The 60,948-nt window shown below is 42.4% G+C and overlaps 3 protein-coding genes across 5 annotated transcripts in view; 1 reads left to right on the top strand and 2 right to left on the bottom strand.

Moving 5' to 3' along the window:
* Positions 1-537: 537 nt before the first annotated feature.
* LOC134540825 (ganglioside GM2 activator-like) lies at positions 538-20,266 on the top strand. Of its 2 annotated transcripts, none has more exons than XM_063383790.1 (7): positions 538-788; positions 6,089-6,142; positions 11,898-11,951; positions 12,150-12,188; positions 13,562-13,723; positions 14,927-15,097; positions 17,090-20,266. In XM_063383790.1, exons 1-7 carry the CDS (start codon positions 723-725, stop codon positions 17,237-17,239), a joined length of 696 nt encoding a protein of 231 aa, XP_063239860.1. In that variant the 5' UTR covers positions 538-722; the 3' UTR covers positions 17,240-20,266. The 2 variants fall into 2 exon arrangements, with proteins under 2 accessions (XP_063239860.1, XP_063239861.1); XM_063383791.1 differs by having other exon boundaries at positions 669-788; positions 13,565-13,723.
* A 517-nt stretch (positions 20,267-20,783) lies between these two features.
* On the bottom strand, positions 20,784-32,070 carry LOC134540824 (enkurin). 2 transcript variants are annotated; one of them, XM_063383787.1, is made up of 5 exons: positions 31,795-32,070; positions 28,669-28,835; positions 25,241-25,458; positions 23,322-23,534; positions 20,784-21,636 (listed from the first exon to the last, which is right to left on the bottom strand). In XM_063383787.1, the coding sequence occupies exons 1-5, from the start codon at positions 31,875-31,877 to the stop codon at positions 21,454-21,456; spliced, it is 864 nt and encodes a 287-aa protein (XP_063239857.1). In that variant the 5' UTR covers positions 31,878-32,070; the 3' UTR covers positions 20,784-21,453. The 2 variants fall into 2 exon arrangements, with proteins under 2 accessions (XP_063239857.1, XP_063239858.1); XM_063383788.1 differs by having other exon boundaries at positions 23,322-23,462.
* An 8,836-nt stretch (positions 32,071-40,906) lies between these two features.
* LOC134540621 (gastric triacylglycerol lipase-like) overlaps positions 40,907-60,948 on the bottom strand; it is a 54,086-nt gene continuing 34,044 nt past the window's right edge. Inside the window, exons 3-8 of the mRNA XM_063383462.1 lie at positions 56,839-56,953; positions 51,994-52,240; positions 51,239-51,397; positions 48,800-48,884; positions 44,265-44,401; positions 40,907-41,630 (exon numbers count right to left, since the gene is read on the bottom strand). Of these exons, the coding sequence (XP_063239532.1) occupies positions 41,475-41,630; positions 44,265-44,401; positions 48,800-48,884; positions 51,239-51,397; positions 51,994-52,240; positions 56,839-56,953 (899 nt within the window). The 3' untranslated portion in view covers positions 40,907-41,474. The remainder of the gene's footprint in view (positions 41,631-44,264; positions 44,402-48,799; positions 48,885-51,238; positions 51,398-51,993; positions 52,241-56,838; positions 56,954-60,948) is intronic.

Raw genomic sequence — 60,948 nt, 5'->3', positions numbered from 1 at the left:
AAAAAACTAAATTTCAGAGGAGGATGGATTTTTGAAAAGAAGTGGTGTTATAGAGAACGTTTCATTTAACAGCGATTTCTTTACATAAATCACCCCCCCCCCCTTTCCCCAACCACTCCTCGACCAATAACCATAATAAAAGTATCCATCGAAACATTACTAAAGATGTGTGAAAGAATTGTTTAAGAAAAATTAAATTATTAGCTTCGTATGCACGTGGGATAATATGAGGTATTTCTGAACGAAAGTTTGCTTTATTTTATTTTAATACTTCTTTGCGGTGATCCATCTCCACCCCTCATCCACCTGCATTTATTTGCAAACGCTCGTACTACGTCTGCAAGCCGGTAGACACACTACCAAAGCAATCCAAGACCTGGGCAGTTACCGACACGAGGTCAAACTAGAATAAAAAATGCAAAAGTTGCGTTCGAGCCGGACTTGCGAGCATGCTACGTCTTTGAAGTTATCAGCACATTCACAACGGCACAATCGGACACAGGCCGGCCGCGGAACGCTATCGCGCCCGGTAACAATACCCCGACAGCGGTCTAGTGTTTCAGCCGGGTTCTTTCTTTACTCCACAATCTCGGCGTGGTTTTTTTTATGGTCGGTTTAGCGGCGCTCGCGTTACGTAGTGGGAGGGGGAACAATGTCGCGGGAAGGGCTTAAATGCGCGGGCTTTGCGCGAGTCGCTCCGAGGACGTCCCTGCAGCGCCGCGATGCTTCGTGCGGCCCGCCTGGTGCTCCTGCTGTGCGCCCTGGGCGCCTGCCTGGGCGCCGACACGGTGAGTGGCCGCGCCGAGCTTCGGGCGCGACGGGAGCACACTTTCAAGGCCACATTTTAATGCTGAATATTGTATTTTTGAAGTTATACTTCTAATGCGACTTCCAACAAGGTTGCGTTAAACTTTTAACGCTACCATGGAGAATTATTTGCATGCAATTAAAAACTATTTTTTAACGATGCCAAAGAAGTATAAATTCTCACGCGCGTACCTAAGTACACGCACACATTTTTTAATTTTTTTTTTATTTTTCTTTCCTAACCTAACTAAAACTAAGTGTATTTGGATGGGTCTGGGCTAGGGGAAGGACCTAAGTTGTTTTTCCTAACCTAACCAGTGGCGTAGCCAGGATTTGTGTATGGGGGGTGTTAATAAGCATGACCCCCCCCCTCCTCCTGTATTAAAGCGGGGGATCCGGGGGTCCTCCCCCGGGAAAATTTGGATTTTAAGGTGTAAAATAGTGCTATTTTAGCAGTTTTCGGTAATTAAATTTAAATATTGTAATGGTAAAAATTTTATTAATTTTAATATGAAATTTGTTTGAGTGAAGAAAAAAAAATTAATAAAAGATTTGGTGCTAAGGGGGGGGGGGTTTGAACCCCTTAAAACCCCCCCCCCCCTGGCTACGCCACTGAACCTAACTAATTACTAAGTGTGTTTGGGAGGGGTATGGGTAGGGAAGACTCTAAGTGCGTCTCAGGCCGAAGCCTATACGCTCTAGGCATGCAGGTTATGAACCATGCAGGAGAGGAAGCATGCATCATGTGCTAGGAGGGGATTGGCTAGCCATGGCAAAGATTTAGCCATGACTAACTCCCCTCACTGACTATTCTAGACTATAACTAGATAAGTTGGGCCCAGGTAAAACCTGCACAGACACAGGGAAAACCCTGGGCACTGATTTTTTTTTTCCTAACCTAACTAAAACTAAGTGTATTTTGTTTGGGAGGGTCTGGGTTAGGGAAGACTCTAGGTGCGTCCCAGGCCGAAGCCTTTACGCCTATTCATGCTGGGTTCAAGCCATGCAGACAAGGGAGCATGCATCGTGTGCTTGTTCGGGGATTGGCCAGCCATGGCTGCGATTGGCGCCATGACTAACTCCCCTTCTTAATACTAGACTATAACTAGATAAGTTGGGCCCAGGTAAAACCTCCATAGGCAGAGGGAAAACCCTGGGCACTTTCATGCGGGATGCAAAATTTCATGCATTAATTACGAGCAGGTTGGTTACAGGAACAGAAGGATGGTTCAGGAAGAAGAGTTGGTCAGAGTAGAAAGAGTCTACCATGCGAGGGTTGGGCGCTTGGACGGATGTGTCCGCTTGTGGTGTTTAGGGGCACTGGTTTTTTGGGGGCGACTTAGTCGTTTCCCCCCAGCTGCCAGCCAGCTGCTGGGCACTGACATTGTTGCGAAACGTTTCTTTTGAATGAAAATTTGCCAATTTAGTCCTCAAAAATAACGACTTGAAAAACCCCAAAGACGCTTAAATTCCCTGGTGACATCCGCCCTATGCCTCCGAGGTCATGACCTTGACCATTAGGATATCATGGCCGCCATTGTGAATTATGACATAACTGTTGCAATTATCGTTATGGCTGCCATCCTGAAAACCTGTATTTTTATGCCAGAAAATCGGGAAAAATTTTAAAATTTATAACAAATTAATTAATAAAAATTTAAATAAAAAACATTCCTCCATTCTGGATTATAACATCACGGCCGCCATATTGAAAATCCGTAATTATTCTCATATTTAAATGGGAAAAGATATGTTATAAAAATTAATTAATCAAAATTTTAAATAATTATTAGTTAAAAACACACATCATAAAGTCCTCGAACCCAGTGAGGGCAAAAATAAAAATGGCGACAGATCCTTCTTCCACGGAAGCCACTGGCAGACTGACCTCCCACCACTAATGTCAAGGTGTGTGTACAGGGGCGCAACAACAGGGGGGTGGGGCAAGGGTATTTTGCCCCCCCCCCCTCTGAAACCTTGAAGTGGGGGCAAACAGGGGCAAAGAAAGTGCTGTCTAATCAATTTTTAGGTAATAAAACTGCTTAAATAGCACCATTTTCCACCTTGAAATACAAATTTTCCCGGGGGGTCCAATAGGGGGGATCGATGACTCTTTATAAAAAGGTATATTTCCCCCCCCCCCCCTTGGAAATTTAGTTGTTGCGCCCCTGTGTGTGTGTGTGTGTGTGTGTGTGTATATATATATATCGCCAGCTAGTATGACTTCATGTCCGCCATCATGTTTTCGTCTTCTGGAGGCCGCCATTTTGTTTTAGTCTGCTGGAGGACACCATGTTGTTTTCGTCTGTTAAAGGGCACTGTCGCCATGTTAGTTTAATTTTTACTTTTTAGAGTGCAGTAATCATTTATTATTACTGTGGCACCCGCCATCTTGAAATTTAGCCACAATCTTGGAAATTCGTAATTATCTAGCCATAAATTCTGGAAAAAATCCTAAATTCATGACAATATCTGCAATTAATATACTAATGTTCTTGGTTCGATACTTAAGTTATGCAAACAGGTAATTTTAGGTTAAAAACTCTCTTATTTAATAAAATATGGTGGAAATCCCAAAATCAGCTTAGATTCTTGGTCAACCAGCCTCTAGTAATTCTATGAGGACTGACGCCGCCGTCGGTGCTCCCTCTGAGAGCACAGGCCGTTATGTGTCCTCAACACCTGAGCTAGTGACAGTGCCAGTGCTACGAACATGCCCGCGCGTGTGTCTTAGTGCAGTGCCTCGAACGGCGTGACGTCAGTCACGGCTGGCTAGGTGCACAAACTGCCCGGCCGGGTGCGGCAATGCGCATCAGGTATCTATTCATTTAACAAACAGAAACTAAAACTTTTAATAAGCATAAAAATTGTCTTTAATTAATTAATGGTTGTGTCAAATATTTCCGCTCACAAAACTGGCCGGCATCGCCTTCCCGCGCTCCGTCATTTTCCCGCGGGTTTTCCTCCCCTCCCTGGCCCGGTTCTCAGGGAGAGTTGTCAGTAGCCATCCAGCACTCACCAGGGCCGGCAGCCCCGCGCACGGGGAGCATCCAGTTTTCACGCCAGTTTCCACGCTTAGCATCAATAGGTAATTATCTCCGAATCTTCTTTCAACAGCTCCCCGGTCGGCCCTAACCGGCCGTACGTCATGACGTGCGGTCCTTAGATAAAGTGTGCAACCCGACCACGGGTCTTTCAACGTAATACGTAATCCTGTGTTTTAAGGCGGCCCGCCGAGGCGCCTGCACCTCACGCTAAAAAACCTTCCCACGGAGAATTAGAACTTTGCCCACGCAGGGCGGCATTGCGCCAAATGCGTAATTGAACTTACGAACGCTTCATCCCCTGGGACGTTCAAAGGACATGAACGAGAGACCACGTTGGGTCTTGTCACGCCTATTCCCAGTTTAAACGTGGCTCATGCCACTGTGAGAACCAGTCTCGCACCACGTGAACATTAGAAGTCTGGGTACCGAACTCACCGCGAGTCCGGGACGTACTCATAATTATTTAGTGTTACTTGCCGTGCTAGGATTAGTGTGAGTCGTCATCATCACGTCCATGTATAAGTCAGTGTTAATTGTAAACCCGCACAGACAGTAGCCGATTCACGTAGTCAGTGTACCACGAACGATCACGTGCTATGCACCAGACTTGCCGCGCCACGCGCCGCCATCGCCGGAGCTCAGGTTAGCCTGCACCCCTCGTTGGAGTAGTCCTCGGAACACCGTGAGACGCCATTCGAGGGCCGTGTAGGCGGAGTGAAGGTTGACGACGATACGGCCAGTCACGTGCCAGTGCCTTGTGTGACGTTCTGTAACGTGTGCTACCGGAATAAAACAATCAAAGTTACGTGTGTATTTCACTAATACGGCGTCCTGGGAGGCCTTAACAGCCCGGGAGGTCCTTTGTCGACGCGTCCCTGCCTGCAGCCACGAGGCCAGGAACCCCGCCCTTGAGACCGAATTTCCTTTATATCATTTTAATTAACGTAACTTCAGGACAGGCAGCGGGGACGGGGTCAGGACATATTGGCCACCATCTAGAAAATCCATAATATTTGACCTAGAAATTCGGAAAACACTCAATGTACTAATTTATTCGATCGATATTTCTCCTCGGTTCAATCCTTGATCAATGCAAATAAAATAAATTGAATTAAATATCACATTAATTTAACATAATAGTGTCAAGTTTGAAAAAAAAACTTTTTATAGAAATTAAATATATTAAATAGGTACTTTTTACTCTACTACAGGAACACTTGCCCAAGTTAGCAATCTAATAAACATTTAGTTCTGCATCGGGTCAATTTGACTAATTCTTAGCTCCAATCAGTTTACAGGAGACAGAGACCAGCCAGATCCTTTTCCTACATAGTTTTTTTTTTTTTTTTTTGCCAGCAGAGTTTCTTGATACTGTGTTTAACAGACTGCTTCACATCGTCCGAATTGTAAATGGGAGTATTCATTGTCTTGTATGCACACTTCTTCACTTTGTCCTCGAACGGATATGGTTTACCATACACACATTCCAGCCACAAGTTATATTTTTTAAGGTCCGTATGTAGCTACTTCATCAGTAAGCTGATTGATAATGTTCTGCCTGATATCGTCAAGAAAAGTACAAATTTCTTTCTACTCACTAAATGTATTTAGATAATAGTAGTTTTTCAACGTTCCACAAAATGCAGATTTCGCCATTGCATTGTAGATGCTTTCTTCATCCCTGACAATCATGGGCGTCGCAACCGAGGGACGGGGGGGGGGACGGGGGGGGATACGTCCCCCCCAATAATAAAAGTCTTCAATTTCGTCCCCTCCAATAACATATTTAGTTTCGTAGTTATATTAAAAATATGATTTCTGTGATATAACCCATATGTTGCGCAAAGTGCATTTAGTACAATCGTGGTAATGTGAGCACTGTGTTTTTACAAATTTGTTCTCTGAAAATATTTTTTATAACAAATAAATTATATATTGCAACCAACTATAATTAGAATATTTAAGAAAGAAAAATGCCTAAAAACCACCTTTTTGCACTTTCAAACCCCAAATTTTCCTGGGGGAGGACCCCTCCACCCACCGCTTTTTTCCCAGGGGATGGATATTCCTCAACACTAAATCAATTGCAGTCCCCCCCAAAAAATATATCCTTGCGACGCCCATGCTGACAATGACCATTGCATTGTTGATGCTTTCTTCGGCTCCTAACTGCCGTTGTATTGTTGATGCTTTCTAAGTGTAATCCGTTATCATGCTTCTTTGGTCTGTTTCAGACGGAGTCGGCAATCACTGAAAGTTCTGCTTATGCAAATGACACCATCAACGAGGTGAGAATACATTTATCTGTAGACTATACCAGCTGTGAATAACGATTTGACGTATGATAACAGCTATTAGGTTACGAGGGGGGGGAGGGGGGGTCGATCGGTCGGCTTTACGGTGGATTGTTAGTGGGCGCCACCACGTGGTGCGGCACGTGGACCCGGTGAGACGCCTAACTCAGGGCGTGACGTCGCCCATGTGAGATATTCCCCCTTGAAAACATCTAGCACTAATTCCTGCCCGCTCTCAGCATCGGGCACGCTTTTCCCTACGCAGTGGGCTCTCAGGCGTCCCACACGCCGTCACACCCCACGTGGTCACACAGATTGAAAATAAAAAATAATACGTTAAATTTGCACACCTGATTTATTCCGCTAATTCAGCTCACACACGTACACGGTTGAAACTGTATAATACGCCCGCGGCACGAATCGGTTTAGGGGTAATGAGCCACCACGTGGTCACATATTAAATTAAGTAATACGAGGAAAAAGACCGAGACTGGCCGTAAAATAATTAATGAAGCAGTCCCCCGACCGAGAATAGCTCCGAGGACTAAAAGAAAGAGATTGAGACGAAATTAAAGTTAACAGAATTACTTGGCAGAGAATACAAGCGGTGAGGTCCCCGGAGTGCTGATGAGTCTGCTCTCGGTCGTTGATGGCCGCCGATCCATCATATTGCCATCCGGGGCAGTTAGTGTGTGCGAGACCAGAAACCGAAGTTTCTATAACTCGCCTAGTGCATTGTAAATCAGGTGCACCCCACACTTTAGTAAAATCACCTGGATCAACGGGCGGGGCGCGTGTCTTGTGGGATAAGTTTGGCACACGGGCCTGTGTGTGCGCTGGTGGGTTGTGTAATGCTATATAAATTACGTGTACCTAATTCGGCGGGGGAGAGAAGCTCCCCACCAGCTAGATCGGCTAGCTGGCGTGATGTAGTGTCATGTTGGTGTGCATTAGAGGCTTGATAGTGTGCTGTATTTGCAAGTGAACTAATTAAACTCGGGTGTGGCGTGTACTGTAAAACTGTGCGAGCTACTCCTACGAACCCCTGGGAACACAGAAACATGCTAGGGTAGTTAGCCCATATGTGCATGTAATAGGTAGTCCTGGCCGACACTCGCACAGGCATATCATCGTGTGGTCGTGTTGGTGAACGAAAAAAGAAAATACAAAGTTTAGTACTCTACTGGCCGCCTTAGGGACCGAACTATTGCGTTCCAATATAGTTCGGTCAAAGTTAGGCTGAGCCAGTATTGCTGTAGCTAGCCCCCAGGCTGTTGTCTTCTACACCTGAAAAATAGAGAGTGAAATTAATAAAAGAAGGTCGTCCTATTCTATTATTGTTCGAGCAGAGAGATGCCCTCGTCCAGGTTTTTTTTATTTTTTTATTCTTTATTTTTTTATTTCTTTTATTATTATTTTTTTTTGTTATTATTTTATTTCTTTTTGTAATTAAATCTAGACTTAAAGCTACTGTACAAGCCCCCAGAGCCCTGCCCTGACAGGCATGCATGCCTCTCGGCCCGGATCCCCAGCGAGGGCTGGGGCAGCTTCCCTCTGCCAGTTCGCCTGCATGATTCTGCCTTGACAAGGTGCTACGACGTGTGTGTGGATTGTCGCGCGTGTTGTAGTGGTGCGACTGTAAAATTTTACGTACCCCGGGGAAGGGAAAAAAAATTTATTAGGTGATGATAAGTTTACGGAACTAGCTTTGTTAATTCAAAATCCCATGCCTTCCGAAACGCGGCCGGTACTGGAGGTGAAGCCTGCCAGGCGGGTCTTGCCCTTCAGACATAGGGAGTCAGCCCTAACACAACAGGCAGTGAACTCCCGGGAGCCGATACTGCACCTGCGTGCTTCGGACCATTTTGAATTGTATAGGCAGTGTAAACTTTAAACTTTAAATTGTAGGCTTCGCGCGGTGTGAACACGCCCGGAGCTGGAGTGAGACTGCCCTGGGATTTTTTTTTCCTAACCTAACTAAAACTAAGTGTATTTGGGAGGGGTCCGGGTAAGGGAGGGACCTAAGTGCGTCTCAGGCCGAAGCCTATACGCCTAGTCATGCTGGGATTAGCCATGCAGGGAGAGGGTCGCATGCATCGTGTGCTAGGAGGGGATTGGCCAGCCATGGCAGCGATTGACGCCATGACTAACTCCCCTCACTCTTAACTCTAAACTACTAGATAAGTTGGGCCCAGGTAAAACCTGCATAGACACAGGGAAAACCCTGGGCACTTTCATGCGGGATGCCAAATTTCATGCATTAATTTCAGGCAGGTTCAATACGGGAGAAAGAAGGATGGTTCAGGAAGAAGAGTTGGTCAGAGCAGAAAGAGTACACCATGCGGGTTTTGGGCGCTTGGACTTAAATGTCCGCATTGTTTGTTGTTCTGCAGTTCTGGGACAGACGGAAAAGTAGTTTTGTTTGGCGACCCTCGGCGGCCCGGCCAATCAGCGCGCTCTCTGGCCCGTGATTGGTCGGTCCCCCGCAGGCCGCCGCACGAGGTGTTCGGACTATTATTTTACGTGAAATAAAAGCTATTGAAGACTCTTTAATAACTAAATCAATGTCGCTTTCGTTTTGCGATAATTATTGTTTTAGTTTAATCGAGGTTTTTTATGTTTTCGTTGCTCGGACGGGTCGTAAATCGCTATTGAATTTATCAGTGCGTTTTCGTGTTGTGGTAAATCTAGGTATATTTTATTATTATTCTTTGATATTATTTCGCGGATGTACGGAATTTTAAGTGCGTTGTGAATAGTTTCGTTACTCGTAAATCTATTGCAATCTAATATGGCCCTTAGGAAATGATTCTGTTTAACTTGTAGCCGATTTATATGGTGCTTTGCAGCATAGCCCCAGACCTCGCATCCATATAGCAACTGCGGGCGTACAATTTGAGTGTAAAGTTGGAGTTTTTTCCTGCGTGGTAAATTAGGCGCTTTTAACATTGGGTACAGGCTTCTTAAGGATCCTGTAGCAATGTTTGTTGCTCGAGCGATGTGTTTTCCCCATAGTAGTGTTCTGTCTAGCGTGAGTCCTAGATATTTTGCCTGTGTAACATTAGGAATGGGTTGATGAAAAATTTCGAGTTCCCTGTCTGGCCTGCCTCTACGTTTTGAAATTACAAGCGTGGTTGATTTTGCTGCATTTATTTTTATTCGCCACCGAGTGTAAAATTGCTCAAGTGCTGTCAGCTGTCGTTGGATGCATACCATGGCATATTTTAAGTTTCCAGATTGTTTAATTATGGCTGTATCGTCCGCATACATCTGTACGTAGGCATTTGCGTGCGGTATATCGGCTGTGTAAAAGGCTTATGGGTCGCCTGTTTTCTGGAATGGCTGGGTTTTTCCCTGGTTTAGGTATGGTAATTATTTTTGCTAGTTTCCAGGAGTCAGGATATGTTTTATGTGTTAGTATAGCGTTGAATATTGCCAGTAAATATTCAAGTGCCTCTAGAGGAAGTTTTTTAAGTGTTTCGTAGTTTATTGCGTCCGAGCCGCCTGCTTTATTGTTCGGACTGGCTTTTATTAGCTTTAATAATTCTCTTAAGGTTATAAGTGCAGGGACAGTTTGCGTGCCTGTTTGTAGAAAGTTATTTACCGCCTGTGTTGTTGTTAGGGTGAAATTTCTGTCATTTACGTCGGTGTTCGGGGAGAATTGTTTCTCCAGTAGGTCTGCTACTGCGTTTGCCTTGTCTTCTGCGGTGTATTTAGCCCCGGTGGCTGTTAAAATAGTGGGAGTTGAAATGAATTTTTTGTTACCGCGAAGCATGCGAGATAATTTCCACATTTCCTGCGGTTTGGTGGCTACTTCATTTATTAAATTTCCGAATTGATTTATTTTTTCCTGTTTTAGTTTGCGCTGAACGAGATTGTTTAGTCTGTTGTATTCGTTTTTTGCTTCTGGTGTGCGAAGTCTTTGCGCCCTGTTCTGGCTTGTCGCCTCAGAGATATGTGATAATCCAGATCGGGGTAGTGTGTTCTAGTGAACTGCCTTTTTGTTTCAAAGCGGGAGTGTTTTTTAACGGCAACGAAGCCCTTCTCCGTCAGTTCCGCGGCGATGTCGGCCTCGACGACCTCCGGGTACAATCCCTTAATTACAACTTTTGTGTTGCGCTCTTCGGAATGCGCAAACGTGTGATGGTGTATTCCGTTTGATTTCAGGTATGAGAGGGCTTGAGAGTAGCCCTCTCTGTTCTCGAATGTCAGTCGCAGCTCTCTCCTGCGTGTTATTGTGTTTTTGAATGTGATGCGGTGCGAGTTCAGGAAAGTTGCGATCTCCTTGAGCTTCGCAACTTCCCTGACCATGATCGGTACTCCCCTGTACCGATTGCCGGCCGCAGTTGTGGTCAGTGGTTGTGTCCTTGACTGTGGTTGCGTGTCGGCAGGCAGATTTGCCAGCACGCCGAAACTGTTCTGCAGCGGGATTTTAGATGTCCCTGCTGTTTGTGTTTGTTCTGCGTCGTGCCTAGCTGTACGCGCATCCTCATTGTTCCCTAGCACCGTCTCCCGTCGCCTGCCAAGTGAGTGGCTTCGGTAACGTGGTTGCTTGTTCCGCAGGGCCTTTTTCCCCCCAACCTGCTGGAACTCGGTGTCGTCGTCAGATCGCTCGCGTTTGGCGTTTGTGTGTTGTGTCTCCATCATGTCGGGTGTTGTGCTCATGCTCGCTATCCTGTCCCTGTCGCGGTTCGCGGGCTATCCGACCCGCCGGTCGCCTAAAACCTAAAAGCAGTGGTGGCTGTCAAACACTGATCTGAACAGTGAAGCTATGCCTTAGAGAGGCTGTCCTCTCTGCACCACTGCCTGGTGCGAAGATCTTGATGGCGGAAGACTGGGGTAAGATCATGTCTCGGCTCGACTAACATGGCGTCCTCCCGCCGAAACAATTGCCGTTAAAGATATTTGCGAATTCGTGCCATGGGAAACTAAATTAACATGACAAGAATGAATTAAAAATTATGTGACAATTTTTGAATAAAGAGAAAAGATTGTACAACTTATTACTATTAAGATTTTAATTTAATTATTGTCTGGCTTCGGGTTTCCTCGGGATTGTTCGGAAATGTTATGATATTTTTAATACATTATTTTAAATAAAAGTACATAAAACCCTCCCGGCCGATCTGCCGTCACGTTGCACTTAAGGAATATAAAAACAAATAACACAATTATATTTACTTATGTTTTGGGGTTGCGGCGCACTGACTCGACAGCGCCCTCTTGCCGTGCGAACACACACGCACGCACACGTACGCACGGGTAGGCGGGTGGTTTTAATGGAGGGTGGGTGGTGTTTGGGCGGTGGCATATCGGACTTAAGAGGGGCCGTAGGCCCGAACGATGTCAGTGAGCACTGTGTTTTTACAAATTTGTACTCTGAAAATATTTTTTATAACAAATAAATTATAGATTGCAACCAACTATAATTAGAATATTTAAGAAAGAAAAATGCCTAAAAATCACTTTTTTGCACCTTCAAACCCCAAATTTTCCCGGGGGAGGACCCCCCGACCCACCGCTTTTTTCCCAGGGGATGGATATTCCTCAACACTAAATCAATTGCAGTCCCCCCCAAAAAATATATCCTTGCGACGCCCATGCTGACAATGACCATTGCATTGTTGATGCTTTCTTCGGCTCCTAACTGCTGTTGTATTGTTGATGCTTTCTTCGGCTCCTAACTGCCGTTGTATTGTTGATGCTTTCTAAGTGTAATCCGTTATCATGCTTCTTTGGTCTGTTTCAGACGGAGTCGGCAATCACTGAAAGTTCTGCTCATGCAAATGACACCATCAACGAGGTGAGAATACATTTATCTGTAGACTATACCAGCTGTGAATAACGATTTGACGTATGATAACAGCTATTAGGTATGTTGGTCTGAAGCCTGCGGGGGAAGGTAGAGCGTGTCTTCTTAGTTTTCAGTGTACATTTTAATGGAAATTTAAGCTTTCTTTCTGATGCACAATTTTTGCCATGATATCGGTCTTTGTTCCAGGACATCTCAGCCCGGAGCTTTCACTCGGGGTCTGGCAAGGTGAGTGAACAGACACGATGTTCTCCCAGTCAGCAAACTGCCGGCCTGCTCGACAGGCGAGTTGAAAATTGACGTCTGGCATTTAGGTACTCATTCGGAACCTACTGCTTGCTTCAAACTGTTATCGCGAGACGAATTATTTTTTATTATTTCTATGCGTTTGTTAAAAGTTTTTTAGTAAATTTTTATTTAGTGTTACAAAATACCATTGAAAATAATCTAGACCACCCTCAATTTTATTAACAGACAAATGAATTTATTAATCTGGTTTTCGTAGTTGTTCTATGTTACAAGAAACAGTGTTCACAAATACGTTGCTTTGACGCAAGTAATTTCCTATATTTATTTTAAAAAGGAGCTCTCAATTTAATTCTTAAGTAGATACACATTTCTTCCTCGGTAATCACTTCGCAGAAAATGTCAACATGATTTCGCCTTATTGTCTTGTAAGAAACCACCTGCCGAGCGTTTACGGTGGTGTTCAGTAACCATGTGCTGTGCATATCGTGAGCTTATATAGTATAGTTATAAAAAGTCAAGTGGTCACTTCTCCGTAGCTTTATAAAGACGATTATAAATTATTTTCCAATTTTTAGCACTATTTGTCATTGGAAATATAATATAACTTTTCTAGCTTTTACTGTTTGATCGGAATATGCTGTATTGTAGGGTGCTGAGGTGCTCTAGAGCACATGCGTCTCTGGCACAAAAAGTCGGGGGGGGGGGGGGGGAAATGAAATAAATTTATTTATTTAAATGCTAGTACCTCTGTCGAGTTAAGTATAAAATGTCTGTTTATTTTCAAACTATGATATGGATGTAATTCTTACACGACACCTGATCTACTACTATATGTCATCACGCCCCCGTCCCGCCAAAGACGCCCGTGCTCTAGAGTCTAGACTCCCCCACTTGTGTAATACGCCAGTGTTTCATCCTCGTCTCGCCAGCCGCTACGTCGCAGCTGCTTCCGACTTGGCGAGATTGCACAATGGCAAAATGTTTGACTATGAGACGAGAGGACCCTGTCACCCACCATATTTCTGTTTTCCTTGTTTCACTGGAGTCCCTCCACGTGAATGCTGGGCGGTATGCTCTCAGCTGGTCCTCTTGCACGACTCCTCTTGCAGGAATCCTTTTGCAGGACTCCTGTTGAAGGACTCCTCTTGCACGACTCCTGTTGGACTCCTCTTGCAGGACTCCTTTTGAACAACTCCTGTTGAAGGACTCGTGTTGAAGGACTCCTCTTGCACGACTTCTGTTGAAGGACACCTGTTATGGACTACTCTTGCAGGACTGATCTTGCACTACTCTTGCAGGATTGATCTTGCATGACTCCTCTTGCAGTGCTCGTGTCGTGTGTGTGTGTGTAGCAGGCGCGCAAGCCCCAGTTAAAGTCGTTCACGTTCGAGAACTGCGGCGCTGCCTCGGACCCGGGCAAGCTGCTCGACGTGAAGCTCAGGCACATCCCCGACGGAGACATAGTCGTCTCCGTGGCCGCCTCCACCGACGTCGTCATCAAGGCCCCGCTCAAGGTCAGCTCGCCACGCACGCCCTTCTCTTCGGCTGCAGCCTCGCAGGGCGCTACGCTCTCTATGTTCCCCGTGTTCGCTGCATCCAGCTGCATCTCGGGTGTCACTGGTCACACCCCGCTGTGTTCGCTGTGTTGGCGACATCGCCAGGTGTTTGGTTCTGGGCAGGGGCGCAACAACTAAATTTCCAAAGGGGGGGCAATATACCTTTTTATAAAGAATTTTCGATCCCACTATTGAAGCGGGGGTCCGGGTGTCCTCCCCCGGGAATATTTGTATTTCAAGGTGGAAAATTGTGCTATTTAAACAGTTTTATTATCTAAAAATTGATTACACAGCACTTTCTTTGCCCCCACTTCAAGGTTTCAGAGGGGGGGGGGGGAATTACCCTTGCACCCCCCCCCCCCCCCCAGTTGTTGCGCCCCTGGTTCTGGGCTATTTTCCTAAAACGTCGCTGACTTGGCGCATGCGCAGGTAAACAAAAACAACCTGTTTTGGCGCGGAATTGTGCTGTACTTCCGTGATTGCTTTGAATTAGTATCATTTAGATGGAAAAATTTGTATTGAAGTAGCACGGAATAAATTTATGGAAAAAATGATGGAAGAAAATTTAATATTTATAAAGGAGTAAAATAAATAAACAACACGACGCTGGATGAAGCCGAACTTTTAAGCTCGGAATCCCTTACCATGTTTAATCCTTAAATTGTGGTTAATATACGATACCTATAAAGATATTTTTCAAAAATTAGCCTGTATAATTTATATTGCATGTCTTGGCCACATATAGTGTAAAGCTTTAATGCGAATTCTCAGGCAAAAAATAAAACTATTATAAATAGAGTTCTGAAGTTGTATAGATAGCGGATAACCATAGACCTGCTAAATTTGCATGATTGTTCATAATGCATTCCATTATGCACTATAACTGCGATCTCATTGGAAAATAGATAGTTGCCCAAATTGAAACACAGTCATATCAAAAATTAAAATATTCACATGATCAAATGACACTCAGTCTAGCGGAAGGGTAAAATGCGACAGCAGGCAGTGGACGAATATACATCTACGTATCTGTACATCAAAGCTCCAGAACATCATGCGAAATTTTCAGGTTCTCTACAGATATAATATTTGTTGAAAAAACGACATGGAATGCCTATTCAGTGGAGGCACTGATACAGGGAGACTGGGTCTGCTGTGCAGGTGGACATCAAGGCACACAAGAAGATACTCGGCGTGTGGGTGGCCATACCGTGCTTCAAGGGCCTGCTGGGCTCGTGCACAATCACCGACATCTGCCACTTCGGGATGAGCAGATGCCCCTTCAAACCCCTGGTCGACGCCCGGATCCCCTGCAACTGCCCCGTTCCAAAGGTTGGTCTCCGAGCCCTCGGTATTTAGCGAGAGCCTTTTTCCAGCTCCTGATCGACACCAACATCGTCTACAACTAACCTGTCGCCAAGGTGAGACACCCACCCCTCAGTTTTGAGTGTGCCCCATCCAGCCCTGGACCGATGCCAGAATTTTGTAACTGCCTCGTCACAAAAGTGAATCGCTCGGGTCCCAAGTCTTGAACAGGTGATTCTTCCAGCCCCTGATCGACGCCAACGTGGTCCACAATCATCCCGTCTTGGAAGACGATCTCCCGGGACTTAAGTGTTGAATGGGTTTCCCTTCCAACCCCTGATCGATGTCAACATTGTCAACAACTACCCCAATGAATCGCCTGGGTCTCAACTCTTAATGGGCGACCCTTCCAGTCCATGATCGATTTAAATGTCTTCTGCAACTACCCTGTTGCAAAGGTGAATCACCTTGAACTCAGTCGTGAACAGGTGACTCTTCAAGCCCCTGATCAATGTTAACACTTTCTACAACCACCCCATCGCAAAGGTGAATTGCCTGGATTGTAGTCCTGAACGAGTGCTCCTTCCATTCCTGTCACGCCAACATTTTCTGCAACTAACCTGTTGCAAAGGTGAATCATTAGGAACTCAAGTCTTGAACGGGTGCACTTTCCCAGCACTTGATCGATGGAGGAAAAAATAAAAAATAATCAAGCAGAGCCATCGACTGTGTTGCACACCAGCGTACAACGTGGCGTGTGTAGCTAACTCTAAATGTCCGAGCCCTGCTCCTCCGCTCCCCGCGGAGAGCTTGAACGCCACTGCGCTGCGACCGCGCGTCCTCTCGGCCAATGGAGTAATTCCCTTAGGCACGACAAACTCAAATTTGTGCGCTACTGTTAGCACCTTAGCACCTGGAACTTTGTAGTGTTGCGTTTCTGGACATACTTTACTCAACAAAAAAATACCTTCCTTCTACATTCCCTGCCAACTATTAAATGTATGGCCTGCAAATGCCGAACGTTGTATATGTAAATGTATGTATGTATGTGTGTGTCTATATATATATGCGTGTGTGTGTTTATATATATATTCAAGCCAGGGGCATAGCCTGGGCTTTTTTTAGGGGTTCAAACCACCCCCCCTCCACCCTAGCGCCAAATCTTTAACTAATTTCTTATTTATCACTTAAACAAATTTCATATTAAAATTAATAAAAAAATTATCATTAAAATATTTAAATTTAAGTACCGAAAACTGATAAAATAGAACTATTTTACATCTTAAAAATTCAAATTTTCCCGGGGGAGGACCCCCGGACCCACGGCTTTAATACGGGGGGGGGGGGAGGGGGGGGGGGCATGCTTCTTAACACCCCCCCCCCATACACAAATCCTGGCTACGCCACTGATTCAAGCCACATTATGTACATTCCAGTTGGCAACCAAGTTTCCGAACAAGTCGAACTGCTTTGCAAGTGTTCTTTCTGCACACTAATCTAAGCAAAGTTGCCCTCAATTACCTCATTAGAGACGACGCAAAATTTTAACTTAAGTACAGGAAATCAAAATCAATATTAACTGAGATATGATCATGATTTGTAAAGAACATTGTGAAAAACAAACAAGTCATGAGTATTTTCTTGTTGAAATAAACTCACTAACATAGAACTCTTACTACAATAGTTTATATATAACTTATAAATAATTAACAAAGTAGCCAATCCACAAAATTATTTATAAATTGAGTTATTAGTCTAATCAATGGGGAAAAAACAAAACAAAAAGTGACTGTAGATTAGTGGTTCGGTTTTTTAAGTGTGTAAATGTTTAAAGCTTAAAAATTTGAAAACTATTTTAAAAATTATTTTGTTTTCTTATGTTTTAATGATTAAATACATGGTGAATTGCACATAGAATTATTTGATATGTATTTAAAATCATTTCTTCTGGTAGGCAGAGACTTTAATATCTGAAACAATGTATTTGTTTCAAACATCTTAACCTTTTTTTTTTTTCAGGGAAAATACGGTGTGAAGGATGCAGAGTTTCCGGTTCCGGTAACCACCATGAATGATATCTTTGCGGGGACCTACAAGGCCACAGTCCGTGTCACCACTCCAGACAGCAAGCAGTTAGCCTGCTACGACGTCAACTTCAAAATTGCTTGAGGGCAAGACGGGTGCTTGTTTCAACCACAGATTCCAGAAGAAAAAAAAAAATTCCCAAAAACTTGCTTTCAGGTGCCAAAAATATTAAAATAAAACATACACGCCTGACAGAGAGAAGGCCCGAACAAAGTTGTTACTTTTACCTGTACTAACAATGCAAGAATTAGATACATATACAACCCCATTCAGTGTATGCACTGACTACCTTCCTGAAGACGTTGCCAACATAAGAAAAGAAGATAAATACTAAATTCCCAGCAAGCCTGCTTGATTATACATAAGATATATTAACAAATTTTTAATTACTTATTAGTTATTATAGTGATCAGAAATTTATTTTAGTGAATATGATCAGGGCATACTAGACCACTACACAACTTAACTACAGAAGCAATCAATTTCCAAATGCCCAGTTACAATGTCAAACATTCACTCTTAAGACCCTTGAATAAAGTCAGTCAAACAATCTGAAGTGTTATCAAGACACTGAAAACACCATTACTGCTACTGATTTTGTCATAATGGCTGGCTGAAGTTACCATACAATATTTTGTACATATGACTGGTTCTCAAATTTGTTGGATGTTTGATGAAATCAACCAAACCTAATTGGCAAAGTGTAAACAGAAATAGCAGACATTTTCTTTTCAACACATCTTTAAAATGGCGAACAACACACAGGAAAATGAACTTTTTTACAGGGATTTGGTTTATAAGGGTGAAATAATGTTAAATGTATGAATTACCACTGTTTCAGTGAAAAAAAAAAAAAAAAGGCAAATAATTGTGTATTGGCCTAGTTTTAAAAATCCCTCAGTATAAATAATTGTCAACTGTTTTTTTAAGAAATGCATGCACACCATAAAATTTTGAAAATCTCCATTCAGTACAGCAATGCATTATTGTAATTTTTAATTAAGGATTAGATTGAAATTTTTAGCTCAGTAAGTCAAATAATAATTTTGATAGTAGTGTGATGATTTAAAACATGTTTTAAGTTTATATGTCCTATTTTATTTATTTGCCAATTTATCTTTATATTTTCCCCAAAACGTAAGTGTAAAATATAAATGAAGAAAATAATTTTACAATGTGAGTTCTGTTTCTCTCTCACTTACTTTCAAAATAACTGAAATTATTTCACATGGGTATGGGCTTGTGTAACAGTTTAATCTAGTGGCTTACTTATCCGGACCCAGAAAAATAAACGTGTTTCACAATTAACTAACTAAGAAAAACTGACAACATATTTTGAAACAGCTTTTGTTTTTAGACCTAAATGTAGCTAATTCAGATAAAACATTAAAGTGTGTGCTCTTGAACAGTAGCAAGGCGTGAGGTTTTCGGGTGAAGCAATACCGCCGATCTCACCAATGAAGAAGATTGGGGGGAGGGGGTAGGGGTTTGTGAGATGCCTTGTGGATTCTTGCCTATTAGGTACTAGTGGACCCGGCAGACTTCGTACTGCCTAATTAAATTGCAATAAAGTCCTGTCAAAATGATTTGTAATGTGACATTTTTTTGTTCATACATATTTTATAGTCGGGGCAAAAAATTCTCCTGAACAGAACCGTCACCCTGGTGATAGGGTGTTGTGGATAAGAAATATAATTAAATAAAACATATAAATAAAAAAAATTAAGTAATCTCTTTATTGTTAATCATGTGAAACATAATAATTTTTATTTTCATGGTAGTGCATGATTAGATAGGTAATTAGCTTCGTTTGTAGCATTTCGGGTTCTTCTACCTAAATTTATTCGTCTAATAGGAGGCATATCTATATTATAGATTATTTTGTCACATGAAATAATTGGCGATCATAGGTAAATGAACACTGCACAAAACACTATATAGGTAAGAATTTGTTTCGTGTATAAGTTGACAAAAGCAAACTCATTAGGGTAGGTAACCTAAAATCCAAGAAAAAAAACACTGACATTGACAGTTTGTTATTGTTTCAACTTTTTTTAAATTTGATATGACTTGGAGTCAAATTCTTCAAGCCGTATTTAAAATAGGGAAATGAAATAATAAAAACTTAAACTTATGAAATACTTTTGGTAATGCTGGTTTTGTTTGACTGATGTAATGACTTGAAAACTGATGCATTTTACAGTAAAACAAATGAAATAATACCGCGAAGCCGACCAAATTGAACTATTCAATTTCTGTTTATTTTTTTTTTGTGTATCTCTGCTCCAACGCACACTGTTTTGATAGATATGATTGAACTTTGTACAGAGGTAATAAAGTGCAAATTGACTCTTTGACGTTAGGAACATACCTACATTGTTTAAACAACAATGAGTGCTCGTTTTAGTTAGAAAACGTTTGTATGGGAAAAAGAAAAGGGCTGGTTTTAGGGTTTTTCTGGCAATTATTCGAATTTTTCTCGCCTTAAAAACCATCTTTGAACTTCAATGAACATTAAAAAAAAAAAGGCCAAATTGGTCCAGGCGTTGTTGAGTTATGCGCTTACCAACACATTTTGCGATTCATTTTTATATTATAGAAGATAAATAGAGATAAATTATTACTATTTTTAATTGAACAGGAGATAATAATTGACAATAGTAAGGATCCAGGTACGATCTTAAATGAAAAAAAAACCCACAAGCAGCGTTGCGACAATTCCGTGGCATTACTTCTGCATCATTTATACTTCTCCCCTACCGTCTCTCCTTCCGGCCGTTACAACTAGCATACAGCATGCTCTGCTACGTATCTATCCCCCCATTCGACCGCTAGCGCATGCGTTGGAGTGACGTCGCCGCTGACGCACTCTCCTCCTCTACCGGTTTCCCCACCACTTACCTGACTATTCCCCTCATGCGTTTGAAAATTGTTGCCTCCTCAGTAAAGAAAATTCACTTCAAATATATCTTCGCATAACACTCCTTTGCGAAATCCTGCCTGACTGCTTAAAGGTATGCACGGTATTTGATGCTTCTGGAACTAGATCACCGTTCATAACATCACCGGAGAACTCTGAATCAAAACTAAACAGTCAGCAAAAAAAAAAAAAAAAAGAACTGATACACGTCCTGCGACACTGCGAATGGCAGGAGTGCCTTGAGAGGAGCCAGCGAGATCACGCTTCACGAGTTACCCACTCTGGGTGTTCCTACAGACAATTATATTAAAAAAAATAACAATGAAGGTTTGCCAGGTCCCCCAACTGTTGAAAAAAAAATCCAGCTGTGATCTCACTGAGGTGGAGGCGAGTCATTCTCGAGATGCAACACAAAAATGGAATGTGTCCGAGGTTCGGGAAAGCGAGGTCCGCCAGGTTCCTCGCTTGTGACACTCCGAGTGGTGACTCGCAGACGTCTCGATGAGCCCGAAGAGACGGCTCGCTTGCGGAGGGACCTTCTCACGAACCTCCGCCATCCCTCAAAGAACAGTGTCTTTGCTTGGTGATGATTCCGAGCAACAAGCTTTTTGGTTTCAAGTACCTTCTTGTGACATGCAATGCGCTAACCATGACGACGGTAATAATGTAAGTCTACGCTCACTGAGCTGCAGAAAAAATAATATGTAATTTATTGTCTTAAAACAAAAAATTTAATAACCTTAAAAAAAATGTTACAATATTACGGAAAAAGTAATCTTCTTTATTATGGAAAGTGATTTAAATACGTATTAGTTTGCAAGTATCTTTGCATTTGTGAACAGAGCCATCACGAGGTATAAGGTGGTGAGTGGGTGGAGGGGGGGGGGGCAAAGGTGGAGGTCTGGTTACGTTTCCAATTATTATTTTTTCAAAGCAAATATTTACCCTGATAGGACCAAAATTACAAATCTATGGCTAATAAAACCCATCGGACACATTATAAGTTATGGCCATGGTAACTTTTAGTGTTTAGATAATATATATTTCAATTTCGGGTTTGAAATTTTTTTTGTATATTTAAGTAACGGTGAAGGGGCCCGACAAATCGTCTGACGGAAGAAAAATGGGATGGGATACGGAAATAAAAACCACAACAGAGGAGGATCGCGAAAAATTAGATGCGAGAAACCATTTAAAAATCCTTCGAAAAATGTTGGTCGCAAAAGGATCACCACCAAAGGGGGTTTAAAAAAAGGAATCAGGAGAGAATCAAAAATTCCATAAACTTTCAGTGACCGTGTGCTAATGGGAAAATCATGTCCGAAGAATACGTAATTCCAGGAAAGGAGCGGGGTAGGGAGGAAAGAGAGAAAAGCGCCTAAACGAGGTCGTCGTCGTACACGTAGATGTGCGGGTGGCGCTCCACGGTGCGGATGTTGTGCTCCAGCTTCTTCAGCTCCTCCTCGAGGCCGGCCTTGCGTCGCTGCTTGGGCACCGTGTCCGTCTGCAGCGGCAGCAGCTGGAAGGCCCGTTGCAGCTCCTCCCAGTTCTGCCGCATGCCCTGTAGCCACGCCACAACACCGCGCGTCGAGGATTGCCGCGACGAAACAGCAGGTCAAACACCGCGCAACACCGAAATGCAATCCATTACACCACATACTCGCTGGTTAATTCTATGATGTTCTCATGAGGGGGAGGGGGGGGGAAGGGGGGTTCGAATCTGCGTACGTTTAGACCTTGGGCGCCACCACGTGGACCCGGCTACCGACTCTGTCCCAGGGCCGTGTGACGTGACCCGTGTGGGGCTACGCTCGACTTGCATACTCTTTGCATTCACAGGTCTTCAGTTGCGTTCAGTTCGTAAATAACGTTAATGTACCAAATCTTCATACTGATAGCCAACAGTGTATGAATTGTTGTTTGTATATAAGAATGTTTGGCTGTACACGTTTTCATTTTTTTTTAAAAATTAGTATTAATTAATAATATCTTATATCATACCATTAAAATCATTTTTTCTTTTACTTTACTGATTTTAGTTTTCATAAATTTAGTTTAGTACAGCATTAGTGAGCAACATATATGATGATTAGATTTGACTCTGCAAATAATTTTAGCATTCAATTTTATATTCACTTCACATGCAGACATATATGCATTCATCACTGACGACAATTTTAATTTGTGTGTATAATTCTGGCTTAACTACTTAAAACCTTAAAATACATAAAGTAGCAAAGTTAACTGATAAAGCTAGCACATGCCAGATCAAAATGAGCATCTCTTGATCAAGGAAAGAGCTGGGAGGGGAGAAGAGAATAGGGAAGGGATGGGACAGAGTGTTGGGAGGGGAGGAGAGGGAAAGGGAATGGAAGGGAGGGGCTGAGTGGGGTAGAAGTGCGAAGTGGGGTAGAAGGGGTGTAGTGGGGTAGAGGGTGCGGAGTGGGGTAGAAGGTGCGGAGTGGGGTAGAAGGCGCGGAGTGGGGTAGAAGGGGCGGAGTGGGGTAGAAGGGGCGGAGTGGGGTAGAAGGGGCGGAGTGGGGTAGAAGGGGCGGAGTGGGGTAGAAGGGGCGGAGTGGGGTAGAAGGGGCGGAGTGGGGTAGAAGGGGCGGAGTGGGGTAGAAGGGGCGGAGTGGGGTAGAAGGGGCGGAGTGGGGTAGAAGGGGCGGAGTGGGGTAGAAGGGGCGGAGTGGGGTAGAAGGGGCGGAGTGGGGTAGAAGGGGCGGAGTGGGGTAGAAGGGGCGGAGTGGGGTAGAAGGGGCGGAGTGGGGTAGAAGGAGCGGAGTGGGGTAGAAGGGGCGGAGTGGGGTAGAAGGGGCGGAGTGGGGTAGAAGGGGCGGAGTGGGGTAGAAGGGGCGGAGTGGGGTAGAAGGGGCGGAGTGGGGTAGAAGGGGCGGAGTGGGGTAGAAGGGGCGGAGTGGGGTAGAAGGGGCGGAGTGGGGTAGAAGGGGCGGAGTGGGGTAGAAGGGGCGGAGTGGGGTAGAAGGGGCGGAGTGGGGTAGAAGGCGCGGAGTGGGGTAGAAGGGGCGGAGTGGGGTAGAAGGGGCGGAGTGGGGTAGAAGGCGCGGAGTGGGGTAGAAGGGGCGGAGTGGGGAAGAAGGGGCAGAGTGGGGTAGAAGGGGCGGAGCGGGGTAGAAGGGGCGGAGTGGGGTAAATAGGGGTGTAAAGGGGAGGTGGTGGAGCGGGGAGGGATGGAGTGCAGGGAGGAGAGGGGCAGAGAAGGTGGGGAGATGTAAGCGCACAGACCTTCAGCAAGGCTGCCTGCTCCTCGGCAGTCACGAGGCGGACGGCGGGCCGGGCGTCGGCCTCGCGGCTGCTCTGCTGCTGCTCCGCCTGCTCCTCCTGCGTGAACCTCCGCAGCAGGTAGCGCGGCATCTTGCCGAACGTCTGCAACCACACCCGCGTCCGCGACTGTTGTGGATCACACAGGCCTCCCACCGACTCTCGGAGTCGTCGTGCCTGCGAGCGGGGGCACAGGGCGGGAGTTGCGTGTGCTGACAGGTTCTCCTCAACTCTTCAGCTGATGTCATCGACACTCATCGTCTCTAGCCTCCTGGACGAGACATCACACCGACATTCATTCTCACATGACGACGATGATGCTCGATTCTGACAGGCACGATGTTGGAAGTCGTCCCACTCAAGAGGTTGTTGTTCGGCAATGTTCTCCACTGCCTTGCAGGGCCGTCAAGAGAAACTTAGGGCAGAGGAGCATTTGATTTTGTCGGGCCCTCCGACATATTATTTAACGTACTTTCCAAACTCCACAGTTGGTTAATAAATTATTATTAGTACATCACACAAAAGAAATTATAAATTTAATGTTTTCAACTTGATAGAGACAAGATTTTATGGCTTTATTTTTAGTCCAATTTCTTTTTTGAACAGATGTTTCTCTGTTACTTTTTTTTTATAAATCTGTTTTATTAATACCTGACAAAATAAGGGTAAAATTTATATGCTGGATTCTTAGGGTAAAATAATTTTTTTAATAAATTGGTCTAAAACAGATACATTCAGAACACTAAAAATAAATTAGCAAGCATGTATGGTTTAAAATTGTTTCAATAAGCAATGCACAATGCAACAAATGAAACAAATTTTTCTGATCCATGCACTCTCGTACAATATGTTGTCCAGAAATATGACATTCCTTGAATTTCAAACATTAAACGATTTATTTTTTATGATTTGAATTAAGTTTTGGTTAAAAGCTACTTAATTCCATTATATAACTTGTGTTCTGGTGCTAAATCGTGTATTAACTTGCACTTCGGTATTGGTGTTTCGACTTGCTTTTCAGTGCTACTTAGGTTTTATCGCAATTCACCCTATAATCTTGTCTCTACAGACTCATAGCTCCCACAGAAAAGCTACCATAATTCTTGCTAAATGGACATACATTTTTTTGCCATATTATATTATTTTTAAATTAATTTTTTGATTAATGTGATCACTCTATGCTTCGTAAATATGAAGCATTCCAACCGGAAGCTTACAGACTGCACGACTCAAGTGCCAGCTGGAGCGTGGCATGACGCCTCTCCGAGTTGAAACGGCAGCATCAACAGTACGTTGTAGAACAGAGTGTCAGAGCCCGCCACGGAGCTGGGTTCTAGCTGCCGCCCGCTCTCACTGCCCGCAAAGTTGCATACTGAATTAGTTCTGGCCTCAACTCGGAACGACTCGTTTGCCGACCCGACGTAAAAAAAAATGGCTCACGTGCTCGAAGGTGGTACATTGTCAAGTTTCAATGCTAATAAGTAGGGGCAGGCATTTTTCGAGAATAAAGCTGAACGCTTGTTAGACTTCAACAAGGTATTCGCGCACCAGCGGTTTCTTCCTCGCGATTGGCGGCCGTCTGGCGAGAGAAGCAGTTGCCTTGTTTGGCTTAGCCACTCAGGACGCGTTTGCTTCCGCAACGAATTACTGTGATCGGTGTTTTTAACAATCGTCATGCACCTGAAAGAAACTCATCCAATCACGAAAATACAGACGATGCTACAGTGTCTTAACTATCAGCTGGTCTAGAAATCTTTTCGCGAGAATTTGCATGGCCCTACTAATAAGTGGTAGTACATCGTAACTAGTTCGATGAAAATAAAACTTCACGTTTAATGACTGTGACAGAGGTGTGTGCGAACAGCACGCCCTGGCTGACTCACCTTCTTGCATATGTAGTTGGGCTGAAGGCACTGGGTGTCGCCGTGCCTGGTGTAGGCGACCCTCCTGCAGCGCTGCGGAGGGGCCGACCGCTTCACGTTCAGCACGTTGCGCAGCACGAAGTTGACGGACGCCTGCTGCTTGTCGGGGGCGCCCTTGTCGGCGACGGTGTGGCCCGGGACAGGGGGCAGGCTCGTCTGCTTGAAGCACCGGGCCTCGCCTGCGGACACCGCCCCGTCACCACACGGACAGTTTCCTGCACTCAGGTCACTCCCTTTCTGCTTTCTTCGAGGAAAATAAACTGTCTTGCATTAAAATGTTAGATCTTAAAAATATTAATATTCAATTGCCAACTAAATTGTGTAACAATTTTTAAATTTAAATGCTGGAGTACTTAGTTTTGTTTTATTCCTACTTAACCAACACATTCACATCTCAGGTGGCAAGAGCATGCAAACAAGACAGAAAAAAAAAACCTAATTTTCTTGCTGCTGACATTTTGCACAGTCATAGCTCGACTCTGCCATGATTTTCTACAAAAACTCACGACATTGTAAAGAACTAATGACTGCTGTTAAGTTTCACTAAAGACTATGCTGCAAGCATAGTAATTTGCTGGAGATTACAGCTTGCGTTAGTGACACTTGGCAACTGCTAGTGGGTGAACGAGGCAACTGCTAGTGGGTGAACGAGGCAACTGCTAGTGGGTGAACGAGGCAACTGCTAGTGGGTGAACGAGGCAACTGCTAGTGGGTGAACGAGGCAACTGCTAGTGGGTGAACAGGGCAACAGGACCTGTATGAGGATAGAGGTAGTGTTGGACAATACAAGGTAACGCTACGTGCAGGAAGGCACGAGACAAACCAGTATGAGACCTGATGGAGTTTGTATGAGAGTTATGAGCCATGACTCATGACTCCAGAATGCAAAGTGAGTTTGGTGAGCTCGCTCACATCTGCCCGACTCTCAGCTCTCATATAGCTGTACTGGTGGCTTCAGGAATCCACCCAACATCTTCACAGGGACAATGGAATCTCTACTCTATCACCTACAGTATATTTAAGGTAATATGGACAACTATTAATCATTCAAATTTAGTCATGGATTCACAATTCACCTGATCACGCTTGTGGCAAATTTGAAAAAAAAAAAAAAATCAAATTATAATTACCATGACTTAACGTCTCAATAAAAGTGAATAATTTTAGATTATGTTCCTGTTCAGTGGAAAGAATATGGTGTTAAGGGTGCAGTAGTCAAATTATTTTCCCCCTAATATTTTGTTGTTTTACACATGATTTTAAATAAATTCAGAATGTAACCATACTTAAAATTCATTATAATTTTTTTTTAAACCAAACAAGTCCATACTTAAATTTTTTATGACCTTAAATACTAGAGCTGTAGCAAACCGTATGTATTCGTTACTGAGTAACGGGTGCGGCATCGAGTAACGAGTAACGAAACGTTACACACGAATGCATTTCGTTACTCGCATCTTTCGTATGTTTCACGCATGCGCGCGCGTATTCGTTACAAAGAACGATGTTTGTTTATTAATAAAAGTATAATTTGGAAATTCGTCGTCCAAGTTTTTTACTGTTTATTAAAGGTATTGTGTGTGTAGACAAAGTTTTAGATTCGAACAGAAACAACGTAAGAAAGTATTTTTTTACAAATTATAAATATGTATGTTTTTGTTTTTTATAATCACGTATTTTCACGTTTTATGTTCTTATCTTAAAATAAATATTATAATAAAGCCGCTCTTGTGAGAGTTAATTGTTTCTTGGTTAACAAAAGCTGTTAATTATCAAATATTTTTAATTGTTTATATTCAATTTATTATTATTTACGCGACGTCATACTGTACGCGTACAAAATACGACTCGATTCGATGCTGTTACATAACATAGCATGTGCCATGTCATGCGGTATCAGAAGTAACGAGTAACGATACGAAAGTAACGAGTACTAATTGTTATAGTAACGAATACATACGGGTACACATTTTTTCGTTACTTTTACACCTCTATTAAATACAAATATTTATGTCAGTCCCAGCATGTACTGAAAACATGAAATCATGTTGTATACAGTTTTGGATTAAACGTTCATACGTATCCTCCATCTTTAAAAACCTTTTTTTTAGATCTACTTAAGAAAACTCTAACACTGACTGACTGAAAACGTAGCTTAAACCGTGGGTCATGAAGCGTTAAATTTTGCATAGGAGTTCCACCATAGGTGAGCACTAAGAAAGGATTTTTGAAAATTTATTACCTAAGGGGGTTAAATAGGGGATGAAAGTTTGTAAGGAAGATCAAATTTTTTAAAATAATAAATATGAAAATTGGTGTTTACTTTTTGTTTATAAATAAAAGTCAACTATATCAGCATTTATCGTAATTCATCCAAAATGACAATCAATTATTATTTTTCCTTCGGGCACATGGCTAGCAGCATTTATAAATAACTAAAAAAAATAGGATTTCCAAAACCCTAAAAATTACAGGTTTCTATGGTTATAGGAAAAACTAATTTATATTGCTTTAATAAATTATATGCTTAAAAATAAAGTGTTTTGAGTTGAAAGCATTGAAACATACAAACAATTGACTGATTTAATTCTTTTTGTACATGCTACGACTAACATAAAATTTGTCTTTAAGGTCATAAAAAAAAAAAATTAAATAAATAATTGTCATTTCATATACAATACATGGTTATATTCTGAATTTATGTATTTACAATCATGTGCAAAAACACAAAGTATTGGAAGTGTCATGCAGGACGTGTGTAGTGGAGAGGTTGGTGGCCCTGCGGGGGTCGGCAAGATGGTGCTTGTGAAGTTGTTCGGTTGAGTGTGTTAAAAAACTTGTTAAAAAAATTATTTTTTCGGCATCCAAAGATTAATTATCTTTATGGTACTTACCTTAGTTACATGTAGTATTTCAATTTTATATAATAATAATTATTAATTAATCTAAAAATTTTATATATATATATATTAATTTTTGTTAGTTTAAGTAATTAATAGAATTTAAGCATTCATACGGATATTTGTAGGTTGTATTGTCTTGTCTTTGTTTTGTCCTACTATTTATGTGTTCTTATAATTGTTTTGTTCTTGTTTTTGTTCTGTTACTGTATTTGTTTAGTACTTGTCCTACATGTTGTGCCCACCGTTGGAGCCTTGCGCTGTTGGTGTGGCATGTTATAAAAAAATAAATAAATAAATAAATAAAATAAATATCGGGTTCGGGAGTGGAAGGACCCAAGGTAGATGCTGAACAGCGGGCGAAGCAGTAACAGCACGTCAGGAAGGATACTACCTCATTCGTACCAGAAACACACAGTGGCACAGTGGCTAGCAGCAGCTCCGAGAGCTGCCGCCCTAGTGCCGGGGTCTGGGAACAGGGATGCTTGCCTGGCTGGACGCACTCGCAGGCCGGTCTCCGGGCCCGGCCGCCCGACCGCTTCTTCAGGAACTGCGCCGGGCCCTTGAGGGGCACGTCCGCCGGACCCAGCGTCCTGCGCTCTCCGCCCTTCTTCTTCGCGTCCGCCTCCACCCTCTTGTGGTGCTTCGACACATACCTGGGGGCACGCCGGCAAACAACACGTCAGGGCGTGCAAGTGTGGATCCGCTTGAACACAAGCCACCGATATCTTTACAACTGTGAACATATTACAGGCTACCAACTGGTGCACCAATTTCAGGACATCATCAAAGAACTTTTATGTAAAATGAGCTAATAAAAAATAATATCAATATATCTACTATTAGCGGCAACAAGAAGATGTGTTAGAGAGATTTATTTTTCTGATATACATTTCAGATATACATTCAACATTATTTAAGTGCCTTATATTGTGAACTGAGCGGTAAAAAAAAATGCAAGTCAGTAAAAGTCAGTTGGAGATCGATAAAGTTTAGTGACGTCGCAGCGTTACTGTATTTCAGGGCTTTTTTTGTGATGAGTCCTTCAGTTTCCTTACTTTTTTTAAATTTACATAGACTTATTTACCTGCAGGCACCGTGTATACAATCATCTAGACATGAAGAACAAACTACAAAATTTTAAAATACCATTCAAACAAGTGGTGGTGAAACTTCAGTAACTTACTGAAATAAAAGTGTGACTTTACTTTAGAAAAAATTGTTTTTCAGTTTCAAATTCTTGATGTATAATTTATACAAAACACTTTCTTTAGTTGCTCTAAAGCTATGTGTCTTGCGGCTAGTCCTTCCACGCAGTCGAAATAGCGGCAACAGAATTTCCAAGTAGTCAGTGCTTGCCGCAAAAGGCAACTAATTGCATACTAATTAAAAAAATTAAAAAAATAGAATAACATTTGTGCTACTTCTCTATAGTGATCCCCTAGTCTCAAAGTCCGAAAAAAAGTTTTGAATTAATTTGTTTATGTAGTAAACAGTATATTCATACGCTTTCACACAGCTAAAAGTTGCCTTTTTCACATTTATAGAATGTTAAATATACTGAATTTAAACATAATGAATTGCTACTAGGGTTTTGGTCATATAAGTAAACATTGATGATTGAAAAGGTAAAATATCACTATAATTTAAATATATGACACTGCAAAAGTTATCACAATTAATTGGATTTATGCAAAGTCTGGAAATCAATCTTCAGAAATGATTCCATAAATACTAGTAAGCAGGATATTTCCAATAAAGTATGAGTACCTACCTATGTATATTTTTACATGAGTATTGTAAACAACATTAGACTCCTTTCATTTCAGTTCCCATGTAGACTGTGATGTATCATGTGTATCATAATTATGCTAGTGTGAATTATGATATGCAGATATTTGTGTGTTTATCATAACCAAACTATGGTGAAATTGCACTTTAAAGAAATGGGTAAAAGCACAACACATAGGCCTAATTAAACCAAAATAATTTTGTTGGAAAACATACATTTATAAGTATATATAAAAAAACACTAAAACCTGACAATACTGTAGTATATTATGAAAAATATTAATAGATAAATCATTATTTTCAATGACCAGAAAACCATTTAAAAAAAATTCATTTCTTTAAACCTGTCACCCCTATTTTTTTAAATTGATTATTTTAGAATTTGAAATTTGAATGCTGCCTGCCAAAACAATTTCTTTCCCATGCTATAAGAATGTGAGGATGGTAACAAAGTACTGCCATCCTTATGGCATCATTGGTAAAGTTGTGATACAATTAGTAAGCTAACACAAAAATTTCCTCAAAAACACAAAGATAATAATTGCAAGATGAACATTGCAAACTCAATTTGGACTAACTACATCAGAAGAATATTGCCATGAAATAATGAATTACGATTGTAAATCTATTAAAAATTGTTTTTTCAACCTACTATCATAATTATTTTTTATTTCCCAATTTCTTTCATGTGCAGGATATTCCAATGCACTGAACTAAAACAGCAAGCATCATATATCACAGGATCAAGCCAACAGGATCATGCCATCTGGATTTTTCGACATACTGAATTAAAACAGCAAGCATCATGTACCACAGAATCAAGCCAACAGGATCATGCCTTCAGGATACAGGAATAAACTTGGATACATGAAACACCAGCCATATCAAACACACAATATACGATGGCTGTAATAAAATAATTCCTAATTCCCTGGAAAGACTGCAAAATTCAATCTGTCTGCTACTTCAGTGCACAGCATGTATTCCTCACAAAAAAATGAACAACATTAACAATTCAATTCAAATTTTTGGCTCCCATTAGACTCATTCGTTACAATGTGACTCAAAATAATACGTACTTTAAATTCAATGTAACAAAACAAACATTGCATAATTAAATTGCTTATTCTAATAAAACAACAAACATGAAATAAAAGCATTTAAAATTATTTACAATTGCAATAATCATTATTTAAATGAATTTAATTGCCACAACCCCTACATTGACTAAAGTTCTCAAAAAATTTTTTTTAAAAACCCCACAATTCTAAACATAAACAATGAATGACTGCGATTGAGTGAATTCATAGGTATTGAAATGTAAACTGTTATTTTTTTCACAAACCAGTAGGAATTAAGAAACCTTGCAGGGTTAATTCGGGAACGTCTTAAGTGAATGGTAAAAATAAATTCCTATCTATCGCGGGTCAACAATGAATGGCGGTGGCAGCGTAAAAGCCGAGATATTGTAATGTAAGATAGAAATTTTTTAATTTTTTTCACAAACTAGTATGAATTACGAAACCATCCCTTCGGAGTAAATTTATGGACATGTGTACTGTGCGAAAACCTTGTTTTCCGAATTTTTTTTTTTCCGTTTCTAAAAAACCGCGACGTCCGTTAATTACCAAGAAAAAAAAAAATAAGGAATACAATGTTCCCACCCAAAACGCCAATATTTCCCCGTTTGTAAGCGACGCCCTCTTGGTGACGTCATGAAATATAAAAACAGTCCCAAAACATTTTAGGTAACCATGATTAAGTTATTTGTGAGAAACGGTTTTGTAAAATAAAAATAACTTCACAATAATCTAAAAAACCCACCTTGCCTTTTGTTCCTTACGTTGGACTTCTTTCACAGTATCATAAATATTTTCATCGTGAGATGTTATAAATACAGTGGACATGCCGACATTGAGAAAATTTATACAGCAGGTTACAAATGTTTTCTTAATAAAATAAATAAAATAGTTCAAAACGAAATCAACACCTAAAATGCAGCGCTTTAACCACAATGTTATGTTTACATTTTCTTGCCTAGCAACGGTATTAGATCAGAGATGTTGGTGAGCAGTAGCTCACTCTGTGTAAAGGTAAGGCCACTGTTGCCAACTCCAATAAACACGATTCACTAGGCTCAATATCAAAAGTCGTTTGAAAGTCGTTAAAAATGATTCAATTTTTAAATTTGAGGGGGGTGGGAGGAATTCAGGGTTTTCGTCCTGGGAGGGGCAAAAGTGGCCATAGGTCTATAATCTCTGGTTATTCCACATAATGAAATTCATATGTCATTCTTGCAGCATACCATCTATGAAATTGCTAATTAAGCCCAATTATTTGGACACATCGGCTATTGCATTATTTTTATTCATTTTTAATGTTTCTTCAACATTTAACACTGACTTTTTATTTTTTTATTTTAAGGATAGTGACATTACTTGGTAGTCTTTGTTGAATCTGCTTTATGAGTTTCAGACTAAATTAAATGCACATCTTCTTCAAATAATTAATTGTTTTGACGCCGACCGCCAATGCTCCTCTATGTCGCATAGACCCCTATGCCTCATCAACGTCTCGCAAAAGTGTGTGCACCGAACGCGCTCGTGCGCGCAGCAAAGTGTAGTTCGTGCGACGAGGCGAACGCCATGCAACGAGTGCTGCGCCGGCGGAAGGATCCGGCCGGGTGTGGCATATCCCTCCGCCGCACTACAACAAATTATTTAAATTATATTTTTTCCACAGGTTTTTATTAAACATTATTTTTCATTAATTAATAATTCAGTCCTGTCAAAATTATGTCTCACTGTGCGATTTGTCTCGAACCTGGCCGGTTCAGTTTCCCGCGAAATTCACACGTTTCCGCGGGAGGGCTGGCGGGGGAGGGGGGTCGCGCGCGGCGACACCGTCAGTGTCCTATAGGAGCTCCAACAGGCCGGCAGCCTGCGTGCAACGCGGAACCATCAACCTTTGCTTTCACCGACATGTAGTTTTCAATAGTGTAATATCTTTTCAAACTTTTACGTACAGTTCCGCGGTCGGCTTCCATCTACCATGAGGTATTTAACTTAATTAAATCAGTGCTCCAAGATGAGTGTTCTACGTCATACGTAAGTACTGTGGGAAGTTTACGAGAATTTACATCGGCGCTTCACGCCCCAACTTAGCCTACAGGCTACTTAGTTTTTGCCCGCACGGGGCAGCCAGCAGGCGACGCGTGCCGTCAAACGTAATAACGATTCAGTCCCTGGGACACATCTAGGCATCACGTAGAGTCGCCGGAGACACAGGCCTACGTGCCACTAGCCCAGTTTATTAAGTGTTAGGTAATAGTGAAGTGTATTGTTCGTCAAGATATCGTTCGTCATGTCAGAGTGTATTTTTGTAACTATCGCATCACGTGTACAAGTCCGCCCCTCACGCGCATTAAAATCGTGAGCCGCCACTGAGGAAGTGAGCTGCGCGTGTGACTAGTCGCGTCGGGCAAACCGTTACGGCCAGAACGGGCAGCACCATGTATTGGGCTGTGCTGTATTAAATTCACCAAATATCTTCCAGAAACGTTGTGTTATTCTTCAGGCGTCCCGAGTGGCCATAACAGCTCGGGGGGCCCTACTGCGTTAACCCCTACCTCTAGCCACAAGGCCGGACCTTCCCTGAGATCACGAACCCGAGCAAAAATCACGTCTAAATAGTCAGAGGTAGCGGGGACGGCCTCAGTTTCTTGACACAAACTTGACTCGTGAAGCCAAGGTGCAGATTTGCGTACATGCATTCGTTCGAAACTGGCGTTGTCAACAAATCAACAGTTGGAAAAAAAATGTTTTTTTTTTTCTTTTTCCCCAAGTGATTGCATGAGAAACACTAAAATATCTAGTAATTTTGTGGGGTCATTGTCTTCGCCTTCAAATGCTTTTAGTTACTATTTGTATGTCTTTTAAAGTATGTTTAAGGTAAAACATGTAAAATTGATTTGAGCAGTCACAATATATCTTATACAAAAGATCAGCAGAAGAAACATGGATACTTAAGACATTTTCCCTGCTGAAGTCAACCAGCATTGCCACCTCCAGATCGGCTTGTGTCTACAGGTGATTGGACCTACCTTCCATGTCACCAGACTCGCCCCCTATTTTGTTTTCACCTCCCCCTTCCTGATGAATAAGGCAGGCGATGGTGTGCGCTAGGAAATAGTCCCTAAGATTAGTATGTAGGTGCCATGTATAGCCTTGCCTTACCGTAACAGTGTTTCTGTCCTATGTGACCTCCTTGATGCTTTCCTGGGGGCCGTACCGATTTGAGACAGAAGGACTCTTGGGGCTGATGGAGAGATGTGATTGATGTGATTGGGCTGTCTAACAGGAGCTCCATTACTAGGTCCAGTTCACTGCAGTAGAAGCTACCCACCCTGCTTTTAGTACCAGAGGTCACACCATGCTAAGTAGTATATAATAGTATTTCTGGCACCAGGAATAGGAGTGTGGAGGTGGAGACACTGTCCAACATCTTGGATTATGGCATCATGTTGGCCATCTTTAAGGACATTGACCTTTTACCTCAACCTGGACCTAGGCTGCCATCTTAAAATCAAGCACCCCACTCACTAACATTGCACTTTTGGTTATGCATGCCACCTTAGATTGAATGACATCATCGTTGCACTTTTCATTATGGTTGACATCCTGTATCCTAATGTCACATCCATCATCTTGGATCTGACATCACAACCATTTTTTTTCGATTCTGACATCATGTCCGCCATCTTGTTTTCGCCTATTGGATACCGCCATCGTGGATGATTTCATGGATGCCATATTGTTTTTTCTGTTCTGTTGGGGGCAGCCATCTTGGTTTCCATCATCTTTGTTTTTGATGTTTGTGCCTAGAGAGAGCCAACATCGCCTGTCTCATGCATATAATTTACCTGTTATGGTACTTATCGACATATTAAATTTAATTTTTTTATACAAAATACACTGAAAGTACTATTATTCGATCCATGACAGCTCTGACCTCTGGGTTGAAAATACACTCCTTTACTCGCATGGATATCGAGACACAAGACTGAGAATTAAATAAGCTATATAAAAAATTGACGTCAGCCACGGCTTCGCCTCGTAAGCCTGGTCCGATCCCACTGTCCAGTTCCCCTCCTTCCTGGCATTTGTACTGCCGATGTATGTAAACATGCATGAGTTCAAATTGCACGCCATGGACTACTGCAAGAGGGCGCTTAGCAGCAGTGCGACGTTGTCATGATTGGTTATAATTATATTAAATAAGAACAACATTGAGTACGATGGTTTGTGATTTTTAATACTTTCAATAACAACCTGTTGTCTTTACATCCAGACAGCCTCCCACACTCACTTCCCGTCATAGACTACATGACACATATATGACATCTCCCTTTTTTTTTTTTTACCAAGTATACATGACCCTTTACATAAAATCATCTTTACAAAGTATACATGACACTTTACATATAATCATCCAAATATTTAGGTTTATTACATATTCTCCCACTACGTGTTCTCTGGGTACCCAAATTCACTCGAGTATTGTTTGTGGTCACTCTGCTGTCAGTTTTAGAGTCAGAGTCAATCTCTCCCCCCTGTTGTTTATTAGTTGGGGAGAGATCTCTCTGAGCAAAGATTTCCATGCCCCCAGAATCAGTTTCCACAGCTTCCTCATTGCCTACCAACTCTTTCCTGTCAATTTTGTTAAACTGAACCTGATTACCAGTCGTATATATATATTGACGGTTTCTCCTGACAATATTACCCTTCTCGGTTTCTACTAGATAAGATCTGGGTCCTACTGTACTCATTTCTTGAATACGTCCCTTCCTTAACGGCCGGCTCCCAACCTCTGCATCCTCAAAATACACTACTTCCCCTTCTGCCAGTTCTCTTAACTCTTTAGCATTCCTATCATGGTAATGTTTGTTGACTATATTTCTGTTCCTAAATTCCTGCACAATGTTGTTATAATCATGTTGGGCTTTGGTGTTAATACTTAACATGCTTCTGACTTTTTTGTTGAACAATAACTCGGCTGATGATGGAATGGTATTAGTGATAGGTGTATTTCTGAGCTCCAGCAGAGCTAGGTCACTATCTTTGTTTTCTAGATCTATTCGTTTCAACATTCTTTTGACCGTTTGTATTTGTCGTTCAACCATACCGTTAGAAGCTGGATAATGTGGACTTGAAGTTATATGTTGAAAACCCCATTGCTTAGCAAAATCCCTAAACTTTTTATTATTAAATTGAGGACCATTGTCAGAATATATTGTTTCTGGGATACCGTGTCTTGCTAGAATTGATTTGAGTTTTCTGACTGTTTCCTCACTTGACATATTAGAAAGTTCTACTATTTCAATGAATTTTGTGAAATAGTCTACCACTATGAGAAAATTTTTGTTTTTATAATAGAAAATATCTGTACCTAACATAAGCCATGGTTCTTCAGACATCCTAGTCAGCATAGGTTACGGAGATTGCCGTTTTTGAAATTGAATACATGCCTCACAGTTACCCACTAAATTTTCAATTTGTATGGTCATCCCTGGCCAGTATAAATGTTGTCTTGCCCTGTTTTTGCATTTTTCAATCCCACAGTGATGATAATGTATTTTTGCTAACATTTTCTGTCTTAACTCTTTTGGAACCACTACTTGATTTGTTTTATACAACAACCCGTTATGTACAAACAATTCCTCTCTGAATTTGTAATACGGTCTTGCTATGGCCTCGCATTCTGTACTACTCAATGGCCAACCCTCCCTAGTATATTTTACTACCCTTTGCAATTCCTCATCATTTTCTGTAGCTTGCTTAAATTCTACTAAGCGATCCTTTGTAATAGGTATTTTTTCCTGCACTACACATACATGAGCCTCTATTTCAGAATCAAATTTATCCTTGCTCTCTTGTTTTATGTTTACCCTCGACAACATGTCTGCAATTGCTAGATCCTTACCCGGTACGTACTTGAGTTCAAAATCATATTCCTGTAGCCTTAGTCTCATACGCTGTAAGCGAAGTGGACACTGATTCAAAGGTTTTCTAAATATGGATATCAACGGCTGATGGTCAGTCTCTATTATGAAATGTCTTCCATACACATATTGTTTATACCTTTCACACCCATAGACTACTGCCATCGTTTATTTCTCAATTTGCGCATAAGCTTGCTGACATGAAGTCAAAGATTGTGAAGCATAAGCTACTGGTAGGTTATTTTGTAATAAAGTGGCACCTATCCCGTAACTTGATGCATCTACTGACAGAACAACTGACGCATTGGTATTAAAATACTGTAATACTGGTCGCTGCACTAAGGCATTTTTTATTTCCTTAAAGGCATTACTTTCTAATTCTGACCACTGCCAAAGTACTTCTTTTTTTAGAAGTTGTCTCATAGGGTATGTCATGTCAGATAACTTAGGCACAAATTTAGCTACATACGTCACCATTCCCAAAAAGGTTTGCAATTCCTTCTTATTTTTTGGTTCATGCATTTCAGAGATAGCTTTGACTTTGTTTTCATCAGGTTTGATACCCTGGTGGGATAGTGTGTGTCCCACATATGTGACTTCCGTAACTCCAAATTTACATTTATTTTTTGTTAAAACGCACATTTTTTTCTTTTGCAGTGGCTAGTACTTTTGCTAACCTATTATCGTGTTCCTCTAATTTTGAACCCCATACAATCAAATCATCTATGTACAGTTGCACTCCTTCCAGATTTCCAAAAATGTCTGCAAAACTTCTTTGAAACACCTCAGGTGCTGAACAAAGGCCATATGGTAATCTTGTAAAACAAAACCTACCAAATGGTGTGTTGAATGTGGTAAGTTTTTGACTAGCTTCACTCAAGGGAATTTGCCAAAATCCTTTGTATCCATCTAAAATAGTGAAATATTTTGCTTGTGGCATTTTAGAAACCAATTCCTCAAATGTGGGTAGTTGATATACTTCCCTCACTATGGCCTTGTTCAGTGCATGAGGATCTAAACAGATTCTTAATGTTTTATCTGGCTTTCGAACTATGACTAATGAATTCACCCATTCTGTTGGTTCCGTAACCTGTTTAACAATTCCCAAGGCAATCAGTTTGTTTATTTCTGTTTTCAATGGATCTAATAGGCAAAATGGCACTTTTCTACATGCCTCTATTTGGGGTAGAGCATCTTTTTTCAACTTAATATCATATGTATAGTCTATACACCCTATACCTGTGAATACCTCTGAATATTTTTGATATTTATCAGCCATTGGGGTGGTAATCTCATTAACTTTCCTCATTAGATCAAACTTAGAGATACTCGGTAATCCCAAGACAGACTGTGTGCCAGTGCCTGACTTAACAATTTGGAACTCAAGCACACCCTGTGTTCCACTTTTAAAACTTACTTTTGCCACTAATCTACCTATGACTTCAATAGGGGACCCATTAAAATTCTGCAACCTAGCTGTGGTTGGTCGAATTTTTAGGTGTAGCTTGTTACACAGGTCTTCTGACATCACATTAACCTGAGCACCAGTGTCCAGTTTTAAATTAATGTACTTGTCTTTAATCTGAACTTTCTCTATCCAATCTTCTACTTTTTTAGGTCCTTCTGTTAAGTCAACCTTTCCCAACATCAAAGCCTCCTCTAAATTACCTTCTAACATAACATCACTACCTTCACTTGTGTTCCTATTGTGAGTGTCACAACAATTAGTTTGAACAACATGAGATACAAATTTTGTTTTACACGCTTGGGCAAAATGGCCCATCTTCCCACAATTATGACATATTTTATTGTACGCTGGACATACCTTACGTTCATGGTAGTAACCGCATCTGCCACAAGTCATCGACTTATTACCTTGAAAATTTCTTCCCACCTGCTGATTGTATGTAGAATGTTGTTTTCCCCGTGATGAAAAACTTGATCCCCTGCTGTACTCGTGATTGTCTTGATCGTCCATGCTGCTTTTGCGCTGGTCCCACCTGCTCTGCTGTACTGTGTGTGCTGGAACTCTTCTATCTTCTGCTGGTTGCTGCCTATAAGAACTCTGTTGACCTTGTCTCTTACACTCACTTGAAACTCGATTCACTTCATAACTGTTGTTCTGCTTGTTTAATGCTTGCAACTGCTGTTGTTAGTTCAACCACTTTGCATATCTGTATGCACTTTTGCAAAGTTAAATCATTTGTTCTCAACAATTTATTCTTAACTTCTTTGTCACGTAACCCACTGATAATTCTATCCTTAATTAACCCATCACGCATTTCTCCAAATGCACAGCTCTTACTCAGTCTTTTTAAATCTGCTGCATATGTGTCAATAGTTCCCCTTTTAGTTGATCCCTGTTAAAAAACACATGCCTTTCCACACTTTCATTTGTCTTGGGGACGCAATAATTCTCAAATGCCTGCAAAACACTTTTCAGATTTTTCTTCTGATCTTCCTGTAACTCGAATGATTCAAATATTTCTTGACCTTCCACGCCCATGATGTGAAGTAAAATTGCCACTTGCACCTCATCCGTTTGCTTGTTTCCTCCCGAAGCCAACATGTATATATCAAACTGTTGTTTGAATTTCTTGAAGTTTTCTGATACATTGCCTTCCCAGCAAAGCTCCTTCGGTGGTTTTAGCTGGTTCATGATGCTTATTTTCTTCCTCTCGTTGATCACGTGATCTTAACCTTCTAATATATAGGTACACATATTTCCGCATTACACTTTTCTTCCAATACACGTAAATTCAGTAACCGACTGCGCCATGTCATGATTGGTTATAATTATATTAAATAAGAACAACATTGAGTACGATGGTTTGTGATTTTTAATACTTTCAATAACAACCTGTTGTCTTTACATCCAGACAGCCTCCCACACTCACTTCCCGTCATAGACTACATGACACATATATGACAGACGTCACCCAGAAACCAATAACAATTATTATTATATGATATTATAAAAAGTAGCGGGTTTTTAATATTCTGAGTCTGTATAAATTACAAGTGTGTTGTTTTGTCTCTTCTTTAAAACTAACCCTTGGCGTGGAGTCACAGAGTAGAATAATGGTTTTGTTCCGGTGGGAAGCTGCCTGCTGCCCGTGCGCAGTGTGCTGCTCACCCCAGTTCCTCTTCATCATCGGCCGAGACCAGACATGTGTGGAGTCACCAGAGATTTGTGGCCACGTGTCTCCAACCCCGTGGTATCTCTGTGTGTTAATCGATGTGGCGTGCCCGACGCCTAGAGCGGGCCGGATCTTAATAAATTAGCTCGAGTAGTTAGAGGACTAAAATCTTGCCTCACACGGGCCATGTAACGCCATGACCAGGAGTCTCAGCTGGGTACACGTGCCCACTCACATTGTGGCACCCACTACAAACAGCCTTGGTTAAACAGCTATGTCCTCAAAATAAAAAGCACATATTCGGACCTGTAGTAATGTTTTTGAATTTGAAGGAATATAGCATTACTTGTTCGAGATAGAGCCGCCATCTATTATTTTTCAATACTCACTACCAGGAGCAAAACTACTTTGTATGCTACAGAGTTTTGCCGCCATTTTTTAAATCCATGTTTATTATCAAATAAATCGTGAAATATTTTTATATTAATAAATTTTAAGAAAATGTGATCCCGCCATTTTGAAATTGTCATGTCCGCCATATTGAATATCCATGATTATTATCGAAAACATTTGGATTTTTTAATTATTTATTTCCAGGGTGCCCGCCATATTGTCGGCCATCTTGGAAATATTAATGAGGTACATAGTACACTACACATGTCTCTTGCATGCATGCGTGCGCGCGCGCACACACACACACACACACACACACACACACACACACCCACACACACACACACACCCACACACACAAACACACTGCTGGCAGGAGGGTTAAAAATAAATGGCAGACACAGAGGTGGAAATTGGTGTATTTCAGGCTGGACGAAGCAATTTTATGGGCACAGTAATTTGAAATACATAAGTTCTAATAACATAAAAAGTACGAAATCGCTTAAGAAGATCATAAATCATGCTCAGGGGTGGCAGAGAAAGTTTGTCATTAAAAAGCCCAGGGATTTTTTTTCTCCAGATATACGTGTATTTTACACAAAAATTAAGTACCTGAAACAAATCAGAACATAAAAATATATTAATAATGATTAAAGTTTGACCTTAAGTTACACATTATGTTTATTATTAGTTTTTTTTTAATTTAAAACTGAAAAATTAAATAGTTTACAAACAATCATAGAATTGTATGAAGAGCATAAGTACTGCTGGAGACTGAAAATTTATTATTCCTTCTTAAAAAAAAAGGACCATGCGACTGTGACATGACATTAACGGGTCCTGTGTCTCCTCGTCATGACACAATGGTCCCGCCACCACGCCTCGCCCCTGGTACCGAGGCGGGCAGCAGCAGCTGGTACGAGAAGTAACACGCAGAGCGGGGCGGCGGGCGTGCCCCGTCCCGGCCCTCGTCAGCCGCGACCCTGCTTCAGGAGCCGCACCACCTCGTCGTACACGAGCGCGCGCACGTCCTTGGCCCACAGGAAGTCCACGTGGTTGAAGGTGGGCAGGGGCACCCTGTACACCCCCACCACCTTCCGCAGCGACTGCGACAACGCATGCACGTCCTGCGAACAACACGTGCGTTAATGAATACGTAATCGTAAATAGGTATAACGGTAATTGGTTCGGCGCGAAGACGCCATGTTAGGCTAGCAGGGCCCTGAGCTCACCCCAGTCCTTCGCCAGCACCGACCGAGAGCAGACGCCTCAGCACCCCGGGGACCTCACCGCTTGCCTGCACTGCTAAGTAATTCCGTAAATTCTTAATCATCTTAAATCTTTCGTTCGTAATTCCTCGGGGCTTCTCTCGGTCGGGGGGACTGTTTAAATAATTGTATGAGTGACCACTATGGTCCTTTTTATGCTAATTACCGAATTGTAGAGTGTGACCACGTGGTCAGGTCGCACCACATGAACCGATTCGTGCCGTTGGATATAACCAAAGGTGTAGGCGAAGTAGCAACTAATAAACCAGGGCATACAATTATATTTGTATTTGTTATTTCAACATCCTGAGTGTGACGGCGCGTGGGACGCCGTAAGAGTCCACTGTGTAGGTGAAGAGCGCACCCGGCGCTGAGAGCGGACTAGTGGTGAGTACTAGGATTGGCTTTAGGGGGATTAAAATCACGCCTCACATGGGCGACGTCACGGCCCTGAAAAAGAGTCCCTCCCGGGTTCGTGCCCCTTGCACGGTGGCGCCTACAAATTAATCTCAGTACAAATGTATCGACGCGAACCCCCGCTTAGCATAAGGACAGTTAGCTGGGGACATGTCCCTGGCAGCGACCGACGGTGATGGAGTGTTTAAGGTGGGGGTGAACACCCCCAAGATGTGGTGAGCTCTGGTGCAGCCGAAGAGCTCCTGTTGTCGAGTGGCGAGTCGGACCGAGGTGGGCTGCGGCCGAAGGTTGAGTGACAGGAGGGGGGTAATGGCAAGGGGGGGGGAGGGGCCAGTGAACAAGAAGGGGCCTAGAGCAAGATCCCCAAGGGGCTCTGATCAAACATTGCTGGATGATTATGTCCCCAGCTTTACAAATTGGTCAGTGAGAAACCATTATGATATACTGTTATACATCATATCACAGCACACTGCATATTATTAACTAAATATTTATAACCCTAATAAAACAATTGACGAAAAATTAGTGCTAGAGATCCATTGCGGCAAAGGCACAATAATTATTTAGTCTGTTTGTTCATAAATCTGTTGTCGCCATCTATGGGCGCTTGCTGCACTAACTTTCCATAGAGATGCCAGGTAGGAGATATGTATAATGTCTTTCAGACGGGGGTATGTTCCTAAAACGGGCTGGTTTACTGGCCAAGGTCAGAATAAGGGATAAGACAGTACTTATATCTAAATCCATCTCCCTTTCCCCCATTTCTATATCTCTTTACATCTCTCTCTATAGGTAAGAATATAGGTACTTTGAAATCTACCTATGCCTGTAGGCTGTGCCGAATGCTATTTTTTATATATAGATTACATTTTGTCGATAAAGTCATTAGATATGGTTGTATACCATTAAAGTAAGGGAAAATGGGGAATGAATTCACCATAGAATTCTTTAAAATTCCATCTGATCATTTGCCTAATCTGAATTGGAAATACTCTTTATTTTCGAAGTTGCAAATAAAATCTTTTAAATTGTTTTTATGAATTCATATTTTTGTCTTAAATTTGACTAAAATATGGTTTTAGTTCATCAATAAAATGAAGCAAACTGTCTGAAAATCATTACAGAGTCTTTAAAATTTGACAAAACAATACATACTTACTCAGTAGCGGATCCAGAGGGGGGGGGGGGGGGCTAAGGGGCTCAAGCCCCCTCCAAAAGCATCTGGGTCCACTATTGTTTTAGTGTTTGCCTTGATAAAGACTAGCCTCAGCTGGGTCAAGCCCCTCCCAAACCAAAATCCTGGATCTGCCACTGTACTTACTTAAAGAAGTTTCTGTACCTTTTTTTTAATCTTTAAGGAAATACAATTCTGGTAAGCGTCTGAAGAAGTGAAAAAATAATGTTTTGGACCAACAACGAAATTCATTGGTTGAGGAAACTTGACTATTTAAAGAAAACTATTTCTTTGTAAATTGTCTGTATCTCTTGTTGACAACACTTTAAAACCATTTAGCATACTGACCAACATAAGGTACCCAAAATAGGAATTAAAATATATTTAATTTAATTGTGTGATATATATGTAAAAAATAATATTTGGAAATTGAAATCCATGAAAATAAAATAAATTTAAATTAAAATCTAGTCATTGGCCTTAAACTAACACTTTAATCTGCTGTGGTGTTTGAGTCGGAGGACACCCGGTAACAGTGGCGTGCCTAGGGGGGGGGGGGGTGACGAGCGGGACCAGACCCCCCCAGGGCTAAAAATATTTTAATTAAGTTCATAAAATGAAAAAAATAAATATTTTGTATGATATTAAAATAAATTCAATGAAACAAGCATAAATGTTTAATTAAACAGTGTTTTTAGATAGCCTAAATCAGCAATATTGAACACGTATTTTTCAAAATTTTCCCGGGGGAGGACCCCCGGACCCCCCGCCTAGCTGGGGGGTATTCCATACCCCCCAGACCTCCCGGAAAGGCCCTAGCCTTCTGCCTGACCCCCCCAAAGCAAAATCCTGGGCACGCCACTGCCCGGTACCGTGGGTTCAATCCGACAGTTGGTACTCACTGTTGGCGTAGCCAGCCAGTCATTGTCCCCATAATGGAGAGAGACTTTAACTGAGATGTTGTCCAGCTGGTAGCGTCCCGACGGAGGCTGGTAACATGGCTTGTAATCCTCCTGGCAGTCAAAAGGTTTGAACTGGCCTGCAATACAATCACCCTGTTAAAAACAAACCTATAATTGACCATATCTCTTAATGCTATTGAAGTGAATACTATTTTATAAAAACCACTCTCCTCATTTTAGTATTCATAGTATGAAGCAAAGTTCCTGGTAATAATAGAGTCAAGAATTTGTATTTGAAGGTTGGTTTAATGTCAGTTAGGATAACATAGCTATATAAATATTTGAAAGGTGGGAATGGTTTCAGTGCAATGTTCCTATTGGGTGTGAGGATGGATTAAGGTCTTTGTAAAAGTTGTGGTAACATGGAAAAACCCAGACAAATTTTATTTTGTGGTTGAGGTAAACAAATCCTATAGAGGGAACTGAAAAAGCTCAAAACATTAATTGAAAATTTTAAAAATAAATAAATGGAAGAAATAAACTAGGGTGGGTGCCATCCACTGCTTTCCTCCTGGATTGCCGAAATTGTTGTTGTAATAAGCAATGAAAACCACATTAACTTTTCACTTCACTTTATAAACAGTCGACGAAACAGTTCACGTGTAGATGACTTGTAATTAATATTAAAAACTGGCGAATAGCTATAAAGTTTAAATATAATTATGAATAAGTTTTTATATAAATAAACTGTAATCAAAAATCTATCATCAATTATATGAATCACCATAATTTTTTAGTCAATTGTAACATAACCTATTATTACTGCACACGCCGACAACGTAACGGAACACAGCGTAACGGAACAATGAGCGTAACAAGACACAGCATAACGGAACAATTAGCGTAACGGGACACAGCGTAACGTAACAATGAGCAGAACGGGACACAGCATAACGGGACACTATTTTGTGCGTGCAACCGGCGTTCATCGATTTATTAGACGTTGGTCACGTCAAAAAAACTCTATGGGGAAAAAAAAAACAAGATATTGGTAGCTTCAATTGTATGGATGCACGACCAACTTTTATAATGATAGTTTTCTATTATCCGCCATACAACTCTGGCCTTGATCCAGCAAATTACACATAATTTTTTTTTTCCACTTGAAGTCACCTCTTGCAGCACAACACTTTCACGATGATGACGATATTATAAATAATAATGAAAACTCTTCCATGCAGTAGAATTATGTAACTCTGCGGGGCAGAGGCAAGAAACCAAATTTATCTAGTGTCTGGATAACGGTGACGAAAAATTGCCAGTATAATACTTATAGAGTTCTGTCCCAAATTATATTTTATTTTAAAACCTAAGCAGCTGTAGTTTGTTGCCTGCATTGCCCGTGGCTTATAATAGTGAAGGGAGGCTAGCCACACCATGCTAGCTCCTCCTAGTGAGCTCAGGGAATGTGGTATGAGGTGCTTGTCTTATGGCGTGGGATCTTTGACGGGTGTTTCCAGACAGTGTTGGGCTGAGCGCTGTGAGGGACATGTTGTATTGTGTTGTCTTTCATTTTTGTAACAAAAAAATATTTTAATTTTAAAAAAGGTTCATTTATTTTTTAACTGCCCATTGGTAAAAACGTGAATGTAAACTTTACTTTCTACTAGTTATTAATACAGTCAAACCTCTCTGAAACGACCCCTCACGGTTCCCAGGAATAGGGTCGTAATAGAGGGGGGGTCGTAATGGATGTTTTCCGAAATTTTCAGTTCATATCAACACGTTCCCCCCCCCCCCCCCCTTCACAAACCGCTACTCGCTAACCAGCCGTACAATGGCAGGATGCTGTCACTCACAATGCTAGACGGCTTTGCTTTAAACCCACTTCAACCTTCATGACAAGTCCGTCGCCCTACAGGCCACCTCTAAAGAAAATATATGTTAGTTTACATGTATGTTTTCTGCTTTCCGTAGTTAAATACACTAGAACCCCGATGTCACGAACACCGGATTTAACGAAGCAGTGATTTTACGAATACATTCTCGGGAACCGTCAAAAAATTGGACATTTTGACCAAAATGTGAAAAAAAAAAAAAAAATGAAAGATTATTAAAATATGTTAATTTTAACACACAGCGTATTTTTGTGTCGGCTTTAATACAGTAGAATCCCGCCGATGCGACCCCCCTCTGATGCGTCCATTCCCTTTATAAGACCGTTTTTTGAGAAACCGTGAAAAATTTTAGCAGAGAAAGTCGAAAATTTGAGTAAAACCGGCTGAAAAACAAGTCTGTTACACTTTGTTGGGCGCTATGTGTTCACGTTTATCTTGGCGAGAGCTGTACTGTAAGCAGCCAGGCATACAAAAGACGGCTAAAAATAGATACCACCCCTCTAGACTGTCCACGCGGCAGTGTCTAGCCGAGTTCGGCGCGTCCACTATCGCACGAAAAGCCGTCTCAGTTGTCATGTTATCTTACACCTTCTGCGTGAGAAACTGTCAGCATCCTCCTCCCCTCCCACACCGCGTGCGGCAAAAGCCAGGTTGTATAGTCCATTCTCGGTAAAATAAATATTTTTAGGGGCTTATACGACTGTCCTTCGCCGTTAATAAATACTTTATAAGTTTAAGTTATTATGATACAATTTGTTTATTAGTCACACAGCAGTTTCTGTTGAAAAATCATAAATACCTCGAATTTTATTGAATAGAAAAATTTAGCAGAGCCGTAAATATATTTATTTTACTGCATAGTTACTTTTCCATCTGCATTCGAACATGTTTTTTTTCTTTATTTTTTTTTACGCTGTGAAGGGTAGTGGAAAAGATAATTGCTTGAGCTGTCAAAATAAACATCGCTGACGGCAAGGGCGGGAGCGCATCCTGTCGGTCTGTCGCTGTGATTATCTACTCCAAAAACATGTCACAGCATTTCAGGATAGAATTGTTCTTATATCTTTCGTTTATAGCCGAATGTTTTCTACCTGATCCACACAAGTTCCTTCGCCACGTTTTAAACGAAAATAACAACCAGCCGGCTAGCATAGCCGAACTCGCGTGACGTGAATTCACTTAAGGAAATGGGTGTCGTGTGGGACTGGCTTAAGCGCTGACAGCGGTCGTAAACACGTTGCCACAAAAACCTTTATCTGCACCCTGCCGGCAAAGGGACGTGGAATGGGGGTTGTTAAGCGCTGACAGCGGTCGACAGGAAGTGGTATTTATTTTTAGATATGCGCTGCCTACGGCAGTACAGCACTCGGCAAGAGAAACGCAGTTACACGCTACTAACCACAAGAAACTTATTTTCTGTCCGATTTTCTTCGGATTTTCGGCAATTTTCCACGGTTCCTCGAAATCGGGTTGTAATAGAGAGGTGGTCGCAATAAATGGGATTGCAACAAAAATATTTTACTATTTTTTAATTTTTAGAAATAAATTGTTGAGGCAAGCTGACTAAGTTGCTTGTGTGCGCCACCGCTTGGAACGTCACAGCTGCAGCTGTCAGTATGGAGGTTGCCGGTCTGTATATACATCACGGATAATGCTGGAAGGAGAAGTAAACCTGTAACCCAGGTGGGGATAACTAACTTAGCATCATCAAAAGTTTTTAGGGTAAATTCCGAATAATCACTTAACCAAATAAATTTGAATCAAGCGTTCGCCTGTGTGCACCTAGGTCTACCCCAGCGATGGCTGGGTAAATGTTAGGTGTTGCGTCATTTTTGCTCACATTAGGTTAGGTCAGGTTAGGTCAGTTAAGGTACCAATGAAACTTTAGTTAACAATCGTTTGGTTTTTCCCAACATTACCCAGTCTGCGTCGGGCAAGGACGACGCCATGGGGGGAGGTTAGGGGGCGCAGTTGCCCCCCCCCCTCCTAGAGCCCTAGAGATTCAAAAAAATGTAGCCAAATGCAAAAAAAAATACATTTTTTCCCCACAACTTGCCCCCCCCCCCCTTCCTCTAGGCCATCGGCTGGCAACGCCCTTGGCGTCGGGCAGACCTAGGTGTACACAGGTGAATGCCAAATCCAAATTTAGTTCAGTTATTGTTCGGACTTGACCCAACAAGCTTGGCTAAAGCCAGGGCCGGCGCGTCCACACAGGCGAACTAGGCAACCGCTTAGGGCGCCAAGTAGCTGGGGGCGGCGTAGCACGACACACAACAGCTGATATAATATGTTTAACCATTATTGAAAATAGATGAAAATGGATTTTTGTAACAGTTTGGAATGTTTAAATTGATATAAGTAATTATTTAAAGTCCACTGTGACCTGTTTATTATTTGTAATAAGTAAAAAAGTAAAAAAAAAAAAAACACATGCCTGCCTACATTTGATTGTTGACAAAATCTTAGGCTTACGTGTGATGTATTTTGAGGCAAGGAAAAAAATTATTGGGGTGTCCGACGGGGGAAGGGGGGGGGGGGGTATTAAAAGTTTTTCGCCTAGGGTGCCAATTTACCTTGCACCGGCCCTGGCTAACGCTAAGTGAACCCGGGTGAGTCTGCGGCGTGCAGTCGGCCCACCTGACTGGATGAGCTGGGCGTAGTGCACGATGGTCCTGGAGGAGGTCCCAGCAGGGGCATGGCCCAGGATCACGGGCAGCAGGCTCTGGAACAGGCCATGTTTCGAGTCGTACAGGCACTTATTGTACAGTACATCACGGACGTCTTTCTGAAACTTTACTGAGAAAGTCTGTATTTAGGAAATGATTTAAATATTTTGGAACAGCTTTACAGTGACTTGATGTAAGTTTTTGGACATACGCCATTGCTTAGCACATGTATGTCTGTAGAAGAAAACAACAAAAAAACACAAAAGACAAAAAACACAAATTAAGCAAAAAATTGCTGTTGTCAGGATTTAACACCATACAATACTCCACAACAGGAATATGGTCAACAAACAAAGAAAAACAAAGAAAAATGGACTAACAGAACGAAAAAAAAAACCACTAATGATGACCACAAAAATACCGAACCCAAAAAAATTCAGCACAACAGATTTATAGTGATTACTATAAATTTTATCTATAACATATGAATAACGTAACATAAATAAATCTTAATTTTCCACCAGCAAAACTTATACAATTTTATGCATAGTAAATTGGACCACGTAATCACGAGGTTGGTGAGATTTAAATAAGTACACATTTTTAAGACCACACGAAGTGGCTGTATGTGTCAATTCCTCCCTTTAACGTAAATATTAGTTGCGCAAGCCCACCTTATGACAGAAAGTGCATGGAGCTCGTTAAGGTAAGTTTAGTTATACCTAAATTGTAATTTCAGCAGTAACTGCTACCGAGTCACAAAATTCTAATAAACCAGAAACAATCATTCCCTGCTGCTATATAATGGCACTGCAATCAGATTTTTACGAATGCAAAAAATCACCTAAGAGCTTTGTGTAAGTAACAGGCTAGCTCAGGCAAAAGGGTAAGAAATCTAAACGAATAAATATAAAAATATGGGAAGTAAAACGATGGGTATTAAAATTATCTTTGAAAGATTTGTGCAATGGGAGTGCATGGCTTGATGTAAGCTTTTGGACATACGCCATTGCTAAGCACCTCTTATGGAATATTATGTGGTATATATATCCTGTTGACAACAGCAATTTTTGCTTAATTTGTGTTTTTTGTCTTTTGATTTTTTGTAGTTTTCTTCAACAGACATACATGTGCTTAGCAATGGCATATGTCCAAAAGCTTACATCAAGTGATGGGTATTAAAAATTAATTATTTTTGCCGGTTAAGAAAAAGCTTGAGATAATTATAAGGTTAAACAAGATAGGTTAGGACAAGATAGAGCTACTGAAAATATTGAATTGATGTGTTGTCAAAGCAGTTCATGACAAATATGTCGTTACTAATGAGGTTGAATTACTGTAGGTGGCAGGTGATGACAAAGGATACAGCTACTTATGAGGTTGAACTACTGTGGGTCGAAGCATGTTACAACTCAGATCGAGCTACTAATGTGATTGAAGGTGATCAGGAAGCAAGTTGAAGGTACTCACGATGTTGAACTGCTGAGGGTCGAAGCATGTTACAATTAAGATCGAGCTACTAACATGATTGAAGGTGATCAGGAAGCAAGTTGAAGGTACTCGCGATGTTGAACTGCTGAGGGTCGAAGCATGTTACAACTAAGATTGAGCTACTAACGTGATTGAAGGTGATCAGGAAGCAAGTTGAAGGTACTCGCAATGTTGAACTGCTGTGGGTCGAAGCATGTTACAACTAAGATTGAGCTACTAACGTGATTGAAGGTGATCAGGAAGCAAGTTGAAGGTACTCGCGATGTTGAACTGCTGAGGGTCGAAACATGTTACAACTAAGATCGAGCTACTAACGTGATTGAAGGTGATCAGGAAGCAAGTTTAAGGTACTCGCGATGTTGAACTGCTGAGGGTCGAAGCATGTTACAACTAAGATTGAGCTACTAACGTGATTGAAGGTGATCAGGAAGCAAGTTGAAGGTACGCACGATGTTGAACTGCTGAGGGTCGAAGCATGTTACAACTAAGATCGAGCTACTAACGTGATTGAAGGTGATCAGGAAGCAAGTTGAAGGTACTCGCGATGTTGAATTGCTGAGGGTCGACACATGTTACAACTAAGATCGAGCTACTAACGTGATTGAAGGTGATCAGGAAGCAAGTTGAAGGTACTCGCGATGTTGAACTGCTGAGGGTCGAAGCATGTTACAACTAAGATTGAGCTACTAACGTGATTGAAGGTGATCAGGAAGCAAGTTGAAGGTACTCGCGATGTTGAATTGCTGAGGGTCGAAACATGTTACAACTAAGATCGAGCTACTAACGTGATTGAAGGTGATCAGGAAGCAAGTTGAAGGTACTCGCGATGTTGAATTGCTGAGGGTCGAAGCATGTTACAACTAAGATCGAGCTACTAACGTGATTGAAGGTGATCAGGAAGCAAGTTGAAGGTACTCACGATGTTGAACTGCTGAGGGTCGAAGCCGGTCAGGACGAAGATGGAGCTCTCACAGATCTTCCTCTCGGCAGTGATGGCGTCGCAGCCGTACCGCGCCAGCAGCCTCAGGATGAAGTTGTTCGGCAGGAACTGATTGGCTCCGAAAAAATGTGCCAGGAACTGTAACGAGCCAAACCGTGAACTCGGTGAAAAAAATACGAAGTCTACCTTGCGGCTCTCTGAAGGAAAGACATTAAATTAAAAAAGCCTGTCTATCCTGCAGTATCCTATTTCAAAATTATAATGATAAACCATTATTTCATTGGCGTGTTTCGCTAGTCAACACATTCACGCGGGCTCAGAGTCCTTCACATTGTCTCTGTATGGTGCTCATGTTCATGTTGGCCTCTCACCTCAGGTAAAGGTTCATTTATGAAAGAGATAACTTGTGATCTTATAAGAGTTTATCAATCCTCATTATATCCCTCCAGAGTAGTACTGGATATTTGTGGCCCCTCTCTGCATCTTCTAGTCTTTGGTATAAGGTTTTCTTTTCAAATCATTGCTACAGAGGGTGCAAGACCAGTGGCGTAGCTTAGGTGGCTGGCGTCCCTGGCCAGAAATAAAAAGAGGCGGCCCCTCTTGGATTAAAAGAGAAGGAGGGGGAGGCACTCCCTCCCCCCCTGCTCATCTATTCCAGCCACCTGCTGCCACGCCGCTGTGTAAGACCAGCTCCGCTGGAGCGCCTCAGCGGACTGCGGACTCGAGCCACTGACCTGGTAGTCGTGCGCGAAGTATGAGAGTATCCTCATGGGGGTCCTGACGTGCCTCAGGAACACCACCGGAGCCAGGGCGCTCATGAGCTCCACCCGGGCGCCCACGTAGTCGGGCCGCGTGCAGGCCAGCGCGAAGAACATGCTGGTGCCCATGGAGTGGCCCACGTAGAAGAGGCGCCTCCGCCCCGTCGTGGCCAGCACCAGGTCCAGGGCGGCGGGCAGGTCGAACACGGCCATCTCGTCCCAGCTGCGCCACACCACAGTACACGCGCCAGGCGAGACAGTGATGTCAATGCTTCAGGAACCAACTACTAAAATAAGTCTTTTGACCTACAGAAATTTTAACAAAGACTTGCAAATAAATTTTTGGCTTTAAACCTAGCCAAATAATGAGTGTCGTTATTTTGCACACTGATTCTTTTGGCCGTAATAAAAAAAGTATATATAATGTTCATTTAAAAATTGCTGTTTTTTCATTACTACACAGCTGTGGTCAATTTCGATAACTATAATAGACATAAAACTGTTATTAGGAGGCTAGTAGACGCGAGGCAACGAGACAGTTCAGTTCGCATGCGGGTGGGGCGCGGTCCATTACCGTTAGACGCCTAATCCGACAAGCACCTGCACCTCGGTACTACCTTTCCTCCGCGCTTTCTCGTTGTTACTAGGAAACTCTCTGTGGTTCTGGAGGTTCGGCACATTTACAGATCCCCGCCTGCGCGAAGTGGCGTAACCAGGATGTCATTGTTCTGGGAGCTTCGGGTCGCTTCTGACGACGCGATACTTCGAAGAGGTATGAGACCATTCCAGAAGGGGGCTGAGGTGCATACAAACGGCGACGCCAGCCTCCGAGGCAGTGAGGTAAAGAGAGCCTGGACCCATTGGTGCGCGGTAAGACACGGGCAGTTATTAGACACATAGTCGAGCCGAGCAACAGGGGGCAGAGTAAATTGTGGACCTTAAGAAAGAGAAATAATGTTCGCAGGCTTTCACGGCCATTGACTGAAGTAGCTTGGCTTCTGGGTTGTAGCCGTGTCCCTTGGCGAATAATTCACCGATGTTTCGGTCGACATTGCAGTCGCCATCATCAGGGAGCAGGTAACAGCTGATGATGATGGCAACTGCAATGTCGACCGAAACATCGATGAATTATTCGTCAAGGACACGGCTACAACCCAGAAGCCAAAGAACGCAAGTTTTCAACTTTCCTTAGTTATGTGCTGGTTAGCATCCATTAAACACAATAATTTTCAGTGTTGAAAGTTTGAAGTGATATCTTTGAATAAATGTAAAAAAAAAGATTGAAATTGGGATGTTGTTTCATATAAAGCTGTAAGGTAAACCTGTCTAAAATTTGTTATTTTACAATGAAACAATTATACCTTCTGAGATATTAAAAATCAATGCGTTTTAGGTCTAGAAGACTTAATATTGTGTTAACAAATTTGTCTAAATATCTTAACGTACGAAACTAAGAATACAAATTGAAAAATTGTAAAAATATATACCCTTAAGTTCACAGTAAAAATTAATATGGAGGGAATATGCTGTTATAATTCACAATGTTAATTTTTGTATTCTTAAAGTTGTTTAAAAATATGGACATTTTATGATGCAAATAGGATATGCGAAAACAGAAAATATGTGTTTAGATTCGCCTTTTTTTTAGTATTTAGTGATGCACTAAACACCAAATACTTTTCAATTTTTTGTTTCAGTTCAATTAAGTAACTAATTTCAATAAAACAAATTTCTATAATTTTTTGTCTCAATTATGCAACATCCTTATTTTTAATTTGTAAAATAAAAAAAACAGATTATTTATAATTAAAACTTTGTTGTTTCAAGATATACATCATTGTGTAGACAGAAAATGTTTCACTCCAATCCATATTTTCTCTAAAAAAATAAATAAATACATAAAGAGTATGATCAGAACAAAAAAGTTCATTTGTGAGTAACAAACTTAAATGTGATCCCACACAAACAGGACTGCTATTACGAGCTTGAATGTGATCCCACACAAACAGGACTGTTGTTACGAGCTTGCAGGTGATCCCACACAAACAGGACTGCTATTACGAGCGTGAAGGTGGTCCCACACAAACAGGACAGCTATTACGAGCTTGAAGGTGGTCCCACACAAACAGGACAGCTATTACGAGCTTGAAGGTGGTCCCACACAAACAGGACTGCTATTACGAGCTTGAAGGTGGTCTCACACAAACAGGACAGCTATTACGAGCTTGAAGGTGGTCCCACACAAACAGGACAGCTATTACGAGCTTGAAGGTGGTCCCACACAAACAGGACTGCTATTACGAGCTTGAAGGTAGTCCCACACAAACAGGACAGCTATTACGAGCTTGAAGGTGGTCCCACACAAAAAGGACAGCTATTACGAGCTTGAAGGTGATCCCACACAAACAGGACTGCTATTACGAGCTTGAAGGTGGTCCCACACAAACAGGACAGCTATTACGAGCTTGAAGGTGGTCCCACACAAACAGGACAGCTATTACGAGCTTGAAGGTGGTCCCACACAAACAGGACAGCTATTACGAGCTTGAAGGTGATCCCACACAAACAGGACTGCTATTACGAGCTTGAAGGTGATCCCACACAAACAGGACTGCTATTACGAGCTTGAAGGTGGTCCCACACAAACAGGACAGCTATTACGAGCTTGAAGGTGGTCCCACACAAACAGGACTGCTATTACGAGCTTGAAGGTGGTCCCACACAAACAGGACTGCTATTACGAGCTTGAAGGTGGTCCCACACAAACAGGACAGCTATTACGAGCTTGAAGGTGGTCCCACACAAACAGGACAGCTATTACGAGCTTGAAGGTGGTCCCACACAAACAGGACAGCTATTACGAGCTTGAAGGTGATCCCACACAAACAGGACTGCTATTACGAGATTGAAGGTGATCCCACACAAACAGGACTGCTATTACGAGCTTGAAGGTGGTCCCACACAAACAGGACAGCTATTACGAGCTTGAAGGTGATCCCACACAAACAGGACTGCTATTACGAGCTTGAAGGTGATCCCACACAAACAGGACTGCTATTACGAGCTTGAAGGTGGTCCCACACAAACAGGACAGCTATTACGAGCTTGAAGGTGGTCCCACACAAACAGGACTGCTATTACGAGCTTGAAGGTGGTCCCACACAAACAGGACTGCTATTACGAGCTTGAAGGTGGTCCCACACAAACAGGACAGCTATTACGAGCTTGAAGGTGGTCCCACACAAACAGGACAGCTATTACGAGCTTGAAGGTGGTCCCACACAAACAGGACAGCTATTACGAGCTTGAAGGTGATCCCACACAAACAGGACTGCTATTACGAGATTGAAGGTGATCCCACACAAACAGGACTGCTATTACGAGCTTGAAGGTGATCCCACACATGGGAGACTGTTAATCCAGATAAGAGACGCAAACACACTCGAGATAGCTGAGCAAATGTTTACGCCCCATTCAAGAGCCGCGGCGAGCAACACGTGTGAGCCTGGGAACTCTGTCCGGTGACGTCACTGCTCGTCAGGGGTGTAGCCAGCGGGTAGCAGGGGGAACACCACATAACTTAGAACTGTCATAGCTTAGAAAACTTGGAAAAATCCACGTAACTTAGAAACACACAACTTAGAAAGATCATTACTTAGAAACACACAACGCAGAACCACACAACTTAGAAACGCCATAACGTAGCAAGTCACAACTTAGAACTAACACAACTCAGACCTGTCATAACTTAGAAACACATAACTTAGAAACAAGCAATGCAGAACCACACAACTTAGAAACGTCATAACGTAGAAAGTCATAACTTAGAACTGTCATAACTTAGAAAATGTTACGTTGTGTGTTTCTAAGTTGAGTGTTTCTAAGTTATGACAGCACCCCGGTAGCAGGGATGCCCCCCCCCCCCACCAAGGGGCGCCGGAGCAGGTCACTGAACCCTCCCCCCTTCTCTATAAAACCAAGAGGGGCCGCCATTTGCAAGTCCCGCCAGGGGCGCCAGTCGCCTCAGCTACGCCACTGCTGCCCGCAGCACGACTGGACACACGCCAAACACTCACGGAGACACTTCCGTGATAAAAAAAAAAATTAATGGGTGGCTTCAGAAGTACTTACTTGACGAGATGGAAAAATAACTCTGATTATGCAAGCATATAATTAGTGGAAACAGAATAATAAAAGTTCGTCAGTGGTATTACAAAACGTTATGTAAAGTATAAAACACAATCAAATTAAAAAAACAATTATAAAAATAATCGGTATTCGATATTAAAATAAACAAGTGTATAAAATTAATTATTTAATTTAGTAAAATAATCGAGATCAATTTTAATTTATAATAAAAATAAATAAACATGTTAATGTTAATTCTGAATTATTATAAATGTAATAACTTAAAATGAAAATAAATTATACATACGGAACATAAATTCACAAACATTCCCGTGAAAACAGTCCAGGAGACTACTAAACCTTCTACAGGATATCCCTGCCAGCAACAATGGAAGCTAACCAGCAACCTGACATCACTATACATAAAATAAAAATCTAAAAATGGTTTTTAACCCAGTTTGATTTAATACTGATCCTCGCCACAGACACTGTGACGAGCAGGGACATCTGCTTTACAAAAAAAAATAGTTGCGTTTTGGTAGAGGTGCCGCGATTGAAAAGCAAAAAAAAAAAAAATCATTTTAAAAATTCGTATGTGTTAGTTATGATAGCCGCGACGTGAGTGATCCTCGATGTACATCACTGAGCCTCGGGCACACAGGCTAGGTTGTGGCTGGTGGCAGGGAGACACACCTGAACCTCCAGAAGAGCGGGTCGCTGCTCGACAGGTTCACGTGGCTCTTGGAGTAGGTGTTGCCTCGCACGTTGCCCATCCACACGTCGAAGCCCTCGTCCGCCAGGATGTAGGCTGCAACAACCCCCCGTCATTCTCACCAACTGCCAACCTCACGTCTGTGCGAGCATGCAACACAGCTGCCAGGATGTAGGCTGCAACAACCCCCCGTCACTCTCACCAACTGCCAACCTCACGTCTGTGCGAGCATGCAACACAGCTGCCAGGATGTAGGCTGCAACAACCCCCCGTCACTCTCACCAACTGGCAACCTCACGTCTGTGCGAGCATGCAACACAGCTGCCAGGATGTAGGCTGCAACAACCCCCCGTCACTCTCACCAACTGACAACCTCACGTCTGTGCGAGCATGCAACACAGCTGCCAGGATGTAGGCTGCAACAACCCCCCGTCACTCTCACCAACTGGCAACCTCACGTCTGTGCGAGCATGCAACACAGCTGCCAGGATGTAGGCTGCAACAACCCCCCGTCACTCTCACCAACTGGCAACCTCACGTCTGTGCGAGCATGCAACACAGCTGCCAGGATGTAGGCTGCAACAACCCCCCGTCACTCTCACCAACTGGCAACCTCACGTCTGTGCGAGCATGCAACACAGCTGCCAGGATGTAGGCTGCAACAACCCCCCGTCACTCTAACCAACTGACAACCTCACGTCTGTGCGAGCATGCAACACAGCTGCCAGGATGTAGGCTGCAACAACCCCCCGTCACTCTAACCAACTGGCAACCTCACGTCTGTGCGAGCATGCAACACAGCTGCCAGGATGTAGGCTGCAACAACCCCCCGTCACTCTCACCAACTGGCAACCTCACGTCTGTGCGAGCATGCAACACAGCTGCCAGGATGTAGGCTGCAACAACCCCCCGTCACTCTAACCAACTGACAACCTCACGTCTGTGCGAGCACGCAACACAGCTGCCAGGATGTAGGCTGCAACAACCCCCCGTCATTCTCACCAACTGCCAACCTCACGTCTGTGCGAGCATGCAACACAGCTGCCAGGATGTAGGCTGCAACAACCCCCCGTCACTCTAACCAACTGACAACCTCACGTCTGTGCGAGCACGCAACACAGCTGCCAGGATGTAGGCTGCAACAACCCCTCGTCACTCTAACCAACTGGCAACCTCACGTCTGTGCGAGCATGCAACACAGCTGCCAGGATGTAGGCTGCAACAACCCCCCGTCACTCTAACCGACTGGCAACCTCACGTCTGTGCGAGCACGCAACACAGCTGCCAGGATGTAGGCTGCAACAACCCCCCGTCATTCTCACCAACTGCCAACCTCACGTCTGTGCGAGCATGCAACACAGCTGCCAGGATGTAGGCTGCAACAACCCCCCGTCACTCTAACCAACTGACAACCTCACGTCTGTGCGAGCACGCAACACAGCTGCCAGGATGTAGGCTGCAACAACCCCTCGTCACTCTAACCAACTGGCAACCTCACGTCTGTGCGAGCATGCAACACAGCTGCCAGGATGTAGGCTGCAACAACCCCCCGTCACTCTAACCGACTGGCAACCTCACGTCTGTGCGAGCACGCAACACAGCTGCCAGGATGTAGGCTGCAACAACCCCTCGTCACTCTAACCAACTGGCAACCTCACGTCTGTGCGAGCATGCAACACAGCTGCCAGGATGTAGGCTGCAACAACCCCCCGTCACTCTAACCAACTGGCAACCTCACGTCTGTGCGAACATGCAACACAGCTGCCAGGATGTAGTCTGCAACAACCCCTCGTCACTCTAACCAACTGGCAACCTCACGTCTGTGCGAGCATGCAACACAGCTGCCAGGATGTAGGCTGCAACAACCCCCCGTCACTCTAACCAACTGGCAACCTCACGTCTGTGCGAGCACGCAACACAGCTGCCAGGATGTAGGCTGCAACAACCCCTCGTCACTCTAACCAACTGGCAACCTCACGTCTGTGCGAGCATGCAACACAGCTGCCAGGATGTAGGCTGCAACAACCCCCCGTCACTCTAACCGACTGGCAACCTCACGTCTGTGCGAGCACGCAACACAGCTGCCAGGATGTAGGCTGCAACAACCCCTCGTCACTCTAACCAACTGTGCAACCTCACGTCTGTGCGAGAATGCAACACAGCTGCCAGGATGTAGGCTGCAACAACCCCCGTCACTCTAACCAACTGGCAACCTCACGTCTGTGCGAGCATGCAACACAGCTGCCAGGATGTAGGCTGCAACAACACCCCGTCACTCTAACCAACTGGCAACCTCACGTCTGTGCGAGCATGAAACACAGCTGCCAGGATGTAGACTACATCAACCCCCCGTCACTCTCACCAGCTGGTAACCTCACGTCTGTGCGAGCATGCAACACAGCTACCAGGATGTAGGCTTCAACAACCATCCGTCACTCTCACCAGCTGGTAACCTCACGTCTGTGAGAGCATGCAACACAGCTGCCAGGATGTAGACTACATCAACTCCCCGTCACTCTCACCAGCTGGTAACCTCACGTCTGTGAGAGCATGCAACACAGCTACCAGGATGTAGGCTTCAACAACCATCCGTCACTCTCACCAGCTGGTAACCTCACGTCTGTGAGAGCATGCAACACAGCTGCCAGGATGTAGACTACATCAACTCCCCGTCACTCTCACCAGCTGGTAACCTCACGTCTGTGCGAGCATGCAACTCAGCTGCCAGGATGTAGGCTGCAACAACACCCCGTCACTCTAACCAACTGGCAACCTCACGTCTGTGCGAGCATGCAACACAGCTACCAGGATGTAGGCTTCAACAACCATCCGTCACTCTCACCAGCTGGTAACCTCACGTCTGTGCGATAATGCAACACAGCTGCCAGGATGTAGGCTAAACAACCCCCAATCACTCTAACCAACTGGCAACCTCACGTCTGTGCGAGCATGCAACACAGCTACCAGGATGTAGGCTTCAACAACCATCCGTCACTCTCACCAGCTGCTAACCTCACGTCTGTGAGAGTATGCAACACAGCTGCCAGGATGTAGGCTGCAACAACCCCCCGTCACTCTAACCAACTGGCAACCTCACGTCTGTGCGAGCACGCAACACAGCTGCCAGGATGTAGGCTACAACAACCCCCCGTCACTCTCACCAACTGGCAACTTCACGTCTGTGCGAGCATGCAACACAGCCGCCTGATGAATGTCAGCATACACGTATCTAGATAACGTCAGTATGGAAGTACCATCTTTTGAATCTCATGGGCAAAATGTTTTATAGTTATTTATATATGCACATTTTTGCAATAATGAATCTAATTTAAAAACTAAATAATTTTTAAACACAAAGTCCACCACTTATATTCACAATAAATAAATTTAATTTATGATATGACCAGTATTCAATTTCATTCACTAAAGTATAAGATTTTAAAGCAAAATATATAATTTTTATGTGTATATAGCCTATTTATTTTTGTAGGTATCCATTAATTTTCGTTCTGTTAAAATTTCGTTATATGGTTTTGCGCGTTTTATAAAAATTCACTCTCTTAATTTTTTATATTGCGCCTAAAGATTTAAAATTAAAAATAGTCTTTAACTGTCTCAATATAATAAAAGTTTGTGGGGCAAGCAATAATAAGTAGGAAGTTAAGAAACAATTGGTCGCTCTTGATGTTTTCATTGCTTCTGGATTTTAATTGTTTTGACAAAGTTAGATTATCGATTGCGTCCATAATCAAAACAATCAATTGGGTTTGTAGAGTATAGTAATTTAAAGCCATTTGGTTAGGTCCATGTTCAGTCTTTTTCCGTCAGTAACATAGAACAATTCGAGTGTATATTATTAATCGGAAGTCTTTTCTAAACTGTATCGTTAAGTTTTTGAGCTCTGAAATGTTTACAGTTTTATATTATTTTCTAAATGCAAAACCTTACAAAATGTACAACGAATTATTAACAAAAATATAAAAAGTATATATATGTTTCTTTTTTTTCCCACAACCCAAACCATGTTGGTCTTTATTACGGCTTGTTGACGCGTAAGTGGGGAAATTATTTTTTTCCCCTTTTTTTTATCT

This window comes from Bacillus rossius, chromosome 17 (assembly GCF_032445375.1).
Source record: "Bacillus rossius redtenbacheri isolate Brsri chromosome 17, Brsri_v3, whole genome shotgun sequence".
Taxonomy (NCBI): Eukaryota; Metazoa; Arthropoda; class Insecta; order Phasmatodea; family Bacillidae; genus Bacillus; species Bacillus rossius.
Note: the sequence above shows the minus strand (reverse complement) of the source record. Positions and strands in the feature narration are given on the sequence as shown.

What these genes read in the sequence shown, in the direction of transcription:
- LOC134540825 (XM_063383790.1), top strand. Translation starts at nt 723, where the DNA reads ATGCTTCGTGCGGCCCGCCTGGTGCTCCTGCTGTGCGCCCTGGGCGCC. An exon ending in CCTGCCTGGGCGCCGACACG is followed by an intron (nt 789 to 6,088) that starts GTGAGTGGCCGC and finishes GGTCTGTTTCAG; the next exon opens with ACGGAGTCGGCAATCACTGA. An exon ending in GCAACTGCCCCGTTCCAAAG is followed by an intron (nt 15,098 to 17,089) that starts GTTGGTCTCCGA and finishes TTTTTTTTTCAG; the next exon opens with GGAAAATACGGTGTGAAGGA.
- LOC134540824 (XM_063383787.1), bottom strand. Translation starts at nt 31,877, where the DNA reads ATGTCCACTGTATTTATAACATCTCACGATGAAAATATTTATGATACT. An exon ending in CTGCGAGTGCGTCCAGCCAG is followed by an intron (nt 25,459 to 28,668) that starts GCAAGCATCCCT and finishes CGGTGTCCGCAG; the next exon opens with GCGAGGCCCGGTGCTTCAAG. An exon ending in AGCAGGCAGCCTTGCTGAAG is followed by an intron (nt 21,637 to 23,321) that starts GTCTGTGCGCTT and finishes GCGTGGCTACAG; the next exon opens with GGCATGCGGCAGAACTGGGA.